This window comes from Pleurodeles waltl, chromosome 1_2 (assembly GCF_031143425.1).
Source record: "Pleurodeles waltl isolate 20211129_DDA chromosome 1_2, aPleWal1.hap1.20221129, whole genome shotgun sequence".
Lineage (NCBI taxonomy): Eukaryota > Metazoa > Chordata > Amphibia > Caudata > Salamandridae > Pleurodeles > Pleurodeles waltl.
This window is the reverse complement of record NC_090437.1, coordinates 32,006,486-32,078,574: the sequence shown is the minus strand read 5'-3', so window position 1 is coordinate 32,078,574 and position 72,089 is coordinate 32,006,486.

Sequence of the window (72,089 nt, the reverse complement as noted above, 5' to 3'; positions counted from 1 at the left end):
GGAATGCGAACCACGAATGGACCCCAAACCTATTTGACCTTGTAGACGGTCGCTGGGACTATTAGAAAATAGTGAGGGTTAGAAAATTAGCCCACCCCAAGACCCTGAAAAGTGAGTGCAAAGTACACTAAAGTTCCCCCAAGGACAAAGAAGTCGTGATAGAGGAATAATGCAGGAAAGACACAAACCAACAATGCAACAACAATGGATTTCCAGTCGAGGGTACCTGTGGAACAAGGGGAAAAGTCACAAGCAAGTCGGAGATGGGCAGATGCCCAGGAAATGCCAGCTGTGGGTGCAAAGAAGCTTCTACTGGACAGAAGAAGCTGAGGTTTCTGCAGGAACGAAAAGGGCTAGAGACTTCCCCTTTGGTGGACGGATCCCTCTCGCCGTGGAAAGTCGGGCAGAAGTGTTTTCCCGCTGAAAGAACGCCAACAAGCCTTGCTAGCTGCAAATCATGCGGTTAGCATTTTTGGATGCTGCTGTGGCCCAGGAGGGACCAGGAGGTCGCAAATTGGACCAGGAGGTAGAGGGGAGGTCGAGCAAGACAAGGAGCCTTCTTAGCAGCAGGTAGCACCTGGAGAAGTGCCAGAAACAGGCACTACGAGGATGCATGAAACGGTGCTCACCCGAAGTCGCACAAAGGAGTCCCACGTCGCCGGAGACCAACTTAGAAAGTCGTGCAATGCAGGTTAGAGTGCCGTGGACCCAGGCTTGGCTGTGCACAAAGGATTTCCGCCGGAAGTGCACAGGGGCCGGAGTAGCTGCAAAAGTCGCGGTTCCCAGCAATGCAGTCTGGCGTGGGGAGGCAAGGACTTACCTCCACCAAACTTGGACTGAAGAGTCACTGGACTGTGGGGGTCACTTGGACACAGTTGCTGGATTCGAGGGACCTCGCTCGTCATGCTGAGAGGAAACCCAAGGGACCGGTGATGCAGTTCTTTGGTGCCTGCGGTTGCAGGGGGACGATTCCGTCGACCCACGGGAGATTTCTTCGGAGCTTCTAGTGCAGAGAGGAGGCAGACTACCCCCACAGCATGCACCACCAGGAAAACAGTCGAGAAGGCGGCAGGATCAGCGTTACAGAGTTGCAGTAGTCGTCTTTGCTACTATGTTGCAGTTTTGCAGGCTTCCAGCGTGGTCTGCAGTCGATTCCTTGGCAGAAGGTGAAGAGAGAGATGCAGAGGAACTCGGATGAGCTCTTGCATTCGTTATCTAAAGTTTCCCCAGAGACAGAGACCCCAAATAGCCAGAAAAGAGGGTTTGGCTACCTAGGAGAGAGGATAGGCTAGCAACACCTGAAGGAGCCTATCAGAAGGAGTCTCTGATGTCACCTGGTGGCACTGGCCACTCAGAGCAGTCCAGTGTGCCAGCAGCACCTCTGTTTCCAAGATGGCAGAGGTCTGGAGCACACTGGAGGAGCTCTGGACACCTCCCAGGGGAGGTGCAGGTCAGGGGAGTGGTCACTCCCCTTTCCTTTGTCCAGTTTCGCGCCAGAGCTGGGCTAAGGGGTCCCCTGAACCGGTGTAGACTGGCTTATGCAGAATTGGGCACATCTGTGCCAAAGAAAGCATTTCCAGAGGCTGGGGGAGGCTACTCCTCCCCTGCCTTCACACCATTTTCCAAAGGGAGAGGGTGTAACACCCTCTCTCAGAGGAAGTCCTTTGTTCTGCCATCCTGGGCCAGGCCTGGCTGGACCCCAGGAGGGCAGATGCCTGTCTGAGGGGTTGGCAGCAGCAGCAGCTGCAGTGAAACCCCAGGAAGGGCAGTTTGGCAGTACCAGGGTCTGTGCTACAGACCACTGGGATCATGGGATTGTCCCAACTATGCCAGGATGGTATAGAGGGGGCAATTCCATGATCATAGACATGTTACATGGCCATATTCGGAGTTACTATTGTGAAGCTACACATAGGTAGTGACCTATATGTAGTGCACGCGTGTAATGGTGTCCCCGCACTCACAAAGTCTGGGGAATTGGCCCTGAACAATGTGGGGACACCTTGGCTAGTGCCAGGGTGCCCTCACACTAAGTAACTTAGCACCCAACCTTTACCAGGTAAAGGTTAGACATATAGGTGACTTATAAGTTACTTAAGTGCAGTGTAAAATGGCTGTGAAATAACGTGGATGTTATTTCACTCAGGCTGCAGTGGCAGGCCTGTGTAAGAATTGTCAGAGCTCCCTTTGGGTGGCAATAGAAATGCTGCAGCCCATAGGGATCTCCTGGAACCCCAATACCCTGGGTACCTCAGTACCATATACTAGGGAATTATAAGGGTGTTCCTGTAAGCCAATGTAAATTGGTAAAATTGGTCACTAGCCTGTTAGTGACAATTTGTAAAGAGAGAGCATAACCACTGAGGTTCTGGTTAGCAGAGCCTCAGTGAGACAGTTAGGCATCACACAGGGAACACATACCTATAGGTCACAAACTTATGAGCACTGGGGTCCTGACTAGCAGGGTCCCATTGACACATAACAAACATACTGAAAACATAGGGTTTTCACTATGAGCACTGGGCCCTGGCTAGCAGGGTACCAGTGAGACAGTGAAAACACCCTGACATACACTCACAAACAGGCCAAAAGTGGGGGTAATAAGGCTAGAAAGAGGCTACTTTCTCACAAAAACCTTTAGAGGTAGATGTCACAATTCAACCAGTAACAATGTACATTTTTCATGAGCAGGTGGATCTGCTGCTGGGCACACAGATGTCACAGAACAGACTACCACTACCCTCATGGATTAAGCACTCAGTAATGACAACAATCCTGGACTTGTGGGCGTGGAAGATGGTTCTGGCCCATCTGGGCAACCTGCTCAGACGGCAATAGTGAGTCTCACTGGGCCCACAATGTCATCTTCCAGCCCTGTGCATCAACATCACAGGAAACCATTTGCCGCCCAACCTGTGTACCTAGCAGAATTTCATCCAACTTTTGCCCCCCAGAACTGGATCCTGATGTGCAGCTCAACACTTCAAACACTGAGGGCCCAGGACCAAGTTGGAGAGGGCAGCCTGTGCCAAGGTCACAGGGTCCTAGTCGTAGGATGCCTCGGAGGGATACTGTGGGCCAGCAGGGTGGGGTCACTGGGGGTGCTCTCGGCCAGGACACCATCAGCCATATTTTGGGGGTATTTAAGGAGTCCCAAGGCTTGATGGGCCAGGTGTTGACCGAACTACAGGAAATGGAGGAGCTACAGAGGTACATGCATAGGGACATGTGTGAACACAATTCTGAGCAGGGATTTACAAAAACCAATCTTCCCCTTCCTTTGGCTCATCAACAAGAGGCCCATCAACATATGTGCCAGCCACAGGAAGGGAGGCCCCGCCAGAGGGACAACCAGCCATAGACACCCCTGCCTCTTCAGCATCTGATGTCCCCCCGACAACAAGTGGGGGAGTCCACCAAAGAATCCAGGAGGGGTGGATGGCAAGACTCACACCGCTGCCATCAATAAGGCTCTTCCTTAAGGTCCTCCTTTGTGTGTTACACATTTACTCTCTGGACTGGTCCTGAACCATCTTCTATTTCCAATGGGAGGTGTACTCTGGATTTTGGACTTCCAATGGTATGGCATCTGCTCCAATGATTTCATTCACCACGATTGACACCTTCACATTTATTTTTAAGGTTGATTCATGTATATTTTCTGTCAGTCAGCGCATCACAATAAAACCACCTGTCACTGACTCATTGTCTGCTGATTTTGATTTCATGTTTAGCCATGTAGATATGCCAGACCATGTGAACCATATGGTGATGATTCAAGGTGCTTGTTCAAGATGGGATTTGTTGCATGTACACAGTTTCCAGTTCAGGGTTACAACCATCCCACACAAACACATACATACAAGTGTCTGGTCAAACTAAAAATTTATTACAGTGTTCTGGCCATAGGCTGTCAATATCTCTGGACATTTGGAAATCATAAATGATCGACTCATACTGAGTAAATGAACGTATTTACAGGTACAGACCATGGAAGGAAGGGATTTGCCAGACATTGTCCTGTAGAGTAGGCAAACATTGAAGTGGTAGATGTCATCAGCTTGAGCCTTATCACATACCACACCAAAGTAATCCAACATCATATAATCCATGATTCAGACAGATGTCAGTACACAATTTCCTGACCACAGGGCCATTTTAATCCCATGCTCATGTGTCTAGTGGTATGACAAAAACATATGTCAGTGTTTTGGCACAAGCACTGTAGCCTACAATGATGAAACTCGTCTACAGGTATATACAGGCCATACAAAAAATGTGCTTAGCAAATGCCAAATTATCAAGCTGTCTTGGCACAGGTTTCCTACACCCAAGCTATGTGACCTACATTACCCGGAACAACCCATGTCCACTTCGTATGTCAGAACAGCCTCACATACCTGCCAATCTCACAACTCTGAAATGCCCACATGAAGATGTCATGGTGAAGGTACCTGTACAAAGAACAAAACAAGGAGTATAGTCTTGAAACCATACATATGATACAAGTCATATAGCAAGCATCTGGAAAACAAAATACATTGCAATAAATCTGACACAACAAAGCAACAACATCAAGTTGGGGATGTGTCAAAAGGTATCTTGTCAATCATTGGCTGATTTTTGCAGAACATCAGCTCCCTAATTGTTTCAAAAACACTAAACTCCACACATTCTGACAACTACAGTTCATTGTTAAGTCACAGTCATGGCATCACATGACATACTTACAATCATGAGAAGTAGCTGTGGATGAGATCTTCTCGCAAGTCAACTCTTTCCTCTTCACAACTGTCATCTTCAATTGGCATTTCAGATTTCTCATCCAGTGGCACAGCAGACTCCCCCTCCTCTGAGATTTATGGGATATTCCTTCACAAAGTGATGTTGTGGAGCATGGGGCAGGTCACAGTGATCTGACACACTTTCCTTTCCCTGGGTGAGTAGAGGAGGGCTCCACCAGTCTTGTCCAGACAGCAAATTCTAGCCTCCAGGATCCCAAAAGCTCATTCCACTGCCCACTATGGGCCTCATTGATGCAGACTTGCCCTGGCGTAGTTATATTCCTCAGCGGCATAAATAACCAAGGACGTTTTGAATATACTGAGTCTCCTGTTAAGGAATGGGGCATAAGTACAACAATGAATCACTCACTTTATGATTGTTGTACCTGACATTGCTCACACACAAACAGGATATACGTGACTTACCAACCACCCCCCAGCCAGGCTCTCTCTGGTTGTAATTGCGACATAAGCTAGGGTATGGTACTGTTCCACATTATAAAGGAAGCATGGGCTGAGCCTGAAAAACGGGCACATGTGTTGGAGATGTAGAGCTCAACCAAACAGAAAACTAGCAAATTGATGGAATGGAAGTTTTTTCTGTTGCGATAGACTTGTGCAGTGGCCTGCAGTGGCACCAAGCCAACATGTGTGCTTTCAATGGCCCTCACCACATGTGGGATGTGGGCAAAACCATAGAAGTCCCCCCTCACATTGGCTAAATCATCTGGCTGGGGGACCCTGATGTAGCTATCAATGTGCTTCAACATTTCTGAGAGGAAATCTCTCAACACCAGACTGAACGTAGGTTGGGATATACCACCAGATAGTGCTGCTGTGTGTTGGAAGGACACTGTGGCCAGGAGTGCAATACTGACATGACTTGAATAATGGGTGGTATGCAGTATGGATTATTGTTAGCTGGCATCAGATCTTGCTCCAACCGGATGGCATAAATCCATTATATTTTGCCTATTCAGATGGTACAGCTGGATGATGTGGCATTTCTCCATAGTCTGGAGGTCTTCTAATGGATAATAGACAGGAGATTGTCACATCCTCCCTATCCCAGGGTATCTAAGTGTGAAAATACATGATTTTAAACATTACGCACTGTGTCCACAGCAACATACTTGATGAATGCCAACAATATCATGTGACAAAGAATTTCTGAATGAAATACATTACACCCAGTACACATCACAGCTAACACTTACCCAAGGTTCAAATGTGACCCCGATGATTGTGTACATGTGTCCACAACATGGATTTGGGCTACACCCAACTATCTGCTACTCAATTGCTCCTCCAATTTTGACAGCAGTGGTGAAAGTGCACCGCAGGAATATACCATCTGTGCCCTGCAACACCCTACACTGGTGGTTGTGTAGTTGGACCTAAACAACAGGAAGATTAAGGATGTTTGTAATGATCCTAAACATATATTGTTGCTGTGATGCATATAACAGAGTCATATACAGCATTTCAAACCACCAAAATGGCGTATTCTTGACCTACGCCACTGGACATCAGAAACCACCTGCATCCACCAGTAGAACTCGTCCACGTGGTGGGCGGTTCCAACCATGGCAGACGCAGCTATAGGCTAACATTCTTGCCTATGGAGGTCATGGCCCATTGGCTGTGTCCGTTGGCGATGATGACCACGTACGTGGCATACGTGTACTCTGCACTGTGCAAAATCACTCACTTGACTCCAGACACTGCTGCCAGAAACACCTGCACCACTTCAGATGCTTTGTGCTGCATCTTAGAGCAATCATGCAACATCCAACAGGTGAAATGGCCCCTGCCTTCTCTCCAGAGGAGCAGGAGAAGATTTTGACTGAGGTCCTTCCCCTGTACGGTCATCTCTATTGCTCAACAGAGGAGCTGGTAAGTACCTCATAGGTACAATTGACTCTGTTCAGCACCATCCTTTCCCTCCTCACAGGCTACAAGGTGCCCCTTTGTGCCAGTTGGACTTCTTGTGTGTCTGTTGTTGCAGTTTGTGTTGCATCAATGGGAAGTACATGGTGCAGGTACTGCACCCCAGTACTATATGTTGTGTTCATTCACATTGTGTTTTGTGATGTTTTCTTGGGCCCTAGATCCTCTTTGTGTTGAAGGCACATATCTAGACAATGAGATGTTACCTCCATACAATGACATTTCTCAGTTTATGTTTTTTGTAAATGTCAGACATGTATATGCATGACAGCATGAGCTGTGTATGCATCTTGTTTGCGCCATTTGAGAATCTTATAAGCAATGTGTATTGTGCCACAGATAGTTCACCCTACATCTGACCTTGGCAAACTGTTGCCTGGAAGCCATATCATGACTCACTGTACCCTTCATGTTGCCACACAAGTCACAAGCCACATTGATGATGGCAACATGATGCATGGAAGTCATGGAAATGTGAGTTTCAGGAAGGTTCTTATGCTCATCCTGCAGACGCCAAGACCTGTCAAATGTGTCTCCCAGTACGTGACATAGTCCAGGCTGTGGGAGAGTCACTGTGGCTGTACAACTGTGGCACTGTGCTCACTCCCTGTAGACCTCCAGACTCTATCATGTGGCCAACATGAAGCTGTAGGGGCAAAACATGCCCTGAATTTGTCAGTCCATTTACTAGATTAGGAATGGGTACTGAGGTAAATCCCAGAACTAGCCCATATGGGCATGTTGCATCTTTATCAATGTGTGCCTTTGACTCATTACAGGTCCCTTACTTCCACAGTTCTATTGTCACTTTCACATGTAATACTTGTCTTGTACAGGCTCATTGCACACATGACAAGCCCACAGTGCAGACAGTGTGTAGATTCCTGTGGGGCCATGATATGTGACTCAATTGCTTGGTTAAATAGCAGGAATTGCACAATACATACCTTTGGTTGTTGGATGCCATATCTGTAGATTAGAAACATACGTTTAGAGGTGTGCTCTTTGGTACAAGTGCATACCATAGCAACCCACCCTAAAGTGGCATGAGTCTGCATTTAGTAGGCCATATGTCCACAGGGAAGACACTTTCTGTACCCACCATGCCAGTTATTTCATTGTCACTCAAGTGTAAGGGGGAAGTCTGAACTATGGTAGTTGCCTGCAGGGACTGTATGCATTGAGTCAATCTTGCAGAGTGTAAATGTGTTTATCCAGTCAGGCCTAAGGAGTTTATGTTTCTGCAGCATGGGCTACCTGACATCAGTAGGCTTGCTTAGTCATTTTAGGCTATGAGCAGGGTAGTGGGTAAGTCTGCAGATGACTCCAAAAGTGTGAAGTTATGTTCTTGTACTTGTAGGCATGTGGGCTTTACACTTGTGGTGTGTGACGAATTGGCCATTTTGTGCTTGCTGTTTCTGATGTGTGTGACACAACCATTTGGTCAAAAACTTGTGTTTACAATAATTTGATTTATCTCATGCATCCATGCAGGTCAATGCCCATTAAAAGAAGGAGATTTGGAGAGCCATCGCCTGGAAGGTGCGAACTCTGGGGGTCCCTAGCCAGTGGAGTGCCCACTGGCGTAGACGTGGGGGACCTAAGATGCTGGGCCTGGTAGATCGTGGAGGTCCAGCTGGGGCTGTCCTCCCAACGAGGGTGGGGCACACATTAGAGCATGGCCCCCTAATGGCCCGCATGCTGGCAGTGGTCTACCCAGAGCTTGATGTGCATTTGAGCAGAGCACAGCAGCCACAAGGGGGTGATTACAGTGCATATACCTGCCTGTCAAACAGCCAAGTTGATGTGTTAGGTTCTGATATCTCCTCCTGACGAATGGGGATGGGCCATGTGTGACACACACGATGAGTACCTATATGTGGAATTATAGAATTTGGTGCATACTGATGTGCCTTGCCTACTAGCCCAGGGACCTAGGACAGAACTGAGTACACTTCACAAAACTATTGTTCTTCAGGGACAACACATGGCTGTCTACATTGATAAATGAAGTAATGTTTGTTGTTGTAGTGGGCCTATATTCTATGCAACAGACCACTGCTCCTCAGTGTTACAGCCAAAAGAAAAAGAAGTGATGGATCACTGTCCTCAGCCATGTGTCTGGTCAAGGGAGTAAATTGACATCTGTCCCCCACGGGCCACTTGTCTTCAGTGTGTGATGAATGTTGGTGCCTCACTGTTGTCTGACATGTGAAGGTGGCCATCGTATATGTGACAGAGCATACATTGTTCTTTGGGTGTAGCTACAGATCAATACTTTCTCTTGGTAAATGGGGAATGACCATAGACAAGATTTATGTTCCATCACTGTGAGAAAGTAGCCTCTTTCTAGCCTTGTTACCCCCCACTTTTAGCCTGTTTGTGAGTGTATGCCAGGGTGTTTTCACTGTCTCACTGGGATCCTGCTAGCCAGGGCCCAGTGCTCATAGTGAAGACCCTATGTTTTCAGTATGTTTGTTATGTGTCACTGGGACCCTGCTAGTCAGGACCCGAGTGCTCATAAGTTTGTGGCCTATATGTATGTGTTCCCTGTGTGGTGCCTAACTGTCTCACTGAGGCTCTGCTAATCAGAACCTCAGTGGTTATGCTCTCTCATTTCTTTCCAAATTGTCACTAACAGGCTAGTGACTATTTTTACCAATTTACATTGGCTTACTGGAACACCCTTATAATTCCCTAGTATATGGTACTGAGGTACCCAGGGTATTGGGGTTCCATGAGATCCCTATGGGCTGCAGCATTTCTTTTGCCACCCATAGGGAGCTCTGACAATTCTTACACAGGCCTGCCACTGCAGCCTGAGTGAAATAACGTCCACGTTATTTCACAGCCATTCTACACTGCACTTAAGTAACTTATAAGTCACCTATATGTCTAACCTTTACCTGGTAAAGGTTAGGTGCAAAGTTACTTAGTGTGAGGGCACCCTGGCACTAGCCAAGGTGCCCCCACATTGTTCAGAGCCAATTCCCTGAACTTTGTGAGTGCGGGGACACCATTACACGCGTGCACTACATATAGGTCACCACCTATATGTAGCTTCACAATGGTAACTCCGAATATGGCCATGTAACATGTCTATGATCATGGAATTGCCCCCTCTATGCCATCCTGGCATAGTTGGCACAATCCCATGATCCCAGTGGTCTGTAGCACAGACCCTGGTACTGCCAAACTGCCCTTCCTGGGGTTTCACTGCAGCTGCTGCTGCTGCCAACCCCTCAGACAGGCATCTGCCCTCCTGGGGTCCAGTCAGGCCTGGCCCAGGATGGCAGAACAAAGAACTTCCTCTGAGAGAGGGTGTGACACCCTCTCCCTTTGGAAAATGGTGTGAAGGCAAGGGAGGAGTAGCCTCCCCCAGCCTCTGGAAATGCTTTCTTGGGCACAGATGTGCCCAATTCTGCATAAGCCAGTCTACACCGGTTCAGGGGACCCCTTAGCCCTGCTCTGGCGCGAAACTGGACAAAGGAAAGGGGAGTGACCACTCCCCTGACCTGCACCTCCCCTGGGAGGTGTCCAGAGCTCCTCCAGTGTGCTCCAGACCTCTGCCATCTTGGAAACAGAGGTGCTGCTGGCACACTGGACTGCTCTGAGTGGCCAGTGCCACCAGGTGACGTCAGAGACTCCTTCTGATAGGCTCCTTCAGGTGTTAGTAGCCTATCCTCTCTCCTAGGTAGCCAAACCCTCTTTTCTGGCTATTTAGGGTCTCTGTCTCTGGGGAAACTTTAGATAACGAATGCAAGAGCTCAGCCGAGTTCCTCCGCATCTCTCTCTTCACCTTCTGCCAAGGAATCGACTGCTGACCGCGCTGGAAGCCTGCAACACTGCAACAAAGTAGCAAAGACGACTACTGCAACTCTGTAACGCTGATCCTGCCGCCTTCTCGACTGTTTTCCTGTTTGTGCATGCTGTGGGGGTAGTCTGCCTCCTCTCTGCACCAGAAGCTCCGAAGAAATCTCCCGTGGGTCGACGGAATCTTCCCCCTGCAACCGCAGGCACCAAAAAGCTGCATTACCGGTCCCTTGGGTCTCCTCTCAGCATGACGAGCGAGGTCCCTTGAATCCAGCAACTCTGTCCAAGTGGCCTCCACAGTCCAGTGACTCTTCAGTCCAAGTTTGGTGGAGGTAAGTCCTTGCCTCACCTCGCTAGACTGCATTGCTGGGAACCGCGACTTTTGCAGCTACTCCGGCCTCCGTGCACTTCCGGCGGAAATCCTTTGTGCACAGTCCAGCCTGGGTCCACGGCACTCTAACCTGCATTGCACGACCTCCTAAGTTGTTCTCCGGCGACGTGGGACTTCTTTGTGCGACTTCGGGTGAGCACTGTTTCACGCATCCTCATAGTGCCTGTTTCTGGCACTTCTCCGGGTGCTACCTGCTGCTGAGAGGGCTCCTTGTCTTGTGCGACGTCCCCTCTCTCTCCTGGTCCAATTTGCGACCTACTGGTCCCTCCAGGGCCACAGCAGCATCCAAAAACACTAACCGCACGATTTGCAGCTAGCAAGGCTTGTTGGTGTTTTTTCGGCGGGAAAATACTTCTGAACGACTCTCCACGGCAAGAGGGATCCGTCCACCAAAGGGGAAGTCTCTAGCCCTTTTCGTTCCTGCAGAAACCTCAGCTTCTTCTGCCCAGTAGAAGCTTCTTTGCACCCGCAGCTGGCATTTCCTGGGCATCTGCCCATCTCCGACTTGCTTGTGACTTTTGGACTTGGTCCCCTTGTTCCACAGGTACCCTAGATTGGAAATCCACAGTTGTTGCATTGTTGGTTTGTGTCTTTCCTGCATTATTCCTCTAACACGACTTCTTTGTCCTTAGGGGAACTTTAGTGCACTTTGCACTCACTTTTCAGGGTCTTGGGGAGGGTTATTTTTCTAACTCTCACTATTTTCTAATAGTCCCAGCGACCCTCTACAAGGTCACATAGGTTTGGGGTCCATTCGTGGTTCGCATTCCACTTTTGGAGTATATGGTTTGTGTTGCCCCTATCCCTATGTTTCCCCATTGCATCCTATTGTAACTATACATTGTTTGCACTGTTTTCTAAGACTATACTGCATATTTTTGCTATTGTATATATATCTTGTGTATATTTGCTATCCTCTCACTGAGGGTACACTCTAAGATACTTTGGCATATTGTCATAAAAATAAAGTACCTTTATTTTTAGTATAACTGTGTATTGTGTTTTCTTATGATATTGTGCATATGACACTAAGTGGTACTGTAGTAGCTTCACACGTCTCCTAGTTCAGCCTAAGCTGCTCTGCTAAGCTACCATTATCTATCAGCCTAAGCTGCTAGACACCCTATACACTAATAAGGGATAACTGGGCCTGGTGCAAGGTGCAAGTACCCCTTGGTACTCACTACAAGCCAGTCCAGCCTCCTACAATCACTGCTTCCAACATTCCTTGTGCCTACATGTTAGCATGTGAGATTTCTCTTTTGACAAAATATGTACACTGATGTTTCATGCTTGGTCTAAATGTTTGTTAGAAATGGGGTTTTTGGTTGGCAGTCAGGTTACCCCTGTCCAAGCAAAAGCCCTCACTCTAGTCAGGGTAAGTCGCACACAATCCAAGATTATCCTGTGCCCACCCTCTGGTAGCTTGGCACGAGCAGTCAGGCTTAACTTAGAAGGCAATGTGTAAAGTATTTGTGCAATAAATCATACAATACCACCATATAGCACCACAAAAATACACCACACCGTGTTTAGAAAAAAATATAATATTTATCAGGATAATTGTAGGTCAAAAAGAATAAACTTGCAATGGGAAATTGTAGAGATATCACTGAAAAGTGATATAAAGTGTCTTAAGTCTTTAGAATATAAACAAAGTCTCAAGCACAAGTACCTGGTTTAGAGTGGAAAAATCTCCTCAGAGTGCCACAAAAGAAGAGGTGCGTGGAAAAAGGGTGTGTGCGTCGATTTCTCCTCAGCACACACAGACTTGCGTCGTTATTTTCCACGCGGGGAAGTCGTGCGTCGTTTTCCGGCGCGCGGACAGTCTCTTTTCGTGGATCGCGGGGATTACCAGATGTCCCGGGTCTGTGCGTGGATTTTCCTGCTTGTTTTCAGGCTGCGCGTCGTTCTGCGGGGCTGCGCGTCAAAATTACGATCTCACGGCAGGTGTCGCGTCGATTTCTCCTCTAGAGGTCGGGCGGCGTTGTCCTTGCGAAGCCGTGCATCGGATTTTCGGTCGTCCCAAGAGCGTCGCGTCGGTGTGCGGCATTTTTCTCGCCGCGGAACAAGCTGTGCGTCGAAAGTTTCAGCGCACGGAGCGTCCAAGCGAAAGAGGGAAGTCTTTTTGGTCCTGAGACTTCAGGGAACAGGAGGCAAGCTCTATCCAAGCCCTTGGAGAGCACTTTCACAGCCAGACAAGAGTTCAGCAAGGCAGCAGGCCAACAGCAAGGCAGCAGTCCTTTGTAGAAAGCAGACAGGTGAGTCCTTTGAGCAGCCAGGCAGTTCTTCTTGGCAGGATGTAGTTTCTGGTTCAGGTTTCTTCTCCAGCAAGTGTCTGATGAGGTAGGGCAGAGGCCCTGTTTTATACCCAAATGTGCCTTTGAAGTGGGGGAGACTTCAAAGAGTGGCTAAGAAGTGCACCAGGTCCCCTTTCAGTTCAATCCTGTCTGCCAGGGTCCCAGTAGGGGGTGTGGCAGTCCTTTGTGTGAGAGCAGGCCCTCCACCCTTGTGGAGAAGTGTGGCTCAATGGTTAGAGCGGCAGACCCTGAAGCAGAGATCTGGCTCAAGACCAGGGTTCAAGTCCCGCTTCGGCAGGTCTTGGGCTCAATTCCCCTTGACCAGATAATTCTTTCCTCGGTGCCTAATCTAATTCATGGGTGCAACTCTGGGCAATAGCTTGCATAATCTCCACAAGGGCCCCAACAGCGCTTGGATGCCTGGCTTCACCCTGGGGGTGCTCAGGAGTGGGTGCCTCACAGGGAAAAGCCAAGAGGGGTTCCATAGTGGTATGAGTACAGTGCCTTGAGACCCTAACGGGTGAGTAGTGCGCTATACAAGTGCTAATTTTTACACCCTCCCAGCCCAGGAAGACCCATTCAAAATGCAGATGTATGCAAGTGAGGCTGAGTACCCTGTGTTTGGGGTGTGTCTGAGTGAATGCACAAGGAGCTGTCAACCAAGCCCAGCCAGACGTGGATTGTAAGGCACAGAAGGATTTAAGTGCAAAGAAATGCTCACTTTCTAAAAGTGGCATTTCTAGAATAGTAATATTAAATCCGACTTCACCAGTCAGCAGGATTTTGTATTACCATTCTGGCCATACTAAATATGACCTTCCTGCTCCTTTCAGATCAGCAGCTGCCACTTCAACAGTGTATGAGGGCAGCCCCAATGTTAGCCTATGAAGGGAGCAGGCCTCACAGTAGTGTAAAAACGAATTTAGGAGTTTTACACTACCAGGACATATAACTACACAGGTACATGTCCTGCCTTTTACCCACACAGCACCCTGCTCTAGGGGTTACCTAGGGCACACATTAAGGGTGACTTATATGTAGAAAAAGGGGAGTTCTAGGCTTGGCAAGTACTTTTAAATGCCAAGTCGAGGTGGCAGTGAAACTGCACACACAGGCCTTGCAATGGCAGGCCTGAGACAAGGAAAAGGGGCTACTTAAGTGGGTGGCACAACCAGTGCTGCTGGCCCACTAGTAGCATTTAATTTACCAGCCCTATGCACATAAAGTGCACCTTACTAGGGACTTATAAGTAAATTAATAGTCCAATCAGGTATGATTCAAGGTTACCATGTTTTAAGGGAGAGAGCATATGCACTTTAGCACTGGTTAGCAGTGGTAAAGTGCGCAGAGTCTAAAAACCAGCAAAAACAGTGTCCACAAAGTGGAGGGAGGCAGGCAAAAAGTTAGGGGTGACTACCCTAAGGCTGTCAGGTCTAACATGTGTCCCCCCCAGCTGAAAGTGGGGAGAGCTACCCGACCTCCTGGGAGCTCTCATCGCTAAGGCGGAAGTACCTGGAGAGACCATCAGCATTGGCGTGGTCAACCCCTGGGCGATGTTCCACCGTAAAGTCCATCCCCTGTAGGGAAATGGACCACCTCAAGAGTTTTGGATTCTCACCCCTCATCTGCATGAGCCATCTGAGGGGCCTGTGGTCTGTCTGGACCCGGAAGTGAGTCCCAAACAGGTAGGGTCTTAGCTTCTTCAGTGCCCAGACCACAGCAAAAGCTTCTCTCTCAATAGCACTCCACCTCTGTTCCCGTGGTAATAGCCTTCTGCTAATAAAGACTACCGGTTGATCTCGCCCTCCTCATTTAGCTGTGCTAGGACTGCCCCTATGCCATGCTCTGAAGCGTCTGTCTGCACGATAAATTCCTGGGAGTAGTCAGGGGCCTTGAGCACGGGGGCCGTGCACATGGCTTCCTTCAGGGCGTCAAAGGCTTTCTGACAAGTCTCTGTCCAATTCACCAACCTATGTTGTTTCTTGGAAGTAAGCTCTGTCAAGGGTGATACAATGGTACCATAGCCCTTGACAAATCTGCGGTAGTATCCTGTGAGGCCTAAAAAGGCTCTCACCTCAGTCTGCTTCGCGGTGGTTGCCAGGCCTTGATAGTTTCAATCTTGGCCTGGAGTGGCTGCACCTTGCCACCACCCAAAAGGTGTCCCAAGTACACCACGGAACCCTGCCCAATCTGGCACTTACTAGCCTTGATGGTCAGGCCTGCCTGTTGCAGGGCCTGAAGCACCTCCTTGAGGTGAAGCAGGTGTTCCTCCCAGCTGGAACTGTAGACAGCTATGTCATCCAGGTAGGCTGCACAGAAGGCATCCTTGCCAGCTAGGACCCCGTTAACCAACCGTTGGAAGGTAGCAGGGGCATTTTTCAATCCAAACGGCATCACCCGGAACTGGTAATGGCCATCAGGGGTTGAAAATGCGGATCTTTCCTTAGCCCCCTCAGTCAGGGCGATCTGCCAGTACCCCGAAGTAAGATCAAATGTACTCAGGAACTTGGCAGCGCCTAGCCTGTCAACGAGCTCATCAGCTCGGGGGATGGGGTGAGCATCAGTCCATGTGACTGAGTTGAGACCCCGGTAGTCCACACAGAACCGGAGTTCTGGCTTCGCACCTGGGGCAGAAGCCTTAGGGACCAACACCACTGGGCTGGCCCAGGGACTACTGGATTTCTCGATAACCCCTAGAGTCAACATCTTGGAGACCTCCTCCTTGATGCTGGCCTTCACCTTATCCGACAACCTGTAAATTTTGTTCTTCACAGGGAGACTGTCACCGGTGTCAATATCATGAACACAGAGGTGGGTCAGTCCAGGAGTAAGGGAGAACAGGGGGGAGAACTGCTCCAACAGCTCATAGCAGTCTCCTTTCTGGTTTAGAGTCAGGGAGTCAGAAAGAATGACCCCGCTTACTGACCCATCACCTTCTTGGGCAGAGAGGAGGTCGGGGAGAGGTTCACTCTCCTCTTCCATTCCTTCATCTGTGACCAGAAGCATGTTGATCTCCGACCTCTCACAGTGAGCCTTTAGTCAGTTCACATGAAGCACCCTTAGGGGATTCATAGGGGTTTGGAGGTCCACTAGGTAAGTGGCCTCCCCTTTCCGCTCCTTGATTTCAAATGGGCCAGACCAGCGGTCCTGGAGAGCTCTAGGCTCTACTGGCTCCATTACCCACACTTTGTCTCCAGGTTGAAACTCTACCAGGGTGGCCTTCTGGTCATACCAGTGTTTCATTACCTCTTGACTGGCCTCAAGGTTACGTTGGGCCTCTTTCCAGAAGCGGGTAATCTGGTTGCGGAGGGCCAACATGTAGCTGACCACGTCCTGAGGGGGTGCCTTTGGAGCTTTCTCCAATCCCTCCTTGACAATGCTTAAGGGTCCCCTGACAGGGTACCCATAGAGAAGCTCAAAGGGACTGAACCCTACCCCCCTCTGGGGGACCTCTCTGTAAGCAAAGAGAAGGCATGGTAAGAGGACGTCCCACTTACGCCTCATGGCCTCAGGGAGGCCACCAATCATGCCTTTCAGGGTCTTGTTGAATCTCTCCACAAGACCATTAGACTGGGGGTGATAGGGTGTGGTGAACTTGTAGGTTACACCACACGCATCCCACAGAGACTTCATGTATGCAGACATGAAGTTAGTGCCTCTGTCAGACACTATCTCCTTGGGGAATCCCACACGGGTAAATATCCCCATCAGAGTTCTGGTCACCACCGGTGCAGTTACGGTCCTCAGAGGGATTGCCTCTGGGTAACGGGTGGCATGGTCCACCAAAACCAGGATGAACCTGTTGCCTAAGGCAGTTTTGGGGTCCAAGGGACCAACAATGTCGATGCCCACCCTTTCAAAGGGGGTGCCAACGACAGGAAGTGGAATCAGGGGGCTTTTACCCCTTTTTCCTGCTTTACCACTGGTCTGGCAGGTAGGACAAGATCTGTAGAATTTATCTGAGTGTGTCCTCATTTTGGGCCAATAAAAGTGGGTGACAAGCCTGTTAAAGGTCTTGCCTTGCCCCAAATGTCCTGCCAGGGGAATGTCGTGAGCCAGACCCAGTAGGAAGGTTCGGCAACATTGGGGGACCACCAGCGTACGTGCTACCCCAAAGGCCGGAACCTTACGCTCACTGTAGAGGAGATCATTCTCCCAATATAGGTGGTGATCGCCAGAGGTGTCACCTGCCGCCTGGTTTGAGGCTTGTTTCCTCAGACCTTCTAGAGTGGGACATTCTTTCTGTGCCTTGCAGAATTCCTCCCTGGTGGGTCCACCCTCAACTTGCCAGCCAGCAAGCTCAGGTAAGTCACCTAGGGTGGCAATGTCTTCCCCAGTTGGCTCGGGAGCCTCCTCCTCAGGAGCCCCGTCAGCCACTGCGGGAACTTCTGGGGCCAGTTTCCCGTGCCCCTGGTCCCTCCTCTTGGCAGCTCTCTGGGCCATCGTTCCAGGCTCCAGACGCCCTTGACTTCCCTCTCGGTCAGCCATGGACCGTGTGGTCATGCAGACCCACTCAGGTAACCCTAACATCTCCAGGTGAGACTTGAGCTCCACTTCTTTCCAAGCAGTATGCTCAAGATCATTGCCTAACAGACAATCTACAGGCATGGCAGGACTCACAGCTACTTTCAGAGTACCAGAGACCCCCCCACTCAAAGGGAACCAGAGCCACAGGTAGGTGACTCTCGCGATTGTCAGCGACTATGACCTGGTGGAATGTATTAGGTACTATCTGCTCTGTTGACACCAGCTGACTCTTGATAGTAGTCATACTGGCTCCTGTGTCACGCAGAGCCTCCACCTTCTGCCCATCAATGGTGACCCACTGCCGGTACTTGGAAGTATTTTGGGGCATGTGGACCTTGGGCACCATTTCTCCTTCTCCCAGGGACACTAGGGAAATCTCTACCTGTTCCCCAAAGCTATCTGGGTCCCTCTCCCCCCGAGCGCTACACTAGTCAACCCAGGTGCCTGTCCGGTAGTGGACGGTGCCCTCTTGGGGCACTGGGGATCGCCTTTATAGTGACCATACTGGTAACACTCCATGCATTTGGGGTTAGGTTTCCCTGAATTGTCATATGTCCCTGGCTTTTTCCCAAATTTGGAAAAGGAAGGGTTGCCACCCCCTCCCTGGGGATTCTTTTGGGGGCCTTTGGAGAGTTCCTTATCTGCAAGTTTATCTCCCCCCTCTTTCTTCTGTTGGGAACCCTGACCACCTTTGTGGGAGTCCCCCCCAGGTACCTTCTTGGACACTCTGGTGCTAACCCAGAGGTCCGCCTCCTCAGCAAGCTTCCTGGGATCCGTCAGCTTGCTATCCACTAAGTGCTGGCGCAACTCTGTATAAGTAGTATTAAGCATATGCTCTCTTAGAATCAAGTCATATAAACCTTTATAATCAGCTACTTTGTTGCCTCGCACCCATCCATTCAGTGCCTTACTGGAGAAGTCAAAGAAATCTACCCATGCTTGTGTGGTTTGTTTGGTGCTGTCCCTGAACCTCTGACGGTATCCCTCAGGGGTCAGCCCAAACTTGGCAAGTAAAATGGCTTTCTGAAGTGGGTATGTGTTTTGATCAGGTTGATCCAATGTGAGGAGTGTATCCCTCCCCAATGGCGGTACATAACCCCACATAGCTACCCCCAATTGCCCTTCAGGAACCTCATGAGCCCTTAGTGCAACTTCATAAGCGGCTAACCATTTATCTATGTCATCTCCCACCACAAAACTGGGCACCACATTTTTGGGTATACAAACCTTCTTTTCTCCAGCAGGTCCTGTCAGTATGCTGCCACCATTATTGCTGGATTCAGACTGTCTTGCCTTGATCTCCAGCTCCTTGAGACTCAGTTCATGAGCCAACAATAGTTTCTTTTCAGCCAAAGCTCTTTCAGCTTCCACCTGTTTGGCTGCTCTTTCAGCTTCTGCTTGTTTTGCTGCCCTTTCAGCTTCTGATTGAATCTGTTTGGCTGTTCTTTCAGCTTCAATCTGTTTGGCTGCTCTTTCAGCCTCAGCTTGTTTGGCTTCTGTTAGAAATTGGGTTTTTGGTTGGCAGTCAGGTTGCCCTCTGTCCAAGCAAGAACCCTCACTCTAGTCAGGGTAAGTCACACACAATCCAAAATCAGCCTGTGCTCACCCTCCGGTAGCTTGGCACGAGCAGTCAGGCTTTACTTAGAAGGCAATGTGTAAAGCATTTGTGCAATAAATCATACAACACCATAGCATAACACCACAAAAATACACCACACAGTATTTAGAAAAATATATAATATTTATCTGGGTATCTTCAGGTCAAAACGATCAAAGTTGCAATACGAATTTGTAAAGATATCACTGAAAAGTGATAGAAAGTGTCTTAAGTCTTTAGAAAGTAAACAAAGTCTCTTTCAAACACAAAGTACCTGGTTTCTGGTGGAAAATCTCCTCAGAGGGCCACAGGAGAAGAGGTGCGTGGAAAACTGGTGTGTGCGTTGATTTCTCCTCAGCACACACGGACTTGTGTCGTTATTTTCCACGCGGGGAGTCAGGCGTCATTTTCCGGCGCGCGGACAGTCTCTTACTGTGGTTTGCGGGGAGTACCAGATGTCCCGGGTCTGTGCGTGGATTTTCCTGCTTGTTTTCCGGATGCGCGTTGAAGTTTCGATCTCACGGCAGGCGTCGCGTCGATTTCTCCTGCGGAGTCGGGCGGCGTTGTCCTTGCGAGACCGTGCGTCAAAGTTTTGATCTCACGGCAGGCGTCACGTCGATTTCTCCTGCAGAGTCGGGCGGCGTTGTCCTTGTGAGGCCGTGCGTCAAAGTTTCGGTCGTCCCGAAGACGTCGCGTCGATCAGCGTCGGTGTGCGGCGTTTTTCTTGCCGCGGAACAAGCTGTGCGTCGAAAAGTTCGGCGCACGGAGCGTCCAAAAGGAAGAGAGAAGTCTTTTTGGTCCTGAGACTTCAGGGAACAGAAGGCAAGCTCTATCCAAGCCCTTGGAAAGCACTTTTACAGCCAAACAAGAGTTCACCAAGGCAGCAGGCCAACAGCAAGGCAGCAGTCCTTTGTAGAAAAGCAGACAGGTGAGTCCTTTGAGCAGCCAGGCAGTTCTTCTTGGCAGGATGTAGTTTCTGGTTCAGGTTTCTTCTCCAGCAAGTGTCTGATGAGGTAGGGCAGAGGCCCTGTTTTATACCAAGTTGTGCCTTTGAAGTGGGGGTGCCTTCAAAGAGTGTCTAAGAAATGCACCAAGCCCCCTTTCAGTTCAATCCTGTCTGCCAGAGTCCCAGTAGGGGGTGTGGCAGTCCTTTGTGTGAGGGCATGCCCTCCACCCTCCCAGCCCAGGAAGACCCATTCAAAATGCAGATGTATGCAAGTGAGGCTGAGTACCCTGTGTTTGGGGAGTGTCTGAGTGAATGCACAAGGAGCTGTCAACTAAACCTAGCCAGACGTGGATTGAAGGGCACAACAAGATTTTAGTGCAAAGAAATGCTCACTTTGTGAAAGTGGCATTTCTAGAATAGTAATATTAAATCCGACTTCATCAGTCAGTAGGATTTTGTATTACCATTATGGCCATACTAAATATGACCTTCCTGCTCCTTTCAGATCAGCAGCTGCCACTTCAACAGTGTATGAGGGCAGCCCCAATGTTAGCCTATGAAAGGAGCAGGCCTCACAGTAGTGTAAAAACGAATTTAGGAGTTTTACACTACCAGGACATATAACTACACAGGTACATGTCCTGCCTTTTACCTACACAGCACCCTGCTCTAGGGGTTACCTAGGGCACACATTAGGGATGACTTATATGTAGTAAAAGGGGAGTTCTAGGCTTGGCAAGTACTTTTAAATGCCAAGTCGAAGTGGCAGTGAAACTGCACACACAGGCCTTGCAATGGCAGGCCTGAGACAGGGTTAAGGGGCTACTGAGGTGGGTGGCACAACCAGTGCTGCAGGCCCACTAGTAGCATTTAATCTACCTGCCCTAGGCACATGTAGTGCACTCTACCAGGGACTTACAAGTAAATTAAATAGTCAATCATGGATAAACCAATCAGTAGTACAATTTACACAGAGAGCATATGCACTTTAGCACTGGTTAGCAGCGGTAAAGTGCCCAGAGGTCAAAAGCCAACAACAACAGGTCAGAAAAAATAGGAGGAAGGAGGCAAAAAGTTTGGGGATGTCCCTGTCAAAAAGCCAGGTCCAACATGACCCCCTACCAGCCTAAAGCCAGGGGAGAACAATCACTATCCTGATGTACTTCCCTGTTTGAGGCGACAGAACCAGGACCCAGGCCCACAACAGCAGGGGCATGCTCCAGTTCTTCGCCTTCCTGACTCCAATTGGATCCCTCTGTCCAAACTCTCAGGGCCCACTAAGCCAACCCATGGGGAACCTTTCTCCTTACCTGCGGATCCCATCTGTGCAGCACCTAACCTTACTTTGCTCACAGATGAATCCCAGGAGCAGGATAGTACCATCATGACCAACACAGTGGTGTTGCCCACTCTACCCCCGGGGTGTGACACTTGTCCCCTCCCCAGGGATAACTCTGTCCACCCGGACAGCAAGCCACAGTGATTACTGACAGCTGCCAGGGATGAGAGCCAGGCCCCAGGCCTCTCAAAGCTCTCCAACCACTGTGGCTGTGGAGAGTGGGGGGCAGTAGCCCCAAGTGCTGGGCACCCTTTAACCACTTTCCCCTCCACCAGGTCAGGGATGACAGCCTGAACCTGGTCCTCCCCTCTGGGGCTCTGTACCCTCCTTCCTGGAGCGGTACCCCCAGAGTCCAACATGGTCAGGGTGCTTACAGAAGTCGCCCTGTACCATTCCTCCACCAGTGCAGGGCTGTTAACCTGCAACTGGCCCTCCAACCTGGGGTCTGTACCTTCAGGTTGGACTAGGGCCCGGGATGAGGCTTCCCTCCCCTGCCCTCCCTTCTGGGGTCCAGCACCCTCCAACTAGGAGTGGCCTCCTCAGAAGACAACATGGTAGGGGCACTGTTATCAGTAGCCCCTCCCTCCAGGTCCGGGGGGAACACCCTGAACCTGGTCTTCCAGCCCAGGGTCTGTACCCTCAGACTGGATCACTGCCTGGCAAACCAGGACTTCCTGGGAGGCACACCTACCCCCCACCAGGTCAGAGTTTAACCTCTGCACCTGACCGTTCAACTCAGAGTCACCACCCTGAAGTTGAACAATTGCCTGGCACGCCAGGACTTCCTGGAGGGCACACTGACCCTCCACCAGGTCAGAGTTTAACCTCTGAACTTGGCCATTCAACTCAGAGTCACCACCCTGAAGTTGAACAATTGCCTGGCGCACCAGGACTTTCTGGAAGGCACGCCTACCTCCCACCAGGTCAGAGTTTAATCTCTGAACCTGGTCATCCAACCCAGAGTCAACACCCTGAGGTTGGACAATTGCCTGGCACAGCAGGACTTCTTGGGAGGCACACCTACCTCCCACCAGGTCAGAGTTTAACCTCTGAACCTGGGTATCCAACCCAGAGTCACCACCCTGAGGTTGAATCTTTGCCTGGCATGCCAGGACTTCTTGGGGGGCACTCTCACTCCAACAGCTTCCCTTTCTGCCCTTCTCTCCTCCTGTTGAGCCTCAATTTTCAGTTTTGCCATTTGCAATTGGAACTTCCTTTCTTCTCTCCTTTCCTCTGCGGTCAGGCTTTGCACAGAGACACTGCTCCCTGGTCTGGAGGGGTGCACAATTGCAGTGGTAACACCATCCACAGATAGTGAAAATTCCTCTGAAGGGCCATTTTCTGGCTCCTCTTCCTCATCATCCTCTAAATGGGCTTCTGGCCAGGCCCTCAGCGCCACTTGAAAGTCCTCCTTTCTGGAGGCCCCTTGGGTGGGTACCCTCAATGCCCTGCAGAATCCTCTTAGTTGTTTGACCGTATATGTATCCAACTGGACTAGGTCAAAGTCCCCTGTCTGAGACCCAGTCAGAGACATGTTGAGTGAGGATTTAGTTTTTGAAAATTGTCAGGAAAAAAACGGATTTGCAAAAAGAGATAAAAACCAAGTTGACCTTCAACTGTGGGTAGGTAGTGAAATACTTAGCTACTGTATGTCACTGCACAAATACAAGTCCTATCCTCACCGCTGATCACCAATGTTAGAAATTGGTTTTTTGGTTGGCAGTCAGGTTACCCCCTGTCCAAGCAAAAGCCCTCACTCTAGTCAGAGTAAGTCACACACAATCCAAGATTATCCTGTGCCCACCCTCTGGTAGCTTGGCACGAGCAGTCAGGCTTAACTTAGAAGGCAATGTGTAAAGTATTTGTGCAATAAATCATACAATACCACCATATAGCACCACACAAATACACCACACAGTGTTTAGAAAAATATATAATATTTATCAGGATAATTGTAGGTCAAAAAGAATAAAGTTACAATGGGAAATTGTAGGGATATCACTGAAAAGTGATATAAAGTGTCTTAAGTCTTTAGAATATAAACAAAGGGGGTTATTCTAACTTTGGAGGAGTGTTAATCCGTCCCAAAAGTGACGGTAAAGTGACGGATATACCACCAGCCGTATTACGAGTTCCATAGGATATAATGGACTCGTAATACGGCTGGTGGTAAATCCGTCACTTTTCCGTCACTTTTGGGACGGATTAACACCTCCTCCAAAGTTAGAATAACCCCCAAAGTCTCTTTCAAGCACAAGTACCTGGTTTAGAGTGGAAAAATCTCCTCAGAGGGCCACAAAAGAAGAGGTGTGTGGAAAAAGGGTGCGTGCGTCGATTTCTCCTCAGCACACACAGACTTGCGTCATTATTTTCCACGCTGGGAAGTCGTGCGTCGTTTTCCGGCGCGCGGACAGTCTCTTTTCGTGGATCGCGGGGATTACCAGATGTCCCAGGTCTGTGCGTGGATTTTCCTGCTTGTTTTCCGGCTGCGCGTCGTTCTGCGGGGCTGCGTGTCGAAATTACGATCTCACGGCAGGCGTCGCATCGATTTCTCCTCTAGAGGTCGGGCGGCGTTGTCCTTGCGAAGCCGTGCGTCGGATTTTCGGTCGCCCCAAGAGCGTTGCGTCGATCAGCGTCGGTGTGCGGCGTTTTTCTCACCGCGGAACAAGCTGTGCGTCGAAATTTTCGGCGCACGGAGCGTCCAAGCGAAAGAGGGAAGTCTTTTTGGTCCTGAGACTTCAGGGAACAGGAGGCAAGCTCTATCCAAGCCCTTGGAGAGCACTTTCACAGCCAGACAAGAGTTCAGCAAGGCAGCAGGCCAACAGCAAGGCAGCAGTCCTTTGTAGAAAGCAGACAGGTGAGTCCTTTGAGCAGCCAGGCAGTTCTTCTTGGCAGGATGTAGTTTCTGGTTCAGGTTTCTTCTCCAGCAAGTGTCTGATGAGGTAGGGCAGAGGCCCTGTTTTATACCCAAAAGTGCCTTTGAAGTGGGGGAGACTTCAAAGAGTGGCTAAGAAGTGCACCAGGTCCCCTTTCAGTTCAATCCTGTCTGCCAGGGTCCCAGTAGGGGGTGTGGCAGTCCTTTGTGTGAGAGCACGCCCTCCACCCTCCCAGCCCAGGAAGACCCATTCAAAATGCAGATGTATGCAAGTGAGGCTGAGTACCCTGTGTTTGGGGTGTGTCTGAGTGAATGCACAAGGAGCTGTCAACCAAGCCCAGCCAGACGTGGATTGTAAGGCACAGAAGGATTTAAGTGCAAAGAAATGCTCACTTTCTAAAAGTGGCATTTCTAGAATAGTAATATTAAATCCGACTTCACCAGTCAGCAGGATTTTGTATTACCATTCTGGCCATACTAAATATGACCTTCCTGCTCCTTTCAGATCAGCAGCTGCCACTTCAACAGTGTATGAGGGCAGCCCCAATGTTAGCCTATGAAGGGAGCAGGCCTCACAGTAGTGTAAAAACGAATTTAGATGTTTTACACTACCAGGACATATAACTACACAGGTACATGTCCTGCCTTTTACCCACACAGCACCCTGCTCTGGGGGTTACCTAGGGCACACATTAAGGGTGACTTATATGTAGAAAAAGGGGAGTTCTAGGCTTGGCAAGTATTTTTAAATGCCAAGTCGAGGTGGCAGTGAAACTGCACACACAGGCCTTGCAATGGCAGGCCTGAGACAAGGAAAAGGGGCTACTTAAGTGGGTGGCACAACCAGTGCTGTTGGCCCACTAGTAGCATTTAATTTACCAGCCCTATGCACATAAAGTGCACCTTACTAGGGACTTATAAGTAAATTAATAGTCCAATCAGGTATGATTCAGGGTTACCATGTTTTAAGGGAGAGAGCATATGCACTTTAGCACTGGTTAGCAGTGGTAAAGTGCGCAGAGTCTAAAAACCAGCAAAAACAGTGTCCACAAAGTGGAGGGAGGCAGGCAAAAATTTAGTGGTGACTACCCTAAGGCTGTCAGGTCTAACAGTGTTCATGGAATATTTTCTGTATTCCCTCACATATCTGTGCCTGCCAACATGTGTTTGGAATTGGACATATGTAATGAGGCCACATGTCATGTGGTGCCTCAAACAGGAGTGTGTCACCATTGATTGCTGGCTCACACATGCCCTCACCCATCATTGCCTGTTATTTAGCATGTACAACTGTGGTAGCAATGAGGGACATGACAGGTAGGACTACAGTTTTTACCCACAATGTGAATTTCCATGCTTTTTGTTAGACTTTTCATCCTTGGCGTGGTCTCCCTTAACTTTTTGCCTCTGTTCCCCAGGTTGTTGATGTGTGCTGATCTCTGATTTTGTTGTTTTTGTTAGTCTGGGCACTTTATTACTGCTAACCACTGATAAAGTGCAAGTGCTCCTTTACAAAATGTGCATGTAATTGGTTTATCCATGATTGGCATATTTGGTTTACTAGTAAGTCCCTAGTAAAGGGCACTAGAGATACCAGGGCCTGTAAATCAAATGCTACTAGTGGGCCTGCAGCACTGGTTGTGCCACCCACATATGTAGCTCTGTAATCATGTCTCAGAACTGCCATTGCAGTGTCTGTGTGTGCAGTTTTAACTGTAAATTCGACTTGGCAAGGGCACCCACTTGCCAGGCCTAAACCTGCCCTTTTCTTACATGTCAGACACCCCTAAGGTAGGCCCTAGGTAGCCCCAATGGCAGCGAGCAGTGAATGGTTAAGGTAGGACATATAGGTGGTCATTCTGACCCTGGCGGTCTTTGACCGCCAGGGCGGAGGACCGCGGGAGCACCGCCGACAGGCCGGCGGTGCTCCAATGGGGATTCCGACCGCGGCGGTAAAGCCGCGGTCGGACCGGCACCACTGGCGGGGTCCCGCCAGTGTACCGCGGCCCCATTGAATCCTCCGTGGCGGCGCAGCTTGCTGCACCGCCGCGGGGATTCCGACCCCCCCTACCGCCATCCAGATCCCGGCGGTCGGACCGCCGAGATCCGGATGGCGGTAGGGGGGGTCGCGGGGCCCCTGGGGGCCCCTGCAGTGCCCATGCCACTGGCATGGGCATTGCAGGGGCCCCCGTAAGAGGGCCCCTACATGTATTTCACTGTCTGCTGCGCAGACAGTGAAATACGCGACGGGTGCAACTGCACCCGTCGCACAGCTTCCACTCCGCCGGCTCGATTCCGAGCCGGCTTCATCGTGGAAGCCTCTTTCCCGCTGGGCTGGCTGGCGGTCTGAAGGCGACCACCCGCCAGCCCAGCGGGAAAGTCAGAATTACCGCCGCGGTCTTTCGACCGCGGAACGGTAACCTGACGGCGGGACTTTGGCGGGCGGCCTCCGCCGCCCGCCAAGGTCAGAATGAGGGCCATAGTAATGTGTTTTATATGTCCTGACAGTAAAATATTTCTAAATGCGTTTTTCAGTGTTGCAAGGCCTGTCCTTCTTTTAGGCTAACCTGGGGATATCTTTAAATCTGATTAAAGTGTAGATTCCCTTTGGGAGCAGATGGACATGTGGAGTTTGGGGTCTCTGAGCTCACAATTTAAAAATACATCTTTTAGTAAAGTTGATTTTGAGACTGTGTGTTTGAAAATGCCACTTTTAGAAAGTGGCAATTTTCTTGCTTATACCATTTCTGTGACTCTGCCTGTTTGTGGATTTCCTGTCTGGGTCAGTTTGACAGTTGGGCTGGTTGCACCTCACACTAGACAGTGACACAATGGGAGCTGGTGTGTAGCCTGCATATCCTGATGAGCCCTCTGTTCTAGGAGGGAGGGCAGGAGTAGTCACTCACACCTGGAAGGGCTGTGCCTGCCTTCACACAATGCAGTTGCCAACCCCCTGGTGAGTGTCTGAAGCCTGGCCTGGGCAAGGAAGGATTTCACATTCAAAAGAGACTTTACTTTGAAGTAGGAGAAATTTGGTATAAGTAGGGCACCCAAGACCACAGAATTTAGAAACCCTTCTGGAAACAAGAGGAACCTCTGCCTGGAGAAGAGCTGAAGAGCTGAGGAAGAAGAGCTGCCCTGCCTGTGACTGTGCTTTGTGGAGCTATCCTGCAGTTGCTGCTTCTGCCAAGTAAGAGGACAAAGAATGGACTTTGTGTGCCTTCCATCTTGAGAAGAAATCTCCAAGGGCTTGATTTAGAGCTAGCCTCCTGTTGTTTGAAGTCTCAGGGACAGCAAAGACTTCTCTCTGCCAGCACCTGGAGTCTTTGGAGAGACTCTTACTCTGTCCTGTGGTGTCCATCCAGTTCCTGGAACCCTGAAAGGAGAAACTGGCAGCCTAAAGAAAAGGAAATCCACGCACAGAGCGCTGTGCAGGGAAAAGATTGACGTGACTCCGATCTGCGGTTGAAGAAATGACGCACCGCCGGCTCCGCAGCTGAAAATTGACACTCGCTGGAAATGCGACCGAAGAATCGATGCACAGAGCAGGAGAAACGACGCGCAGCATCGCTGACGGAGGCTGGGAGATCGCAAACCGCGCTGCTTGGTATTCGGATCATCGTGCGGTTGGATTTCCGACTCAAGTACCGATGGGTGTGTAAAAACAACCCAAGGCCTGCCCGGACCTCAGAGTGCTGACCGGATCGACGCATGGCTCTCCTGCGGAGAGAAGAAATGACTCAGCGAAAAGAGAAACAACGCAAGGTCCCACTCGTGAGTGGAATTAACGCATCTCAAGCCCTTTATGACACGCACTCGCCCGTGTGGGGTTATTTTTGACGCACCCAAGGCACATTTTTACGCTAACAGTGTTAGTGTGTGTTTGAAACTACTTAAAGACTCTTTTTGATTCTTAATTGATACCTTGACTTGTGTATTGTGGATTTTTGTCATTTTGGTCTTGTTTTGTTTAGATAAATATTTCCTATTTTTCTAAACCTGTGTTGTGTCATTTTGTAGTGTTTTCATTAAGTTACTGTGTGTGTTGGTACAAATACTTTACACCTAGAACTCTGAAGTTGAGCCTACTGCTCTACCAAGCTACCAAAGAGGTAAGCAGGGGTTAGCTGAGGATGATTCTCTTCTACCCTGACTAGAGTGAGGGTCCTTGCTTGAACAGGGGTTAACCTGACTGTCAACCAAAGACCCAATTTCTAACACTTTTGATGTGGCATCATGTGGCCAAGTGATCTGCATACGTGAAATGGGGAAGGCTTATTACCTAGCTGTTGGCATGCGTCATGGAGTGACTTGCAGTTAGGTTGGAATCATATGTGGTTGGGTACAACCATTTATCCATGGACTTCTGGTTTTGCAGGACCAAAATAAAGACTGTGTTGTAGCTTCCCATTGGGCAAGATGTTGAGGGCCTTCTACTAGTACTTGTGAATTCCTGGGCCTCTCCAGCATACAAAGGACTAATGTCTTCTACTGATGAAATCTGAGTATGCCATTGTAAGGGATGCTAAAGAGTAGAGGTGATTTCCCTGTGGATAGCTGATTCATTGTGTTCTGGATATTAGAGACATATCTCCCTGACAATTTGCACATTTTGTCTACAGTGTACATTTCCATGCCAAATGTATAGTATATCTGGGCAACATTAGTACTACCTCCATGACTCCATTAGGACTATATACACATGGTGAAGTATGCATTGTTGATATGTTTCCAGTGTGACATAAGTGTTTCCATGTCACCTTCTTCAGGCTACTGTACTGCTGTCAGAAAACTGGCAGGATTTTGGAGCACCATTTCTTATTGTTGTGTTATTGTGTAGGTGACATATAGATGTATGCATCACCTTGTGTGGTATCTGTAGGAATGAACGTGGCATTGGTCTACTATTGTATGACAACAGATAACTAAAGTATGCGCCATGAGGCAATGTATTGAAGGTGGTGAGGTCTCCTACTTGTTCAATGGTTACTTTGTTGTACAACTTCACCCATGCAACTGTAGTTTTCTGAGATCCTGATTTTCCTTTGGGCAACTGTTGACAGTTCATGTGGCATGGATGCATAAGGTACAGTACATGCTGGAGCCACTTTGATGTAGTTTGTTTCTGCGGCCTACTTGATGTAATGGTAATGTTTGCTGAACACAGCAGTTGTTCATGTGTGATCAAGAACATGTGGTGACCCTTTTCATTTTTGTATTTGCTCCATCATCCCAGTCAAGCCTAGGAGACATGGTGGAACCAAGTGAGGAAGCATCTGGCCATGGTACAGCCAGTCATGACACCACCGACACGGCGGGATCCAGTGGCCCGGAAGATGAGGGGAGTGCCAAGGAGGACACAGGATCAACCTCATCATCATCATCTTCATATTCTACCTACAGTGGGTATTCCCTAGTGGTGGCGGACCGATCAGGACTTGCTCCTCTACCATCCTATCGCCACCCTCCCTGTTACTCCCCACTCATTTGGCCGTGCCCGCTCACCCAAGAGGGTGGGTGTCTCCTTCGCCTCAGTAACCTCAGCCATAGCACCTGTTACCCCTGATGCCCTGAGTGAGAAGGCTATTGATCTCCTGGGGAGTATCTTTGTGAGGCAGACAACCACTGTGAATGTCATCCAGGGGTTGGCAGGCCAAATTCCGCAGAGAAATGCTATCCTGGAAGGCATTCATAATGACATGTTTGTACTACAGAGATCTTTTCAGGCTCTGGCCTACTCACTGATTCCAGCAATCCACCCCCACATTCCTTCCCCCACCACCTCCCTCTTTCCAATCCATATTCCCTATTTCCCTACCTGTCTCAAGCACATAGACATATCTGAACACACCCACCTCAACACACACAAGAAGCATACATCTGCATAAGCACCACAAGATACACTGGCTTGCAGGCACTCAACATTCACTCACAGACACCACATCAGCCATCATTTCAACAGACACCCCCACAACAGCCAGTGACACATCCACCATACCCACCATATACCCAGACAACAGCTCACAACCATGGACCCACAAACCTCAGACACCATACCCCAGGCACCAGCACAACACCCACAGACATATCCACCACATCAACCATACCTCCAGACACCACACCAACACACACAGAAACAACCACCACATCCACCATACCCCCATACACCATCCACACATCATCCAGCACCTCCACCTCCCAGCTTCCCAAGACATGCAAACTCCCACACTCACACATGCAACAGACACCACCAAAACTCAAGCATACCTCATACCTGCACAAACCCAAGGCATCAACACCCACAGACAAGACCACCACTCCCTCATCCTGCCAATCCCCAACCCCTTCTGATAACCCTATCTGTTTTCCCAGGGAGAGTTTCCTCTTTGAGCTTGCCCTTTCCCCTGTTCCCTCCATCCCCCTCTGAAAACCAAGAGGCTCCCACACACATCCTGACCCATCCCTTCCACATCAAAGCCCTCCCTGTCACACCTGCTACCCCCTTCAACACAAAAGAAACCCACCCCTCTGAAGAGAAATCCCCCCCAAGCCCACCCATCCCAAATCCGATCCCACCCCACCCAAGGATGATTCCTGAGGTGCCTGCCTACTCACTTGATTCCCCTTCCAGTGAAAGTTCACTGTCAACAATTGGACTCAAGGCTGGGTATAGTAATGTGCATGGCATTTGACCTACATCATTTTGAATTAATAAATCCAAGTTGTTGTTTTGTTGTTTCTGAGTAACTTGTGTTGTATGCCTAGATTTGTGTGTGTTTCACCCTGATTGCGGATCCATTTGCTGTTGTTTACACAATTTGATGTGGGCAGTGCTGTTGTCAACCAAGACAAGGGTAGGTTACACTGTATGGATGTGGGTGTTAATCCAATTGGGGTGTCACTACATTGTATTATGTTTGCTGTGGTATTTCATCATGTGTTGCACAATGACAGCATGTATGGTGTTAGATTCATCCCCTTGATATGGATTGTACATTCATCTCATGTGTGGAAACTAGAGTTATGTTTGTCCACACGTGGAGGGTGTTCAAATGTCCTATCTTCCTTTGCATTTGACTGACCAAGTGTTCATTTTGATGTGTTCACCTTGTACATACTTCATCTAAATGTATGGCCCATGCTGTGCTGTTGTATTTGCTTTCTTGACTTTAATTTACACATTTGGCAGACAGGCATTCCACTTGTGTTTTAGGACATGTGCAAAGTGAAACGTATCCCAGGGCAGCATTCTTCCATTAGTGCTCCTGATTCCTTCATCTCTATTGTGCAGGTATTTTTTGCATTGTGAGCTTTGGGTATTTGTCTCTCAAAATATTGTACATTCCATTGACCTTCCATTGTGTTGCAATATGAGTGATGTGTCCATTACAGGGATGCTTCATGTGAGGGATATTTGTGTTCCAGTACACATCCATACATATGATTCTTCAATCTGATGACAGTCCATGGCATGTGAACAATGTGAGGGTGTCAGTTGAATTGGTAGCTATGATGTTTCTGTGGTGTTGCTGTTCTGTGACACAATGTTTGTACACTTCACTGTCCCTGTGCCAAAGATAAGCAGACGTGTGCTTTTGTGGAGTGTGGTGGAGCAGTGCCAAAGACTTGCCCAAAGGGGACATTTAATAGCTGTGTATGTGTCATTCTTTGTGAATGACTCCGACCTGGGGCACAATGTCAAGTTGTTAGAAATGGCGTCCTTGGTTGGCAGTCAGGTTACCCCCTGTCCAAGCAAGGACCCTCACTCTAGTCAGGGTAAGTCACACACAATCCAAATTATCCTGTGCCCACCCTCTGGTAGCTTGGCACTGAGCAGTCAGGCTTAACTTAGAAGGCAATGTGTAAAGTATTTGTGCAATAAACCATACAATAACACAATAGAGCACCACAAAAATACACCACACAGTGTTTAGAAACATTTATAATATTTATCTGGATATTTGTAGGTCAAAACGATAAAAGATGCAATATGAATTTGTAAAGATATCACTGAAAAGTGATATAAAGTGTCTTAAGTCTTTAAAAAGCAAACAAAGGCGGTCATTCTGACCTTGGCGGACGGCGGAGGCCGTCCGCCAAGGTACCGCCGTCAGAACACCGCACCGCGGTCGAAAGACCGCGGCGGTGATTCTGACATTTGCCCTGGGCTGGCGGGCGGCCGCCAAAAGGCCGCCCGCCAGCCCAGGGCAAATCAACCTTCCCACTAGGATGCCGGCTCAGAATTGAGCCGGCGGAGTGGGAAGGTGCGACGGGTGCAGTTGCACCCGTCGCATATTTCAGTGTCTGCAAAGCAGACACTGAAATACTTTGCGGGGCCCTCTTACGGGGGCCCCGCGGCACCCCCTACCGCCATCCTGTTCATGGGCATCCTGTTCGGGGGTCCGCCGGCTTTCCGCTTCTGGCCGCGGCTGTACCGCCGCGGTCAGAATGCCCGGCGGAGCACCGCCAGCCTGTTGGCGGTGCTACCGCCGACCTCCGCCCTGGCGGTAATTACCGCCAGGGTGAGAATCAGGGCCAAAGTCTCTTTCAAGCACAAAGTACCTGGTTTGGAGTGGAAAATCTCCGCAGAGGGCCACAGAGGAGGAGATGCGTGGAAAAATGGTGTGTGCGTCGGTTTCGCCCCTTCACACATGGACTTGCGTCGTTATTTTCCACGCGGTGAGACGTGCGTCGTTCTACGGAAAGAAAAATGGTGTGTGCGTCGGTTTCACCCCTTCACACACGGACTTGCGTCATTATTTTTCACTCGGGGAAGATGTGCTTCGTTTTCTGGCATGCGGGCCGTCTCCTTCTGTGGATCACGGGATTACCAGATGTCCCAGGGTCCGTGCGTGGATTCCTCGGCTTGTTATCCGGCTGCGCGTTGTTACGGGGGGCTGTGCGTGGAATTTTCTTTCTCGCGGCAGGCATCGCGCCGCTTTCCTCTCTGGAAGTTGGGCGACGTTGTCCATGCAAGGCCGTGTGTCGAAGTTCCGGCCACACCGCAGGCGTCACGTCGAACGGCGTATTTCCGGATTGGCGTGCGGTGAATTTTTCACTGCGGAGCAAGCACACGGCGTCCAGTTGAAAAAGAGAAACGCGATCACCGGCACCTGGGGGCGGAGGAGGAGGCGGCATTGATTCAAGGGGCAGGAGCCCTTTAAACCTTGGAAAGCGCTCCCGCCTTGCGGGAAACGCGATCACCGGCACCTGGGGGCGAAGGAGGAGGCGGCATTGATTCAAGGGGCAGGAGCCCTTTAAACCTTGGAAAGCGCTCCCGCCTCGCGGGAAACGCGATCACCGGCACCTGGGGGCGGAGGAGGAGGCGGCATTGATTCAAGGGGCAGGAGCCCTTTAAACCTTGGAAAGCGCTCCTGCCTGGCGGGACGCGCGCGGGCGTGCCCGGGCGAAGCCCGGGCCAAGGGCGGGCCCGTCCTGTGCCCGTCCGAGACCGGAGGAGGCTGGGCTGGGCCCCCCCTCTTTCACCTGTATTACAACAACAGTAGGCCTCTTCCATAAGCTTCTACTGGCATCCGGAGGATATCACCCAGAGGGCTGTTCTCAAACAAATCCAAAACAAGCACCCAGCTAACGAGTGAGACGCTGCTATCCCCGGAAGAGGGTTGTCAGGCAGGGCCAGTTACTCCAGTGACAGGACACTCAACTCATAAGTAAGGGAGCTGTTTTTCTTTTTCTTTTCTTTTACCACTGTATTTTGTATTTATTTTATTTTACGGGCATCTTCTTAACATGGGGAAAAGAAAGGCTATAGATTTACCAGCGCAATCCAAGGGTACTAAAATCGCAAAAAAACACCCAGGTAGACCTTTGAATCTGGGTACACCCAATGGGTTTAACCCATTGGATGAAATAGACCTCCTAGTTAAAGAAGTTGAGTCCATGTTAGGTACACAAACAACTATAGGGGCAAATAATCCAAAGAGGGGCCCCCCTAAGGATAAGAAAATCCCAGAGATATTTAAAAAGAAGGGGACAGGGATTCTATAGATACTATAACAGGGGTTGATGGCGATGGGGGCCCGCATAACTGTAGGGGCCCCACCCCAAAACCCACTCATTATATAGCGAGTCCTCCAGTATCCCAGTGGGGTCTCCCACATGTACCACACACACCAACTCTCCTACCATTGACCCCGGTGATCAAGGTGGTCCCAAGCTTATTCCGTACTAATCGCTTTGAACCTCTATTAGCAATAGAGGATTTGCCTGTGCCCACGAGTGTGCCCAAGTGCAAGCCAGTAGTTGGAACATCCAACCCTAGTGTTATCCCACCGATCTCCCAGTCCGAGTCGGAAGGCAAAGAATCTGCAGCTAATAGAGATAACCTGGCTACAGTCCTTCAGAGAGTCGATGAAGTCAAGGGATTAGTTCTAGTATTAATAGATCTTATGAAGAGCAACCGTGCGCACCAGCACGGAAACAACTATTCTTGTGCAGGGATTTGTAAAGTTTGTGGGGAGGTCAGGGGGAAAGTAGCTTTCCCATCATCTGCCCCAACAAAGGGGGCGGAGACAAGGGATAATTCTTCTCTCCCCATTAGAGGGGGGACAGCTCTTCAAGGGAGGGAAGATTACCGCTGTGATCCCAACAAAGATAATATGAGGCCCAGAAGAAGGTCTACAAATGTACCTAGACATGGAGATCGTCAAGGTAACTGGTCAAGTAATTTAACTAGTGATAGAGCTAGAGGTAGGACCAGCAGACCTGACTTCCCGGAAACTGTCCAAGAGTCCAGTTTTACACAAACCCCTAACAGGCTACACAAGATCCCCTATAATAACATCACTCTCTCCCGCTACAATATTGAGAGTACAGTTATTAAAGAACAGGACCTGCCTACAAGTCAGGGAACAAACAAAGGCGGTCATTCCGACCCGGGACCGCGGGAGCACCGGCAACAGGCTGGCGGTGCTCCCAAGGGCATTCTGACCGCGGCGGTACAGCCGCGGTCAGAAACGGAAAACCGGTGGTGTACCGCCGGTTTTCCGCTGCCCTGGGGAATCCTCCATGGCGGCGCAGCTTGCTGCGCCGCCATGGGGATTACGACCCCCATACCGCCATCCTGTTCCTGTCGGTTTCGGCCGCCAGGAACAGGATGGCGGTATGGGGTGTCGTGGGGCCCCTGGGGGCCCCTGCAGTGCCCATGCCAATGGCATGGGCACTGCAGGGGCCCCTGTAACAGGGCCCCACCAAGATTTGCAGTGTCTGCCATGCAGACACTGAAAATCGCGACGGGTGCAACTGCACCCGTCGCACCCCTTCCACTCCGCCGGCTCCATTCGGAGCCGGCATCCTTGTGGAAGGGTGTTTCCCGCTGGGCTGGCGGGCGGCCTCCTGGCGGTCGCCCGCCAGCCCAGCGGGAAACCCAGAATACCCGCGGCGGTCTTGTGACCGCGCAGCGGTATTCTGGCGGCTCCCGCCGGCCCCGCGGATACCGCGGCCGGCGGGAGTCAGAATGACCCCCAAAATCTATTTGACTAATGTTCCAAAACTATCGCCAGGGTCAGCTGAGAACCAAGCTTCTTTGATTAACAAAGTCATACATTGGATACGCTCCCGACGAAGTTGTCTCTCTGTTATTCGTTCTGACATAATATCGGCCAAGAGAAGCAGCATCACAGGGACCAATTTTGATGCAATAACTATCTATTTTGAAGATAAGTCTATGGTGACACAATTAATGGATTTTGATTCTCGTACACACGTGGATAGTGCAACAACCAGGGGGGGAATAAGACTCATGTTACACCCACATAATTCTGGACTAGCCATGGGACCGGCAGGATTCGATGGTTTAATTAATTCCCGTGGAGTTGCTGTACGAAAGGAAGCTACTAATCTTGGGCCGCTGCCTAATCCTGTATGACTGACTACTGAATCAGCAACTAATGTGACGGCCCGCTCCAAGGCCTTACATTTGACGGGGGATGGTAAAGCACCATCATTAGACATTTGTAGTAATGACCCGAGCGCGGTAGATGCTGGATGCACAATCGTGGTGATAAACCAAGATAAATGTACGTTAGATCTTATGTCATGGAACGTTGCCGGCCTAGCAAGGAAATTAGATGATGGTGAATGGGCCTCTTTTATTAAAAAAATAGATATATGTCTGTTTCAGGAAACTTGGGTGGAGGATGCTACCAATATAGATGGATTTCTTTCATTTAGTGCACCTGCTATACCTACAGAGAAGGGGAGGGGCCGGGCGAAAGGTGGGCTTTTATTACTTGTTAACAAGAATCTGCAGTGTGACTATAAGCTTTTGGAAATTGATTCTGTAGATCTAAAAGCCATGTGTATTACGTTCAACAGAAGATTATCAATTGTTATTGTTAATGCTTATATACGATCGGTCCCATATGGCTCTGAGTCCCATACCCTGGCTATGTTGTCCGAATTTGTAGGAAGCCTCCACCCCTCAACTATCCTAATCATAGCTGGAGATTTTAACTGTACCTTCGAACCTTCTATTCTCATAAGTGGTTTAACTGATGAAGAGGATGAGCAGTGGGGGATCCCACAATTATCCACTACTCGGCCTTGCAAAAAATCTCGGGTGGCCATGCAATTAGCCACATTATGTTTAAACCATGGCCTTAGGGCCTGTAATGGTAGAACTCAATCTGATATGAACAGCGCACCAACTTTCAAAAGGGGCATGTCTATAAGAACTATTGATTACTTCTTGGTCGATGTTAGGTTGTGGCCCCATTTGGTAGACATGAAAGTAGAAGTGAGATGTGATAGTGACCATTTCCCTTTGCTCCTTACCCTTTCTGGAGAAATGTTCAGGAGAACACTTAATAACTATGCTACAATAATTCCGCCACCTTGCTGGAACAACAAATTTACTAAGATTACTTGGCCAAAAGTGATGTCCAACCCTCACCATATTAGAGCAATATATAAAATTTTCTTAAATAGTTTGGCTGAGTACAAAGATCAGGCTGTGGGGAATATTCTGATTCTCAAAATACATGACAGCATGACTACTCAGCTACGGGGTTTCTTTTACAAAACAAGGCGGTCAAAGCCAATTGAAGGGAAAGGGGCACGTAAGGGATGGTTCGATGAGAGGTGCTCAAAGGCTAAGTCTGGGTTAAGAGCAGCAGTAATGTTTGGTTCCCAGGGGGAAATTAAACAAGCTAGGTCCTTATACAAAGTAACCTTGTCTAATGCAAAAAAGCGGTGGGAGGATTCCCTGTGGCAGGAATTATTAGATGCTTCCAGAGAGAAGAATAACAAGCATTTTTGGGAACTTCTGTCTAAAAGAGAAAATGGAGGTAGGAGTTGTCCCAGCAACCATATTCAACCAGAAAACTGGGTAGAGCATTTTACTACTCTTTATGCCCTACCAGAGGGCCCAATGGACACCAATGTGGTCCACTCTCCAACAAAACTGTTGGATTCAAATTCCAGCATGGCCCTCCAAGTGGAGGCCCAGTGTGTCCCTGAGGGTTACCTCATCTTTAAAGTAGAAGAAACCCTTGAGGCTATTGTAGGAGGCTGGACTGGCTTGTAGTGAGTACCTAGGGGTACTTGTACCTTGCACCAGGCCCAGATATCCCTTATTAGTGTATAGGGTGTCTAGCAGCATAGGCTGATAGATAATGGTAGCTTAGCAGAGCAGCTTAGGCTGAACTAGGAGACGAGTGAAGCTCCTACAGTACCACTTAGTGCCATATGCACAATATCATAAGAAAACACAATACACAGTTATACTAAAAATAAAGGTACTTTATTTTTATGACAATATGCCAAAAGTATCTCAGTGAGTACCCTCAGTATAAGGATAGCAAATATACACAAGATATATGTACACAATACCAAAAATATGCAGTATAGTCTTAGAAAACAGTGCAAACAATGTATAGTTACAATAGGATGCTATGGGGACACATAGGGATGAGGGCAACACAAACCATATACTCCAAAAGTGGAATGCGAACCACAAATGGACCCCAAACCTATGTGACCTTGTAGAGGGTCGCTGGGACTATTAGAAAATAGTAAGGGTTAGAAAAATAGCCCACCCCAAGACCCTGAAAAGTGAGTGCAAAGTGCACTAAAGTTCCCCAAAGGACATAGGAGTCGTGAAAGGGGAATTCTGCAGGAAAGACACAAACCAACAATGCAACAACGATGGATTTCCAGTCGTGGGTACCTGTGGAACAAGAGGACCAACTCCAAAAGTCACAAGCAAGTCGGAGATGGGCAGATGCCCAGGAAATGCCAGCTGTGGGTGCAAAGAAGCTACTACTGGACAGTAGAAGCTTAGGTTTCTGCAGGAACGACAAGGGCTAGAGACCTCCCCTTTGGAGGACGGATCCCCCTCGCCGTGGAGAGTCGTGCAGAAGTGATTTCCCGCCAAAAGACCACCAACAAGCCTTGCTAGCTGCAAATCGTGCGGTAAAGGTTTTTGGACGCTGCTGTGGCCCAGGAGGGACCAGGATGTCGCAAATTGCATCAGGAGACAGAGGGGACATCGAGCAAGACAAGGAGCCCTCTCAGCAGCAGGTATCACCCGGAGAAGTGCCAGAAACAGGCACTACAAGGATGCATGAAACGGTGCTCACCCGAAGTCGCACAAAGGAGTCCCACGTCGCCGGAGAACAACTTAGAAGGTCGTGCAATACAGGTTAGAGTGGCGTGGACACAGGCTGGACTGTGCACAAAGGATTTCCGCCGGAAGTGTACGGAGGCCGGAGTAGCTGCAAAAGTCGCGGTTCCCAGCAATGAGTCTGGCGTGGGGAGGCAAGGACTTACCTCCACCAAACTTGGACTGAAGAGTCACTGGACTGTGGGAGTCACTTGGACAGAGTTGCTGGATTCAAGGGACCTCGCTCGTCGTGCTGAGAGGAGACCCAGGGTACCGGTGATGCAGTTCTTTGGTGCCTGCGGTTGCAGGGGGACGATTCCGTCGACCCACGGGAGATTTCTTCGGAGCTTCTAGTGCAGAGAGGAGGCAGACTACCCCCACAGCATGCACCACCAGGAAAACAGTCGAGAAGGCGGCAGGATCAGCGTTACAGAGTTGCAGTAGTCGTCTTTGCTACTATGTTGCAGTTTTGCAGGCTTCCAGCGCGGTCAGCAGTTGATTCCTTGGCAGAAGGTGAAGAGAGAGATGCAGAGGAACTCGGATGAGCTCTTGCATTCGTTATCTAAGGAATCCCAAGAGACAGAGACCCTAAATAGCCAGAAAAGAGGGTTTGGCTACCTAGGAGAGAGGATAGGCTAGCAACACCTGAAGGAGCCTATCAGAAGGAGTCTCTGTCGTCACCTGGTGGCACTGGCCACTCAGAGCAGTCCAGTGTGCCAGCACTGGAGGGGCTCTGGGCACCTCCCAGGGGAGGTACAGGTCAGGGGAGTGGTCACTCCCCTTCTCTTTGTCCAGTTTCGCGCCAGAGCAGGGCTAAGGGGTCCCTGAACCGGTGTAGACCGGCTTATGCAGAAATGGGCACCATGTGTGCCTATGAAAGCATTTCCAGAGGCTGGGGGAGGCTACTCCTCCCCTGCCTTCACACCATTTTCCAAAGGGAGAGGGTGTAACACCCTCTCTCAGAGGAAGTCCTTTGTTCTGTCATCCTGGGCCAGGCCTGGATGGACCCCAGGGGGGCAGAAACCTGTCTGAGGGGTTGGCAGCAGCAGCAGCTGCAGTGAAACCCCAGGAAAGGCAGTTTGGCAGTACCAGGGTCTGTGCTACAGACCACTGGGATCATGGGATTGTGCCAACTACACCAGGATGGTATAGAGGGGGCAATTCCATGATCATAGACATGTTACATGGCCATATTCGGAGTTACCATTGTGAAGCTACATATAGGTAGTGACCTATATGTAGTGCACGCGTGTAATGGTGTCCCCGCACTCACAAAGTCCGGGGAATTGGCCCTGAACAATGTGGGGGCACCTTGGCTAGTGCCAGGGTGCCCTCACACTAAGTAACTTTGCACCTAACCTTTACCAGGTAAAGGTTAGACATATAGGTGACTTATAAGTTACTTAAGTGCAGTGTAAAATGGCTGTGAAATAACGTGGACGTTATTTCACTCAGGCTGCAGTGGCAGGCCTGTGTAAGAATTGTCAGAGCTCCCTATGGGTGGCAAAAGAAATGCTGCAGCCCATAGGGATCTCCTGGAACCCCAATACCCTGGGTACCTCAGTACTATATACTAGGGAATTATAAGGGTGTTCCAGTAAGCCAATGTAAATTGGTAAAAATAGTCACTAGCCTGTTAGTGACAATTTGGAAAGAAATGAGAGAGCATAACCACTGAGGTTCTGATTAGCAGAGCCTCAGTGAGACAGTTAGGCACCACACAGGGAACACATACATATAGGCCACAAACTTATGAGCACTGGGGTCCTGACTAGCAGGGTCCCAGTGACACATAACAAACATACCGAAAACATAGGGTTTTCACTATGAGCACTGGGCCCTGGCAAGCAGGATACCAGTGAGACAGTGAAAACACCCTGACATACACTCACAAACAGGCCCAAAGTGGGGGTAACAAGGCTAGAAAGAGGCTACTTTCTCACAGCTATAAATAGCCTGAAACCTGGCAAAGCACCTGGACCGGACAAGCTTCCTGGAGATCTCTATAGATCGGAACCATATATCTGGTCCTGGTATATTAATGCCATCTCAAATAGCATAGCTGCAGGGGGACAAATTCCAGGTACATGGAAGGGGGCAGAGATCATACCCATTTATAAAAAAGGAAATGCTAATCTTCCAGCTAACTATAGGCCAATTAGCCTTATAGACAACTTACAAAAGATCTTTGCTAAACAAATTTTGCAGAGGCTAACCAATTGGGTTGAGGAGTACCAAATCCTTTCCCAATTACAGGCAGGGTTTCGTGCTAAAACTAGCACGATAGACCAGGTCTTTCGACTGGCCATATTGTGTTGGAAATATGTTCTTGTTGCCAAGCAGTTCCTGTATGTAGTATTTATAGACCTGCGATCGGCTTTTGATTTGGTCCCAAGAGCCAAACTGTGGGAAATGCTGGGTAGATTGGGAGTTCCAGAGGACCTACTACTCCTGTTAAAACGATTACATGAGAACACTTATGCCCATGTGAGGTGGGGTGAACAAGGCGAATTGACAGAACAGATGCCAATTAGAAAGGGAGTTCGCCAAGGTTGTGTGCTAGCCCCCCTACTATTCACCATATTTATCAATGAAGTAGTAAAGGCTGTGTCCATAGGCCAGAACGATGCCCCCTCCCTGAACACACAAAAAATCCCCATCCTGCTCTTCGCCGATGATTCGCTTCTCATCTCTAAGACACCAATGGGGTTGCAAATCCTCGTTGACCAGTTTAACCAATTTTGTAGCGATCATGGGTTGGAGGTTAATATTAACAAAACAAAACTGATGGTGGTATCCAAGGGACCTAGGAAAAAATGTTCCATTCATATTGAGGGAGTACCCTTGAAGGAAGTAAGCTCTATAGATTACGTGGGAGTCAGGCTAACTAGTAAACTATCATGGGAAGAGCAGATTACAAAAAGTGCAGGGCTCCTACAACACAGAGCCTCATCCATATTGCGTTTTTATCAAAGCACCTCTACAAAAGTTGTTTCCCCAGCAATAAAAATGTATACAGCTAAGGCTCAAGGTGCAGCCCTGTATGCAGCGGAGGTATGGGGTTACGCTAACTGTAACAAGATTAGTGTGGGGGAAAACAATTTTGCAAGGGCTTTAACTGCATGTCCACGCACCACACCCCTGCTTCCATTATTTCTAGATCTGGGGTTAAGCCGAGTAGCAGATCTAGCTACTTTAAGACCTCTCCTTTATTGGATCAGGTTATGGATAACCCCTGAACTAGATATATATAAGACCTCATTACTCGATCTATTAAAATGCCAAAACGCTATCACTCTTCCCTGGATTCACCATGTGGCCCATTGGCTTCGGCTATTGGGCCTGGCTGATTATTGGGAAAATCCCCATAAACTAGAGAGACGGCAAAAAAATGTTTTAAAGTTAACCTATTGGTCTTATGTTAGGGATAACTACATAACCCACAAATCCCATGGTCGCTTAATTAATTCCTTCATTGATATTAAATGGTCCCCAAAGTTTGAATCCTATCTGGATATTATACCGGATTTGCAGGGCAAGAGCTTATATGCAAGGTTTCGTTTTGGCTCTTTGCCCTTGATGTCATTGATCCATAGGTGGGGATCGATTAATCTTCCCGATATATGCCCTGCCTGTGGCAGTACTGTTGAAACCATTGAGCACTTCATGTTCTTCTGCCCAGCCTATGCGATTCCGCGATCAAAATGGATTCGCAATATTTGCAGGGCTATGGGATTTAAGAACTGCTTTTTGGCTCTACGGGTTCTAAAAAGCCATAATTCAGCCGACGTAATTCTTTTAGCAAGCAAGTATTTAGTAACAGCTTGGCGCATACGATGCCATCTTCAAAAAGTAATGTAAGGCCTCATTTCTTTTATAGATAAGTTTTAGAGTCTTATGTGTAATTCAAGTTAGTGTTTTAATGTTTTTATACCAATTTATAGATGTGTATTTATTTATTTACTTAAGTATTACTTATTATCTTTGTTTTCATGTGCTTTTATGGTCATTGATCGAATAAAGCTGATGATGATGATGAAGTCCTTTTGGTCCTGAGACTTCAGGGAACAGGAGGCAAGCTCTATCCAAGCCCTTGGAGAGCCCTTTTACAGCCAGACAAGAGTTCAGCAAGGCAGCAGGCCAACAGCAAGGCAGCAGTCCTTTGTAGAAAGCAGTCAGGTGAGTCCTTTGAGCAGCCAGACAGTTCTTCTTGGCAGGATGCAGGTTCTGGTTCAGGTTTCTTCTCCAGCAAGTGTCTGAGGTGGTAGGGCAGAGGCCCTGTTTTATACCCAAATGTGCCTTTGAAGTGGGGGAGACTTCAAACAGTGGCTAAGAAGTGCACCAGGTCCCTTTTCAGTTCAATCCTGTCTGCCAGGGTCCCAGTAGGGGGGGTGGCAGTCCTTTGTGTGAGAGCAGGCCCTCCACCCTCCCAGCCCAGGAAGACCCATTCAAAATGCAGATGTATGCAAGTGAGGTTGAGTACCCTGTGTTTGGGGTGTGTCTGAGTGAATGCACAAGGAGCTGTCAACTAAACCCAACCAGAAGTGGATTGTAAGGCACAGAAAGATTTAAGTGCAAAGAAATGCTCACTTTCTAAAAGTGGCATTTCTAAAATAGTAATATTAAATCCAACTTCACCATTCAGCAGGATTTTGTATTACCATTCTCGCCATACTAAATATGACCTTCCTACTCCTTTCAGATCAGCAGCTACCACTTCAATAATGTATTAGGGCAGCCCCCATGTTAGCCTATGAAGGGAGCAGGCCTCACAGTAGTGTAAAAACGTATTTAGGAGTTTTACACTACCAGGAAATGTAAACTACACAGGTACATGTCCTGCCTTTTACCCACACGGCACCCTGCTCTTGGGTTACCTAGGGCACACATTAGAGGTGACTTATATGTAGAAAAAGGGGAGTTTTAGGCTTGGCAAGTACTTTTAATTGCAAAGTCGAGGTGACAGTGAAACTGCACACACAGGCCTTGCAATGGCAGGCCTGAGACAAGGTAAAGGGGCTACTGAAGTGGGTGACACAACCAGTGCTGCAGGCCCACTAGTAGCATTTAATATACAGGCCCTGGGCACTTATAGTGCACATTACTAGGGACTTATAAGTAAATTAAATAGTCCAATCAGGTATGATCCAAAGTTACCATGTTTAAAGGGGGAGAGCATATGCACTTTAGCACTGGTTAGCAGTGGTAAAGTGCGCAGAGTCTGAAAGCCCGCAAAAACAGAGTCCAAAAAGTGGAGGGAGGCCGGCAAAAAGTTAGGGGTGACCACCCTAAGGCATGTCAGGTCTAACACAAGTGTACTGGGTGCTTTAGCATAGGCTCCATATCATATGGATGATGGTGCGACGATCTGCTGTTGTGGTTCATGAGACAGGTATGTGTGTATTCTTACTGTTGGTTGTGTCCACGGAGGCATGGATTTTGGGTTCCATCTGTAAGCAACAGCAGCAGCAGGACGTGTGTGATGGCCAACATGGCAGCACGGGACTTGTAATGCTGTCTGAGGTGAGTTGCTTCCTTTATGCTTTCTGTTTCCGCCTGCTGGGAGGTGGTGGTTGGACCGCCACAGTCACGTTGGTAATAGGCAACATCATAATGTGTCCGGCAAAAACACTGGCTCCGTCAGGCTATTTCGTCTGCCTCGCCACAACGGGGCTCTGTGCTGACTGGCAGTGCTGGTGGGATCGCGGCTATCTTTCCTCTGTGGGACCACGTGCATCGTGTTGGGGTGGTCCGACTGCCAATTTGATGGCAGTTGGACCATGGCCATGGCAGTCCACGGACCGCCAAACTCGTAATGAGGCCCACAGTCTTCTGTATTTACTGCCCATAGGCTCAGACAAACTAAAAAAAGACAGTTGATGATTTCTCATACTTTACTAATAAGGTCAGGTTTGTCAGGTTGTTTACATTATGCTATGTAAAGTTACTTTATGCTGCTTTCTTGTAAAGTGCTTACTAATTGTTGAGGGTGACACGGAAGAGCCTAGAAAGTATTGTTGAGATGCAATTTTTCCAAATATGTATTTATTGGATTAATGCATAATGTGCAGGGCCCAAAGCCATTGGAATGCTTTACAGTTAAATGATCCACTTAAAGGTGCACACTAATAAGGCATCATCCCCTATATTTTCAAGATCATTGCAAGTAAAAGTCGAATTTTCAAATGTTAGAGGTCTGTACACTTAAAAGACAATGTTAAAGGTATAAACCTAGTTATGTTATTTTAACTCAGTACGCTTTGTAATGTGGACCGCATGATCACGAGCCCAGAAGTGCCCCTGCAACTGGCGAGGGGCTTAACACAGGCATCTGCGACCCTTACGTCACAGGGGCGTACCATCAACCCTTCAGTCCCTTCCCCACCCCTCAAACCTTCTAGGAGGCACCAATTCATCCCATGGCCATTGAATGTATGTAAGTTAGGGGAGTCTCAAGGACTTCTTTTTACGTTCTGCCAGGGGATCGGATCATCATTTTAATGTATGCGATAAAGTAGGCAACGCCGAAGGGGTTGAATACGTTCCGCGGTCACGTGAGCCGCTCACCAAGTCATTGAAACAGCTAAGGCGTCAAGTGCCATTTGAGCAACAGCTGTTGTCGTCGTTGAGCTGCCACATGCGTCATCCCGGCAGCCTTGCTTCTCTATCACAAGCTGTGAATACATCTGCAAACTAGGCATGCACGTGTGTGAGTTATGGACCTCTGCTCCTCAAGAATCATTCAACTCCAATTTGATTAGCTACTCCGAACAGCGTGGCCGAGCGCATGGCCCTGTCCTTGTCGTGTCAGAACTTCGAAATTACATTGAAAATTAATTCAGCTCTAGGTAATGATTCACTGGCTTCGACCATTAACTGTGATTTCAGTGAGGAAAACATATTCCCCCCCCACACAAAAATAGAAGAAGAAATGTAGCATAGGACTTTGGTCAGACTGCCATGAAAGCAAACCTTTGGTTTATGGAAAAGCAAAGGCTCGCCCAAAAGCAATCTTAACACATTTGCTATCCCCGAGTACTTTAAACTTACATGTGAGTTTAGCAATAAATCACTGATAACCTATAAGTGTTTATTCTTTGGTATCCACAGCAGAAGGAGTTGCAATAATACATAATTATTTCCTTGGCTTAAACTCTGTTTAGAGTTATGTTCTTTGCCATTCTGATGTGTTACTTGTATTATTTTTATGTAAAACATTATAATACGTAGAAGATAAATCACGTGTGCATGAAAAATGTAAAAAAAAAAAACTACCATTATTAGTTCAGTTAAAACAGCTTAGTCTTTGGATCTGTGCACTTTTGTTATTAACCTCAACACGCCATTCCTGGGCTATTTACAACCCAAGTGTGCTCCGCACGCTTTGCAACGTTTGCAGTGTCTTTGTGCACATTTATGTGGGAAACCTGCGGTGAAACATTGGACCCACTGCCCTCAAGTGCGTACAAGTCTCACATTTGAAATAATCTCTTATAAGATCTCACAAGGCAGTAAAGGGTATAAGGAAAAACATGTGAACTAAGAAATAAAAAAGAAAATATAGGCTACATAGCTGCGTTGGTCCTTAATAAGAAAACGTATGCTAGCGCGCCTGGTCCTTAGTAAGTAAACTTACAAGGGGACACGGATAGGTCGATGAATCTTTTGAATCGCATGGAGTATCCGAGTCATGCAGTGACTATTGCGTCCATTACTTACGATAATGGCATTACTCCTAGTCCTACTCCCTCGCCTTCCTTTAACCAATGAGGCATCCTGCCTCCCCCTAGACCCTCCCTTCCCCTTTTAAAACCCCCCACCACCCCCACCACCTCCTGTACAAAAACAAGCCCAAGCAGCAACTCAGGCGGTCCGTACCGGGGGGGCGGGAGGGAACGGAAAGGAAGGCGAGGGAGTAGGACTAGGAGTAATGCCATTATCGTAAGTAATGGACGCATTACCTCCCGTCCCTCCCTCGCCTTCCTTTAACCAATGAGACATAGCAAGAGAAAACAGGAGACGGACACTGAGTTGCAATAAGTTTTAATCACAATCCATAAAGACAAACGAGACCCAATCCCCCTATTACATCATAGAGGATAAGACTCAGTGACCCAATACCGACTCCAAACTACCCAAGTCCGCCAGCCTATAATGCCGAACAAATGTAGAAGGAGAGGCCCAAGTGGCGGCCCTGCAAATCTCCACCACAGAAGCGCCCTGAAGCTCAGCCACCGTAGCCGCCATACCCTTGGTAGAACGGCCCTGAATCCCCTGGGGAGGAACCACCTCCTTCAAAGAATACGCCAACAGAGTCAAGAAGCGCACCCACCGACTTAACGAAGCCGTGGAAGGCTTCTCACCCTTCCGGGCTGGACCGAAATTCACAAAAAGAGAATCCCCTTTACGGAAAGGAGCCACCACACGTAGATACTCTAACAATCCCCTACGCACATCCAAAGAATGTAACCGAACCTCCTCATCCGAGGAAGGATTCGGACAAAATGAAGTAAGTATGACCTCCTGGCGAGCATGAAAAGAAGAATTAACTTTTGGAATAAAAGAAGGAACCGGAACAAGCACCACCCGATCCGGAACAACCTTACAAAAAGGAAAAGAACAGGCCAAGGCCCCCAATTCCCCTAAACGGCAGGCCGAAGTAATGGCCACCAAAAAGAACGTCTTCAAAGAAAGATGACGCAAGTCACAATCCCCCAGAGGTTCAAAAGGGGCAGCACTCAATGCATCCAAAACTAAGGAAAGATCCCGGGAAGGAAAAGAACATACTGGGCGAGGAAACAGGTTAAGAAAAAATCTAGGCATCAAATGACCCTCATCCGACAGATTACGCCAAGGACCCCTAAATGCCTGAATAGCCGCCCACTGCACCAGCAGAGAAGCCACCGACAAACCCACATGTAGGTATGCATCCTGCAGATCCAGCGACACCAGAAAATCCCCCTGACTGACCATCGAAAAATAGTCTGAATTGATAGCATGCGGAAAGGCACCGTCTTGATCCAAGCATTCACTCCTTTCAGATTGAGGACAGGCCTTGAAAACCCCTGACACCTTCTGCACTAGAAACAAGACGGAATAAGTGCCCCAACCCCTTTCTTCTAAAGGAATGCGGGAAATGGCCCCTTTGGGAAGTAAGTCTCGGACCCCGTTCAACAACGCCTCTCTCCATGCCCCGACCGCAGGCAGAGGAGTGGAATCTGGAGGCACCACATCAAAATCTATGACGTAACCATTGGCCACAATGTCCAGCACCCAATGATCGCTGACACTCTCCTGCCAAGCAGAAAGAAAGTGCCTCAGCCTTCCCCCAACCTGCCCTATGTCAGGCCCACAGTGATTGTCAGGACCCCTTCTTGAACCCACCCCGGATCGAAGGAGCAGACTTCTTAGGGGAAAAACGGGGCTGAAAACAACGTTTCCTGAAAGAAAAAGATTTTGCGTCCATCTTGGGAGAAGAACGGGAATGCTTCTTCCACCCTTTGCCAGAAGCTGAGCCACCTTTATAAGGCAAAGCATGCTTCCTCTCCTTAAATGCCTTGGGAAGCATGGAAGGCAACTGATCACCAAACAAACTACGTCCTTCAAAAGGCAGTCTCAGAAGAGCAGACTTCTCTCCAGGATCCGCCTTCCATCATCTTAACCAGAGGGACCCACGGGCCCCAATCAAAGCCCCAGATGCCAGAGCCGAAGTACAGACCACATCCGACGATACGTCCGCCAGCAACCTGGCCTGCTGCTCCATAACCGCTAGAAGTTCGGAGCACTCCGCACCGTCCTGTACAGCAACCGCCAGCTTATCAAAGTCCTGCACCAATGACTGGGCCGCATAAGTAGAATATATACCTGCTCTCAGGGCCAGATTTTCTGCCACAAAAGCCCTCTTGAGACCAGAATCCACCTTACGGTCCGTGGCATCAGTAAGCACACAATCCTCCGGATTGACTGCCGTCTTGCCAATCAGGGTTGCCAAAATGGAATCCAGACGAACAGAGGGAGGCAACACATCCTCCCCTTCCAGTAAATAAAGTTTCTGAAGGAATCGTGGAACTTGAGCTTTATCCACATCCTTCCATTCCCGAAACACCATATCCTTCACAGGTCCCTGAAGAGGCATGGCAAACTTAGAAGGCGTCTGATACTGAGGGAACAAGTGTGAGTCAGATCCCGCAGGCTGAAACACTGGAAAACCTAAATTGTCCCGCACATGTGACATCACTTCCCACATCTCTTCCCTGGAGACATATTTCCCCCCAGAGGAAGTAGATGGAGCATCCTCCTCCTCACCATCTGAAGAGGATCTCGTCGCAGTTTCAGTAGGACGGGCAGCTTTAGACCGACTGGGCCTGGCCATCCCTGCCGGAAGAGCCCTAGAAACAGCAAACCTCTATCATGTCCTGTACTTCCTCTCTTGACATGAGTGGTGCAGAAGAACTACCCGGAACCTGGCGACCCCCAGGTGCAGAAATGGCAGTAGTACCCTCCTCCCCTGAGGAGGAGGAAGAAGAAACAATCCTGTGCCTTTTTGTAGGAACCTTCAGCATGGTAAACTCAAATAGTACTACCATCCCCCTGAACCCAACCTCTAAATATACTAGGTACATGTCCACCTCCAAAACAGCAATTATCCAATAAAAGTACACCATTAATTAATGAATTTAGTTAAAATGCGGGCAGAACGCCTGTCCTACCATCTCTGACGCCCAAAAATGCCCACCGGCACTTCCACACGGCTCCACAGGCCGAGGAACCGGAAACAGACCCCCTAGCCGTAAAGAGCCTACTGACCTCGTCAGCCGACTCTCAGGACGCGTCTGCCAAGCAGCCCTGCCTGCTTGCAGAGACGCGACCGGCCAGAGCACACCCCGAGGCGCCCCACGCCTCGAGGAGTGCAGGAACGATGACCCCCAGGCCCCGCCGTGGAGGAAAAGGCGAAAGGTAAGTCTAGCGTGTGCTAGACAGAAAAAACAGGAGGTGGTGGGGTGAGGGGGGGGTTTAAAAGGGGAAGGGAGGGTCTAGGGGGAGGCAGGAAGCCTGATTGGTTAAAGGAAGGCGAGGGAGGGACGGGAGGTAATGAATCAACAACTAACATAAACCATATTAATCAAGAATAACCATTACTCAGGAAAGGAGTTAACAATTTCTATTTCCCTATTGCTTACAATTCAAAATCATCTGTTAGTTCAAACTTTATTCAAATCAACTCTTTATTAATTCATTAGTTAAAAGACATTGGGGCATATTTATACTCAGCCTGTGCCGAATTTGCATCACAAATTGTGACGCAAATTCGGCGCAAACCTTACACCATATTTATACTTTGACACCTGAGCCCACGAACGGCAAAATTTTGCCGTGTGCATAATTTTCTGGATGCGTGAAACCGCCTTGCGTTAATGACATGCAAGGTAGGCGTCCCCGTCCAAAAAGTGACAAAAAACACCCATGCGCCATATTTATCTTACCGCGCAAAAATCCCGCACGGCTGTAAGGCGGGGGCAGAAAATGGCGCACAGCCCGATTTGCGTAAAAAAATAACGCCTGGCTCAGGGCTGGCGTCAAAATGGGGCAAACACACCACTACTTGAGGAAAACACACAGAAGCAACAGCAGAGCTCCAAAAGGAAGAAATGAAGGTGCTATTTATTCAGCATGCACGAAGACACAGAGCACAGGAACAACAGCAGCAGCTTTCACCACACCAGCAGGGACCCCAAAGGCAACTCAGAAGGCAGGAGAGGATATTCAGGACCAGGACAACCCTTCTGGGACTCAGGCAACATGACATCATCCAGAGGTACAGACTCAACTGGCAAGCTATTCAGCAGCTGCTGTGCCACATTGAGCCACAGTTGGCACCCAGCTTGCAGACACCCCACATCATTCCACCAGAGACCAAGCTGCTAGCTGACCTTCACATGTTGGCAAGTGGCTCCTTTCAAACCACTGGTGCCCTGGTTGCCGGGATCTCACATCCCTAATTCTCTGCCTTCATACCTAAGGTACTGGATGCCATCATCTCCCTTACACCCAGCCACATCAGCTTCCCCAACACACAGCAGAAGCAACAGGAGACAAAACAGGGCTTCTACCAAATCAACGGCTTCCCACACATGCCTGGTGCCATTGACTGCACACATGTACAGATTGTGCCACCTGCTGCAACTGAGCATCTATACCACAACAGGAGGCACACACACTCCATCAATGTGCAGGCCATTGTCGATCACTGGGGTTTGATCACCAACATCGTGGTAAAGTATCCTGGGAGTGTACATGATTCATTCATCTTCCGCCACTGCACCATCAATCAACACTTCCAGGATGGACGATATGGAAATGGCCTACTTGTTGGTAAGTACAGAAACATACTGATATACACACAGTACAGCAACCCTGTAGGACACACAACACATACACCACTACATTGACACGTGGCCAGGAAGACACTGAGGTTGTGACACTGCTAGTCATGTTTGATATCCTGACACAATGGGATACACACCTAGGGACAAATGACAGATGCAAATAACAACAGATGCCAGTCCACAGACACAAGGGAACAATTTAAAACCACACAGTGAAAATGACATGCCCTTAACTGCCAGTACAACTTGGATGATTAATCTTACAATAGCACATCAACAACACTCAATCACACACCCTTCCAAATAATATGTACTGTGTAAGGGTATGCAATGTGTTTTGCTGCAGGTCTAACACCATGAGACACATAGCATAATTATGATGACTCCAATTAATGGGACATGGAATAATTGAGGCTGAACCAACATCTCATATCACTCCTGTTCTGACATTGCCCACTACCAATAAGCAAGTGGACTGTGCTAAGAACACATATTGATGTGACAATATTGCAAAGTGTACATACCTACACATAAGGTTTGAGACAATTACACATATACACAACAGATGTACAGGCATATGGACCTTCTGACACTTAAACCGTCAACCCCACAATCAAGTTAGCCAGATTAACTGGACCAGGTTCAGTAGGGTAGGTACACCTTTGAACATGAGTCAACTCGGTGAGGGCAGATAAATAGGTCTGCATAGAACTTGTCACACATGGGATATTTGTGCATTGTCAATTGTCAACACGTCTGTGCTGCCAACTTATGGAGATGTGTTGTACATTGCCACCTAGCCAAATCAAAGGGACTCAATGATGTTTAACAAATTCTATTGCACATGTTAAATTGGATGGGATGTCCAGGCCATATAGATACAACCATGTTACCACCACTGTGGAATTGATTCTGTGTATGGAAGTATCATGTCACCCCCAGTTAAGGCACATGGACACCTCTTTCACATGACACAATGCATGGGAGTACACAATGTACGGCAAGTCTACAAAAATAGGGTCAATCAGCCAAACACCAGTTCAGATAATGAAACATCCCAATGCTAATGGTACATCCTAGAAGCCTAGGATTCCACACAATAACACAAACACGGATGAGTCACAGACAACACAAGAGAACAACTGCCATGCAAAGTGATAATCATGGTGCATCACAATTTTTCACTCTTTTTCTCTTTCAGTTGATCAGGGGTATGGGATCCAGCCATGGATCATGACCCCATTTGCAAACCCAAGCACAGCATCAGAGCGTGCCTATAATAAGGCACATCGGAGGACACGCACCATAGTAGAGAGGACCTTTGGCATCCTGAAGTCAAGATTTAGGTGCCTTGACAGACTGGAGGCAGCCTCCTATACTCACCTGAAATGGTGTGCAAGATCATTTTGACCTGTGCCATCCTGCACAACATTTGTGTGAGGGGGAACATTCCCCTCTAAGAACCAGACCCACGAATGCCTGAAGAGGAGGAAGAGGAGGATATTGTCCATCAACATGAGAGGGACCATCCAAACATGTGGAGACAACATATTGTATAAAACTTCTTTTAACTCTAGTCACCATCACCACTGTCTTACCATATGTCATTAAATACCTAACCTAATCACTAAGTCATGGTCTGGGTAGATATTTATGAATCATATGATCCCTAGGATTCAAAATCAGAGTTAAGCCTCATGGAGCATTGCAGATATACAGATTAGGATACTGAAAAATCCACATCACATTTTATGGGGATGAATGTACAGCCAACTTCACACACAGTGTAAATGACATATATCCTGTCCATTTCACATTTGAAGGCCAATATCAGAGGACCACAGCCATGGCACACATCCATTTTGGCACATGGTTCATTGCAGCATATGGCACACAACTAAGACACCATCATTCATAAGGTAAAAAACTGCTTCATTCATGAGACAGTGGATGTGCTATTGCGTTGGTAACAGGAATGTATGCCCAGACCCTTGACAGCAGTAAGTGTGACAACAGCTATCTCTGCAAGGAATATGTGTGACAAGAAGTCTATGTAAGCTGCAAATGGATAGCACGAGTGTCCCAGGTATGACAAGCATTGCTCACAAGACATGCCCTGCGCATGCCATCCCAGGTTATAAGTCCTGCCACTGCCATGTTTTCAGTTTCACCCCACCCTTCTCTAGGGGGCCCTGGAAATTGACTATTTGTACTCTGATAATCCTTCATCTACACACACCCAGACTCACATTCTGACTCCAGTGTGCTTCCCTCTTTAGTTTGGCATGCCATAGTCATAGTATATCTGTCTGCATGTACTTCAGGTCCGATAATGCTCTGCCAGGTAGTCTGTAGGACCTGTAATCGTCTGTCCACTGCTTCCCATGTGAAAGATACTGTTGGCCCTTTGAACTTGATTCTCACCTACAGGACTTGTGAGAGACTGAAGCTGCACACACCTGTGAGCACTTCCATGCAGACCAGCCATTTGAACCTGCACTGCCCTTGCTGCTGCCTGGAATGGCTTAGAAGCTGCCATCATATGTATATCCTTGTTGTACATTGCCGTATAAATCACTTGTGTAACACAGGCTTTGGGTGATTGTGTAACGTTGCAGCCCACAGGACAAATACAGTTTTCATTTTTCACAGTGTTGTTCCAGCTTTTCCCAATCTCAGTCTGCTCACTGTATATTTGCCTTGTTCATGTTAGTTCCTGAAAGAGCCTCCATCCTGGTAGCCTGATTGGTTTCTGTCTTTGTGTTGCCATAAAGGTTCCCTATGGCTACATTTGTCTCATAGTTGTTTCCCATGCCCTCACTTTCCTCCTGGCGTATTGTGTCTGGTAGGTCTACGATGAATCCTCAAATATATTGTATAGCGTAATCAGTTTACTTATCGTATCATGGCCTGGGACATGTCTTCAAATAGCCTAATAACGGCCCACCCCTTGTCTCGGTTTCATGTATGCATGAGTGACAAACAGTGACAGTGTATTATGGCTGTATGCATCGATTGGGTATGGTGCCTCCAGCACAACAAACAACGTTTGTTAATGTGCATGAAATGACAAAACATGTTTGTGCCCTGACGGTCCACACACAGATTCACATCAGCCCCAACCTATTGATGGTGCTTGTGTGGTGACTAGCTGTGAGATTAATCAGCACAGAGGCACTGATGTTCCCGGTTGCAGTGGGAATTTTAGAGGCCACCCTGTGTACAAATATTATTGTTATGAAACCTGCCGGTTTACAATTACTGATCCATTAACTTTGTGAGTACACCAAGGTTGCCTTGTTGTCAGTCTCATCAAACTTTTGCAGTGCCATAGCTGGACTATCCCCATGTGTGTTTTGAATTCCTCTTTGGCTTTCAATCAAATCTGGTTTGAAGGATACTCTGTTAATGCAGGGAATGGCGCCACAGACTCATGACTAGACCTGCACGTAACTGTGACAACATGGAGCCCAATAATGACACAGGGTACACATGGCCACACACTTGAACTGGACACCTTTGTGCAATTAACCACTGGAAATATGTGAACACATGCAGCTTGGTCTGCTGGTCCTCCACTGCCACAAGAGAAACATAGGTCATTTATATGACTCAAACTGTGGAGTGACATTATATTTTTGGATTGGTTTTGTGACTCTGTGTCACAAACACTGTACATAAGTAACATTTTCAAATGCCTGACTCATGGGTAGTATCCAAACAAGTGACCAGGAAGTGGTATCAAACATTCCAGTACATGTGATGGCTTAGTCTTGTAACTTTGCCATTTTCAACCGTCCTCTCTCTATCCTGTGCATAGTTTGTCGTGGGAGATGCTTTTGTCCAAAAAGTCAGGGAAGTTCACACAGCATTAGTTGCTATGGGCCAGATGTACGAATTTCCGATATTGCGACTCGGACTCGCAATTTCTGAGTCGCAAGATCGGATGCAGAACGGTGTCTCAGACACCGTCTGCGACTCACTATGGGGTCGCAAAGACCCACCTCATAAATATTAATGAGGTGGGTCGCATTTTGCGACCCCATAGCAAGTCCCTGCACTCACAGGGATGGTGGCCTGCTGAAGTCAGCAGACCTCCATGTCTGTGACTGCTTTTTAAATAAAGCAGTTTTGTTTTTATTTTGCAGCCCATTTTCCTTAAAGGAAAACGAGTTGCAAAATAAAAAAAATAACGAAACCATTTGGTTTCACTTTTTCAGAGTAGGGAGTGGTCCATTGGACCACTGCCTGCTCTGAAAAAACCTTTTGGGCAACATTCACAAAGGGGAAGGGGTCCCATGGGGACTCCTTCCCTTTTGCGAATGAGTTACCATTAGTGTGACACTGGTGGAAACTGCGAATTGCTTTGCGACCGCATTCACGGTCACAAAGCAATTCTGCATTGCGATGCGAGTCGCAAATAGGAAGGGCACACCCCTTCCTATTTGCGAGTCGCATTCACAATTTGTGAGTCGGTACTGACTTGCAAATTGTGAATGAGCATCGCATAAGGCTGTTTGCATGGCGCAAACTGCGATTTTCGCAGTTTGCACCATGCAAACGGCTTCCTACATCTGGCCCTATGTGTATAACAAACACATTTCCTGACTCATTTCCACACTGAATAGCATCTGATGGTTATCCACATTTACAACACAAGCATACAAGCACATTTATGAAAACACGCCTTGTGATGTTCACACAGAGGGCCAACTAAAATTGAAATAGCCAATTCACAGACATTGACACACAGGCAATGAGTTAATCTATTAAGTTGCATAGCCTTGCTATCCTCTATTGACACACAACCTGCTCAAACTGGGTGATACCAATTTGTATTCCAAAAGTTTGGGTATTCATTGCGTCAGTGAAGAGTGCTAATCCGGTACAACCACTAGAGGATCATGGTCTGCAGTAGTGTGATCTTCCACATGTACCCAAACACTGGAATGCACAATGCAGGTGCAAACAGCCTATCCCGGTATAGTTACAGCTGTCATGTACTATAATGTGAGAAATGACCCAAACTCAGTAAAAGACATATATTTTGATCCATAGGCGTCAAAAAAGACACACATGCGTCAAAAATCAATGCATATGCGTAGAAAAATGACGCTCACAGCCATGATACATCCATTGGCCCGAGCGGTAATTCCTACACTGTACCCCATGAAATTGGTTTCCATTGCAAAATACTTGGAACTATGGATGCAGGGTAATTTGTAAGCATTTGCGTAAAAAAAATTGACGCACAGTCTGTAAGCGTCATAATATTTTGACGCATCATAATAAAAACTCACCGCATTTGAGGCAGGAAGAGATGTAATAGGATATCCTGTTTACAGAATTGGAACAGTGGGTGTACTTTCACTTTCACTTTGCAGTCTGTGATTTTTCTAGACTGTGTGCCTGTGCTTAGAGTTTTGTCTGTCCCAATTGTGCTTTTGTCTCCTGTGTGCCATCCAATTTGTCATCTGTGTTATTTGTAATTGTCTCAGTTGTTCATTGGAAGTGTTTCTTTGTAATTTTTGGTGTCTAATTTTGTCTTTGTACTGTTGGGAGTCTGTTGTGGGTATTGTTAGTTTGGGGATAGTTGGGCTGTTTTAGGGTTACTTTTGTTTCATTTTCCTCCCTCCTTTCCCTTTATTATCCTCTGTACCCTTTAGTTTTCATATTATTTCTGTCATATTGGGTAGGCCACGTCTGGGGAGAATGGGTAAGGATGAGCTGGGGGGATTCATTTGGATGGTGTGCCACTTCCTCCCCTTGATGATCGAAGCAGGTGGCAGGGTGATACAGGGGTATCACACAGAGGCGAGGAGGCTCCAGTGGGCAAAGGTGTTGTACCATCTGCGTCGCATCTTAAACACACCGTGCAACGACCACTAACTAAAGCACCGCTGGGCTGACCTTGTTGTCAGAGAGCAAGACCTGCTGGACCACCTGGGTATTGTGATTGGTGGCCCTGTTGGTGAGTACAATTCAGAGTAATGTGAACATTTAAATGCTCTGTAGTGACAGTGGCAGATTTGTTGATATGCTGCAGGCAATGTTTTTGTACATGTGGAATGCAAGTTTAACATACAGTGGCCCTGATTTATACAGTAATTGCTACACATCACCGTCATTTGTTGACGCAACAGCTGCACTAACTTACCAAACACAACTGGATCTTGTTAATTAGTGCTGCCTTCACATCAATAGATGATGCAAATGTGGCTCCAGGATATGTTTTATCCATGGTCTGTGAGTGTACTAGTGAAGAGATGTTTTTCACCACCTAATTCAAAGAATTAATGTGTTCCCCAATTATTTAGAATACATGTCTGAACTGTATTCTGGCCCATACTTACCAATTTCATTTTAACCTCAGGTAATATCTTAGGCTGATAGTTTGACTTGGTTGTGCCGCAATTAAATTAGGAATGGATGCCAAAGTAATGCACACAGGTTCATATCTAAATGTTTGGTGCTACTTTCCATAGCTGTAGCATATAACACAAAGCAAATTATACAAATTGAGGGACCTGGCCCTCTGTTGATTGTACCTTGGTCTTGAGCACAATAGCTGGAACAGAGCTAATGAATTCCCCATCTGTGTTACTCTATAGCCATGCACTTCTCATAAGGTATGGGGTCATCATGGGATACCTGACATTGGGGAATGCATGGTCACAATGTATTACGTGCATGATGTTGTGCAAGGGACTACTGGTCAATTCCATCATACATATAGAGTTCCCTAATACTTTGCTCGTTTACATTTGGTACACCCCTGCTGATCTAGTGCAGCATATGTACAATAACTAACTTCCCAGTATGGAGGCTATCACAGACATGTGTGTATGCTAAGATCAGAAGACCAGTATTCCTGTGACTGCTGCTATTCCGAAGGTATATACAAATTGAAACCTACATCATCATGATTGACACAGTGGTACATTTGCTAAAGCATGTTTCAATAATGTGACAGTGTCAGTTTGCTGTATACCCGCTGATCTCCCAACTTGGCAAATATAAGATAATGAATGTGGCTAACTGTGATTTCCAAAACCCATTATGGGTACACGGGGCAATGAGTGACACATTTCAGGTGCAATGACTACACCTGTGCCCATGCATTCTGTCATGGATGACTACAATATACACTGTCAGCATTTATTTCATGGTTGTATTAAAATATTAAAAATGACCAATCCATGTCTTGCCTCAAATTGGCACCAAGTAACGCACAGGATCCGTGCCATTATGGTGTCATAGGGGGCATATATGGCTCAGGGTACACTGTTAATGTAGCATATGTAACCTACACACAACACAGCCCTACAAGTAAGGGACCATAGAAAGCATAATAAATCATAACCTTGAATCAACCCACATGAGCATCACACAGTAACTGATTGTCCCTTGATGCACAAGCCACAATACCTTAGTGACTGGTATTGCAGTGCTCCAGGAATGTGGCTTTGCATGTCTCTCATTACTACAAATGATGAAAGGAGTACACTCCACAAATGAGTCTGCAACCAAGTGATGGATCATGTTTGTCACCACATGATAGTTAGGGCCATTGCATGTGTGCAGATGTGTGTGTATCACTCACTGGAGTGAAAGGGTCTATACATGTTTGAAGTGCTATGTATGTTGGAGTATCATTATGCCTGAGAGGCTGGACTTTCAGATATGTCACACACAGTAATTGTATTTGAAAGTGTTGTACAGTGCACAGACATTGAGCACATTTCACCCCTCCATGCTTTACAGGTGGACTTGCCCCTTACACAATTGGCGAAGTGGCTCAATTTGCGGATCCAGACATATCCAGTAAGTGTTGATATTTCTGTTCTGTGTTGTTTTTGCAGCTGTTGTGTGATTGACTCCTGTGTGTTGGACACATAGCAAGGTATAATATGCTGGCACATGATCTGATGTGTAACTTGACTGGAGTTTCACTTTTTTTTTCTCCATATTTGAGTTGGACAATCAGTAGCATATAGTCATATTTTGGGACTGTAGTGCAGCCCTGTAGGCATGGCCATGTGAATAGGGTGACATTTGTTGTCAAATTTGTTGTAAAGAAAATTTAGCAGAGGGCCATATTCATGATTTAGTCAGCAAGTCAGACCCTGAGTCTCACAGAATAGGGATGCCTATAGGTCTTGAGCCTCCCTGTTCACTAATGAACATGTTCGACTGTATGTTTGACTTCCGAGCAGCATGTAGCTCCACATGTTGTGCTACGTGTATGTGGCACTTGAGTGAAATGTCATAGGTGTGCATGCAGCTCATGCCCAGATGGGTGTTTGCATCTATCTGCTTGTTGTAGGACAGGTATTAGTGGTAACAAATAATGTTGACAATTGTATGCAATTACAAACATAAATGTGGATGGGATTGTCCAAGGTTTGTGTCTATCCTAGTTGGACACCCTCCTTACCTGTGGTGGACTGCCTAAACCCATGTGCAGCTGTCCAAATCTTCCTGAGGTCCTTGACGTTTGAAAGTATGTGTTGCTTGTCCATCCCCCCGAGGCACAGGCTTAGGGTTATGAAATGTGTACCTAGGTGTGATGATCCAAGTTTAGTCCACAGACATGTAAATCTGTAAATCAATGGTCCAAACCTAGGATACCCACTCTTGATTAGCAACTGTATACCATCCTGGCAATTCCATTTACAAATCACAGATCTTGTGGCCCTTGATTGTCATCCAGAAGATAGTCATTAGTTGGCCTGTCACATGTGAAGGACTTGCAGCATTTGTTACTTGACTAATGGCTGAACAATGATGCTTAGATCATTTAAGTTGGTACACATCTTTTATAGCATTGCTGTGCTGTTAGATAGGACATGTGTAGGCTGTGTTGGCATGTACTTCCTCAGGGAGAATATGTGATCTGTATGGTGATATGGCCTGTTTCAGCTACATTAGATGTATTGTCTGATTCTCATCAGTAGCTGTATCACACAATTAAGTACCTAATGTTTGGCTTTATCTTTTTTAACAGCAGCCAATATGAATGCCAGCCAGATCCGTGAATTTCAGCGGTGGGCGATGCGTTATTGCCACATTCTGGATGTGGAGTCTAGGTTCCGCCACATGGCACAGTGTTATTACCATGAAAGAGCCTCAGGGGTGTGGAGGGCATTTGCCCAAGGGGGGCCTTCTGTGTCCATAACAGCCGCCACCAGCACCACCACTACGACCCAGGTGGCACCAAGGATGCCAGCTACCACTTCAGGACCATCCACTTCCTCAGCTCCAGGACCACTGACAGCAGCACCAGCACCTTCCCCTCCAAGTATGGCACAACCAACTAGACAACCCTCAACAACTGGCACTCAGACCACCCCTGCTGTAGTCATTGACACTGGTGATTTTTGTGCTACGCAACGTGACATGCAACAGATGTTGCGCAGACTGGACAGGCTACAGCAGGAGGTGACGCAAATTAATAAGAGGGTGAATGTCATTAACAAGAACCTGTGGAGGGTGAACTTGTGAATCTGATATTCTCACCCATGATTCCATACTCTCCCTCCTCTTTCCTGGTTCTTTTAATTAGTAGGTTTAGGGGGAATTAGTGTTAGGTTAGAATAGGCTGTTAGTTTAGTTAGTAGTAGTGGGTTGGGGGTGGGGGTATGATATTTTTTACATGTTTATTTTTTATGTGTGTTTGTGGGTGGGTGTTGGATGATGTTGGGGTTTTTGTGCATTAAATAAAAAAAAGAAAACCCCAAAAATTAAAAAAATATTTTAAAAATAAAATACAAAAACAATAGATATTTGTTTAGTATAAGATAGTAAGTGTTTAGGTTAGTATATGTTGTCCTCCATGTGTCCCGCCATATAAGGGGGATGGGAGGTTGATATTTGTGTGTTTAGTTAAATATGATAAGAAAGTTTAGGTTAGGGTAGTTAGGGCCAGTTGTGGGTGATGTGTAGTTAGGATAGGTTAGGTTAGTTAAGGTGTTTCCCCTAGTTTAATTATCATTTTTTACTATTAAATAAATATTTAGGTACTCCTTTACAGTATGTGTCATATGCTTGGGGATCAGGACCTTGGCATGGGTGAACAGTGTCAATTTGGTATTTGCATTTGTGTTCCGTCCTGCATCCAAATCCCAATTGAGCTGCCACATTGGCAGCCACACTAAAGCTACTTCTTGATGCATCTGCCAACCATTGCACCCACCACTCAAGGTTACTATGGATCCCAATGTGTTGTTAAGTTTGGACGTATGTTTTCAATCTGACATACTTTGAGACCAGATTTGGTACTGAGGACACTGTGTTAAGTCTGCCTGCAGCCTGATGTTCATGTGAACCCTGATAAGGTGAGTGCTGGTATAATCTCATGTAGTATAGTATACATAACTCACACCTATCATTTGTTACATTGTACAGGCAGGTTACTTATTTGTACATACACTCATACACATTAATTCCTGCTGTATGGTGTGTGTGAAACAAATTGAGTCAAATGTCACATATGTAAAGATTGGAAGAAAAATTAGAAGACAATATTTTTCTGCTCAGACATCCCTTGAAGAAGACTTATTCTGTCCCACACAGCATTATACTGTATAGTTTCCATTTACCTCAGAATTAACCCTCAGGAAGGGCAGATGATGGTACAATCCAGACCACAGTGCATAGTTATCAGCCCACATTCTTTCAGGCCTGTTGTTTGACATAATATGGGCATTGACATGAGGCAAACATCACTAATCTCACTCACGTTTGATGTGTCACATTACACAGAGACAAAGTGGTTGTGTAAGTGCTATTTATTTTAAAGTGCTGTAGTGCTATTTTACATAGTCCAGGATTGCGAGTCCATTAGTGTGACACCTTCCATTGTGATCCTACACAAGTGCAAAAGGACATGTCATTGGACACGCTGGAGTGAAGTGTCATACAGTGCAGAGGGACATGAATTGCCACTGAGGTAGTGAGAGACAATCACAGGGCATAGTGGCAAGGTAATCATTGGGCTGGAGAACAGTGCTTGTGAGCAGCTGTTGCAAGACTGGCATGTTACAGAGCACAGGACCATGGTTATAAGTGGCCATGTGGCAGGGACTTGTGCTACCCGGTACTCTTACGGGTGAAGGTGATCTGTTCCACATCTTCATCTTCTGATGTGTGTGTTGCCTCCTCTGCCCTTGGTGGTGGTGGGTTTGAAGGGGCAACACACCCTTCAGTATTTGAATACGTGGAGTCAGAAATCCCGGTAGCTGCCAACTGTGGGGCTATTAAGGGCAGTACTGCAGCAAGGAGGAGCTTCTGGTTCTTAAGGATAGCAGCTACATCACTGTGGTAGCCAGCCATATTGCATTTGTGCATGCGCTGAAAGGTTTGTTGTTGGAGGTGTTGTGTCAACTTTCTTACTGCTGTGCTGATTTCCTTCACACTTTGTTGCAGTTCTCGCAAGATTGATGTTTGCCCTTGCATGGCTGCTTCCTGTTCTGCAGTTGACATCATGCACAAATGCACCGCTTCTAGGCTGGCTGCCAGATTTTGCATCCCAACCCACACCTCCTTGGCCAGCTCCCGCTGTACTCCAACTACAGTCCTTTCAAAGCTGGTGCCAGTGTCGTCAGAGTCCTCAGTTGGGTTGGAGCTGGCAGGTCGTACTATTGGGGTGGTGAATGGGTCCTCTGTGATGGCTGCTGTATCTGAGGTGGGGTCTGGAGGGTTCTGAGGACATCTTGGAGGGTCTGCCGGCTGATGTTTGTCAGCTCGTCATCCATGTCATCAGGGATGTCCAGGACAGGCATATCCCCAGGAGAGCCATCGTCCCCTGCAATGAGATATAGTACAATTAGTGTGTCTGTGTGGTGGCATTTGTAATGTGACGTGCCTGACTTCCTATTAGTTGCACATTGTGATTTTGGTTCTTGTTCATTGTTCCTCCCATTAATATTAGCATTCTCCCAGGTCTATGCCCCACCTGCATGTCACATGTAGTGTGGGCAGTTTGGGAAAATGTCAGCATCATATCCTCTTGGTGTAGGTTATGCCCAAATTGTATGTTGCCACCTTCTTGTCCTACTGAACCCTCCGTCTACTTCCATTCTCATGTTGTGGCCTTGCACTGGCTGTGGGTGTTCTGATGGCACTTGCACCACACTTAACAATTTGGAACTGCCCCAGTCTCATATATTTCACATCCAGTTATATATGTTGCTGAGACCTAGCATATAAAGTTGGCATGGCACACTACAGATGTCAGCATTGGTAGTGTGTAAAGTTGGGAGTTGTGTGCTACATTGGTACTGATGGTCCTAGCAGTGTTCCATTTCCTCTTCTGACTGTGCAGGTGTATTTCACTAGGCAGTTACATATGTCCTCCCCCTCAATGCTGTTGTTTGAGCAGTATAACAGTTGGGATGTTGCATGGTGTCATTGCAGCTATTGTGACCCAAGCACAAGGTGGACTCTGACATATGCTGCATGGGTATGACATTACTGCTGTGTACCTCATAATTTTTATGACAATGGCTGATCTTTGTAGCAACTATGGACATTCACATTTGACTGGTTTGGAACATTTTGATTGATTTCAGGGGATTGATAACCTTGTCATCCTGAAACCTCTAATTTGGTGTGTTTGATCCATGGGCAAGTAACTGCCATTAGCTACTTGATGTGCACACACAGCAGAGGTAGTGGCAACTGTTCTCAATGTTAAATTCCACTTGTGGATATGGCCTGAGACAATTAATTGAGCCCTAGTTCATGTAGTGACAATACAAGCTGTCATGTGACAGCAGGTCAGTTTTACATTGTACCCTATCCTCCTGGACTGGCTTTACCTTTACCTTTACAACATCCTTGGAATGGCAGCATACCCCAATGCAAATGTTGCTGGTGTAATGTAGTACAGTGCCCCAGGTTACCTCTGAACAGCCCATGCTCCCGTGCCGTGCCCCTTTGCCCATTCCGCTCCCTGAATATCATGACTTCCATGCATTGGGTAGAAGGTATGTCCCCCTGCTTACAGTTGTGTTGGCCTGCTGCTTCTTGCCAGAGACTGAGAAGGCTAGACCTACTCTTTAGATCCTTGAACCCAAGTTTCTCCAAGTGCTTGCAGGCTTGCCCGCTGTTTTTGCCATATCAGCGACATCAAAGACTGCCTGCAACTCTGCTCCCCCTGCTGGACTCTGCCATCTGTGAGTTCTACTCTTGCTTGAGGTGCCAATCCAGTCCTGAGCTTTAGAAGTGGGTTTGCAGCTGTTTTTCACATAAAATTGATTAATTCAAGCTGGGCCACTCTAAATCAATGCAATGCCGTCCCACGCCAATGCATTTCAGATTCAACATTGATGTAGGACCAGACTGCTAGGTTTGACGAAGACACAATGGCAAACTAAGGACAACGTTGGCTGCTCGATGATGATACAACACATACATCCCAACAGAGTTTGACTCTGATGTGGGACCGATCTACAAGGCTCGACACTGATGCATCTACTACACTGCATGGATCGGAACCGATGCGGGCTTCCCTCTATTGTGGTTGGACTGAACTTTGGACTTACACTGGTCTAGCGCAGCCTCAAATAACCTTTTAGGGCTATTAACTTCTTTATTCTTTAAAAATGTATATCTTTAGTTCTACTTATCGGATGCTTGTCAGTTTTGTCTTGTTTTACTCAGGTAGATATTATCTATTCTTCTAAACTGACATGGAGTCATTTTGTGGTGTTTTCACTGTGTTACTGTGTTTTCACTGTGTAATTTACGTGTTGCACAAATACTTCACATGTTGCCTTCTAAGTTAAGCCTGACTGCTCTGTGCAAGCTACCAAAAGGTCAGCAAAGATTAATTTAGGGTGTATATCTCACTTACCCTAACTAGGATTGTGGTCCCTTCTTGGACAGGGTGCATACCTCTGCCAGCTAGAAACCCAGTTGGTAACAGAAAACCTAGCCAACCTGTAAATATTTGATAACTGGACACCTAGGGGTATCCAGGTGGGGCTGACTTGCGTTGGTCTCACCTGTTTTCTTTTTACCCAGAATGCCTTGCAAAACTCAAACTTTGACTAAAAGAACACATTTTGCTCACATTTGTGTGATGAAAAGTTCTGGAATCTGTAGGGTTCCACAAAATTCCTTCTACCCAGCATTTCTCCAAGTCTCCTGGTAAAAATGGTATCTCACTCTTGAGGGTAGGCCTAGTGCCCACAACAGGAAATGGCCCAAAACACAACATGGATGCATTGCATTTTGCCACTGAAAACTGTCCCTTTTTTCCAATGTGGGTAACTCTAGATTTTGGACCGTAGCTCAGCCGACACCTAAGAAACCCTGGGAAAACCGTACATCTTATCCTAAAGATGTGAAAACAATCATCATACAAGATATTGTGTCCTGTACCCTTTTTCAATAACATTGCCAAGAGAGCACTCCGTCTGTGCTTACTGCTGCACGTGCCTGCTCTCTGGGTTATCTAGTCTGCTACAGTCACCCCGCTGCACAGACTGCTCTTGTGAAGGGACAGCATGAATGGCATCATCATGCCCCTTAGAATGGCTGGAAGATGAGTTGTTGGATGGGACTCCACCACTGGAGATCAGTTCCAGATCTGCTCGATTGTTTTCTACCTCAAATGTTGTCTCAGTATCTGCTGTCTCAGTGTTTGATCCTGCATCAGAGCTGTCCTCCATAACCCGAGTTAGGGCTTGGGCAGCAGCATCCACTGAGATGCCATCTCTGCTATTGGCCAAAACCATCCTTCTAAAACACTGTCCCACACAGAAGGCAGAATTGTTGTTCTAAAACAGCTTGTGGGTGAGTGCGTGTGAGACGTGTGCAACAGTAAATAAAGAGGAAGTGACCTTACCTTATATTCTTTCGTAAATATGCAGTTTCTCCAAAGACACCAAAAAAAAAAAAAAAAGGCGTGGTATTACTTCACCTTGCTACATACTCAATATTACAACAAACGTTTAATGTTGCTTATGCAAAACTTTATTGTTCTGGGAGCTGCTAGGCATTGGCCAATATCAAAGTAATTACCCAAAGCTAAAAATCTACCTTTGAGCTCAAGATCGAAAGACATATATATATCAATATACATGGCCCCAAAAAGGGGTCGACTGAATGGCTGGATATCGACCCCCTACCTACATTCGTGATCAGCTTTAGGGTGGTGAGACCAGTGCAGGCACACTGAGCGCTGACCTGGAGGGGGCACTGACCTCAGGTGTGCACTGTGTTTAACATAACTTACAATTTAAAAGCACCTGCTGCAGAGTTCCTTGTACATCCAGCTTTCATGCAGCATCAAAATGTCAAGATAACTGTGATTAATGTTCCTGCTACAGAGAAAGAGATAATTTGGCGAGTGGCAGTTTTGACTCCACATAAAGTAGCGCATAGGGTTAATAGGCATGTTGCAAAGAACAGGTCTGTATTTTATGTGGATAGCTGACTAGATTAGTAAAGTCAGCCTTCACCATCACTTTAAAACAAATTAACTGCATGTGAAAAAAGGGCTATGGAGAGATCAGGAGCACTTTGCTGGGTGCTAGTGAGGGAATCTGAAGTGAAGTTCATGGGGTGGGCAACAAAGAATATTGTTGCACTGGGCACCACCAGTGCTAAACCTGGCCCTGCCTAAATTACTTTACTTTTTTTTCCTTAAATGTATGGTTCTCCTGGGGGACAATCCTACCACCCAGGGAAACCACAAAATTCCCCCAAAAAATGTTGAGGTCCGCAGGGGTTCAGCCCATGTCCCATATGGGAGGGAGATGGTTCAGCAAGAGACGTGGAAGCGATTCTGTGCCTCCTCCAGCTTTAAAAAAACAAATCCTCTGGTTCAGGCCAGATTTATGAGGGCCTAACGCCATTCAAATGCCAAATTAGAGTAATTTTTTACACAAATGCTGCGTTGGAAGGCCAAAAACGCTGCGCCATATTTACAAAGTGGCACAATGCTTGCATTGTGCCACTTTGTAACCCCTTGTGCCAAATTATACCTGCCCCAGGCATAATGTACGCAAGGGGGGCATTCTGGTGCTAGGGGGTCTGAAAAAATGGTACAAAGAAATAAAAGAGTTTTCTTTGTGTCATTTTTATCAGCATGTTTAAAGCTTTCTCAAAGCAGGCGTTAAAGGGAAGCTCCCATTGTTTTCAATGGGCCTCTGGGTGCTTTGCAGGATTAGCTTCAACCTTTTTGATGCTAATCGTGCAATGCGCCAGACTAGCATAAAAAAGTATGATGCTAGTACCCCTGACTAACGTCAGGATGCGCCCTATTTTAAATACTGCGCACACATGGTGGCGTTAGGCGGGTGCTAAGAGGCGCAAGAAAAGTGGCCCTGCTCTAGGTGCGGTGCCACTTTTCATGAATCTGCCCCTCAAACTTTTAATGACAGTCAACTGAAAGTCAAGGAAAGGCATATGTCTATCTATGGTGGTCTGATGATAAATAACAGACACATTGTGTGTTGCCCTCTGGATCAGGTTGGTAATCAGCTTCTTGAACCAAATGCGAGTTATTGGTGAAGAACCTGATCATTCTTCCCCACTCTGTTCATCAACTATTCAGGTGAGATTGTGAACATTTGCCATCTGAACCCCCAAACCATGACTGGGGCAGTGCTCACATCAAAAATTGTGATGAGAATGTACACCTCACACCTATCATAGCACTGCTATGAGAAATTCTTTAGAACACAACACAATAAAAGACTAAGGGCCAGATGTAGGTAGGCTTTTGTGCCTCGCAAACGGCGAAAAACGCCGTTTGCGAGGCGCCAAAGCCCTCACGCGATGCAGAAACACATTTTGCGAGTCGGAACCGACTCGCAAAATGTGTTTCCGACTCACAAATAGGAAGGGGTGTTCCCTTCTTATTTGCGACTCGCACCGCGATGTAAGTTGATTTGTGACCGCGAAAGCGGTCGCAAATCAACTCGCAGTTACCATCTACTTGAAGTGGATGGTAACTCATTCGCAAACGGGAACGGGTCCCCATGGGACCCCTTCCCCTTTGTGAATGCTCACAAAAAAACAAACAGGTTTCAGTATTTTTTTCTATTTGCAGCTCGTTTTCCTTTAAGGAAAACGGGCTGCAAAGAGAAAAAAAAAACTGCTTTATGTAAAAGCAGTCACGGACATGGTGGTCTGCTGTCTCCACTAGGCCACCATCCCCGTGAGTGCCCAGACTCGCTATGGGGTCGCAAACTGCGACCCACCTCATAAATATTTATGAGGTGGGTCTTTGCGACCCCATAGCGAGTCGCAGAAGGTGTCTGAGACACCTTTCTGCATCGCGAACTGCGAGTTGCAATTTGCGAGTCGCTTTGACTCGCAAATTGCAAGTCGCAATTTGTGTTCTACCTACATCTGGCCCTAAAAGACAGTAGTCATGCTCACCACCCCAGTGGCCAGTATGGGGGACCAGTGTCCCTTGTGCATGACCATTGCACCCAGTACCATGAAGGGGGGCCCATGTCAGGGCCCCCAATGGCACTTAATTTTTTTTTTTGAAATACTTGCCTACACCTACCCTACTTACCTGGGATGTGGTCCTTCATCCTCTGGTGTCCCTCGGGTGTGGCTGTGGGTGTTCCTAGGCCTTGGGGTGGGCACCTGTGGGCCATTCCATGGTGTTTCACCATGGAAATGGGTCCACAGGTCCCCTAATGCCTGGTCTGATGAAGGTGTTAAATAAGGGCGCTAAGCAGGCTTAGCGCCATTATTTTGGCCCGCCTCCCACCTGTGCACTATTTTTGCACGGGGGATAAATAACGCCTGGTAACACCTACCTTGCATCTCATTGATGCAAGGTGGGTTCACGCATCCAAAAAATGATGTAAACTCCTATATTTTGAAGCTAGACAGGTCTAGCGTCAAAATATAAATACGGAGTTAAGTTTGTGCCTAATTTGCATTTAAAAAAATGACGCTAATTTGGCGCAAACAGAGTATAAATATGCCCCTAATATTCTAAAGCCAAAATTTATCTTTGATCTCAAGAGGCACATATTCACATAGAAGACCCTGCAACTTTGTGCGCAGGTGTGCTCCTTGTGAAAACTCACAGTGCAATCACTAGAGTCACTGGAATTATGCAGAATTGTGCAGCAGGAGAGCATCAAATTATGTGACAGGGTTGACTAAATTATGTGCCAAGAAAAGGCAAATTATGCGGTATAATGCAAAACATTTTTTGATAGTACTACATCATTATTTTATGAATTGTAAATATGGAAAACTGTCTGGCCAAACATTTCACCTCCTTTCTACCAGTTTAGTAACCAAATGCAGAAATAAGCAACGGAAAGATGACCAGTTAGCCTTTATGGAGGGCATTCCACTGTGTGCAAACACATTGCCACATTATTAGGAACTTTTGCCAGATTTGTGCAAAAATCAAATTTTAACTCTCTACAATCTGCACGTTATGCAGTAGATGGTAGATAATGTGACATATGCATACATCCCAAAAGACTCAATTCAGGAGGGAGACATCCAATTTTTAAAGCAAAAAAGAGCTGTATTTCACCTGACGTCTACCTGGAATTCCCTCTGATTCAATATATGTAAATGGGAAAGATGCGTTCCCCTGATTTCTTTTTCAAACCCTCCCACTTTTCATTTGTAAAATGTTGGCATGTTGCATATGCAGTATACTTTTTTGTTAAATGTGTTTTCCTCTGGGGGCACAATCTTACCCCCAAGGGAATGCACACTATTTGAAAAAAAGCGTATCGCCTCCAAAGGAGGTCAAGCCATTTGCTGAGGGTTGACCCCCTACCTACATTTCTTTACTTTCCTTTTGGAAATGTGTAGTTTCCATGGGGGCCTCAAAGGAAACCTTCCCCTCCCAGGGGAAAAACACTTTTAAAAAATTGCCTGGGGGGATCAGTCTGTTAGCGCAAGGGCTGACCCCTCAAACACAGGTCCATAGGGGTCTAGTGGGTTTCCTGGTTGTGGCTCTCAGCATGGCCTTGATCTACAGCAAGGAAACAATTTCAGGAAGTCGTCTTCAGAAAAGAGACACTATTTCCTTTCCAACAATTCCTCCCTGAAACCTGGAGCGGCATTTTTCTGAATATATTCCCTACTGGAGTGGGAGACAGCATGCATCTGCTGCTCATCACTGTTTTGGTAGAAATCTGTAATGAGACATATGGATGGGAGTTTGAGCGGTCCTGACGAGGAAGCAATTTTGTGTTTCGCCCTGACATTGTAAAAAAGAAAAGGAATCATCTAGGACAAGCACCGGGGGATCTTTTCAAGCCCTCCTCAATTTCGGGAAATGCCCGACAGACGCACCAACGGGGAAGTGCAGTGTTGGCCACAAGTTAAGCAATCAAGTGGCTGATTTTGATAAAACAAATAAACAAAAATGGTTAATTGGTTCACAATGTTTTACAGCAAGATTAAGTTGCATGTGTAGGTACCTTGGGATGCTTACCTGCTTACTTATGCCTACTATCTCTCATGGGGTAGAGCCCATCAACCCAGGACTCTCCAGCCACCTCTGTCCTGGGCTTTTCTTTCAATCTGACTCCAAGCATAATTAATATTTTTACTGTCAGCCTCTGTGCCAGGTTCTTCTTGGCCATACTCTTTTCCTTTTCCCTTGAGGGTTCCAGGCCAGGGCTTACCTGGTGATGTTCGATGCAGTGTTGTGGAGGGTGTGACCTATTAAGCCCCAGTGTCTTTTCCTGATTTCTTCATGAGCAGGGAGTGGGAACGTCTGCTGCCATAGGTCATTGTTGCTAATTGTGTTTGGCCAGGGGATTTGGAGGATGTCCCTTAAGCAGGTGTTGATGAAGGTCTGGACTTTGTTGGTGGTGGTCACTGTTGTCCTCGAAGTTTCTGCTCTATACACAAGGACCAATTTTGTATTAATGTTAAAAAGTCTCATCTTGGTTTGCAGTGTTAGGTCCTTGGAGCTTCAGATCTTTTTTAGTTGAATGAAGGCAGGACTTCATTTGCAGATTCTTGCCTTGACATTAGCGTCTGTGCCATCCTGCTTGTCTATGACAGTGCGCAGGTGGGTGAAGATCCCAAACCCTTCCAGTGCATCACCTACAAGCGTGATTGCAGTTGAGTTGGCCATGTTAGTCTTTAGGACCTTGGTTTTTCCTCTGTGAATGTTGAGTCCAAGGTGTGCTGATGTGGCTGCTACCTTATCTGTCTTCTCCTGCATCTGCAGATCGGTATGGGAGAGAAGGGCCAGGTCACCAGCAAAGTCCAGGTTGTTGATCTGTGTCCAATGTGTCCACTGGATCCTATTTCTAGTCCTTACTGTGAATGTCTTCATGATCTATGTCTATGGCCAGCTTGACACGAAAAGGTGAAAGTAAATAACCCTGGTCAAGTCCACTCCTCACTTGAAAGGCTTCTGTGAGCTGTCCTCCAGGGACTATCTTCCAGGTCATCCCCTAGTAAGAGCTCTTGATGATTGTTATGAGTATATATGGCACATCGTAGTAGTGGAGGAGTTTCCAAAGGGTCTCTCTGTCCATGCTGGTGAATGCCTTCTTATAGTCAATGAAGTTGACATAGAAGGGGGAGTTCTA